The following is a 72,089-nucleotide window of genomic DNA, read 5'->3' as shown; positions in this document are numbered from 1 at the left end:
CATATAAAAACGTATGTTGTTGTTGTAGATAGACCCCATTTTGTGGTCTCTGAGGTATGCAGACACAGCTTTGTTAAATTTCTTTCTAGATTTTTAAATCTGAGGACAACATTTTTTTTACCATTTCCACTTTGGCATATATTGGAATATACAAAGACAGCTTGAGGCAAAAGTAACATCAATTGTCCAAAGGTGTCCTTCTTAAGCATTTCCAAACCTACCCCAGTCAATGTGCCTAGGTCGTTTTCACCACAGTGCACAATCATGAGGTCAGGGTGTTGGAGATGCAAACAGGTTTTAACCAAAGGCAACAATTGGTGCCACTTCAATCCTCTCTGTGGAAACCATTTAATGTCCACATTTTGTAAACCTAGGTCTAAGTCAATATGTCTCTGTTCTGCACACCTCTTGCACCAGAAAACATAGCTATGTCCAACTATCCCCACTAGCATTTTGAAAGTTTGGCTGAAAGGTATGGAAAGATGTCTGTAGCTTATGCAGTTCCTTCGTAGAATAAGAGATATGTTTAAAGATGGGTAACGTTTTTTTTCACATACAAAACGATACCGGATTGGGAGACGAAAAGCATTGTCTTTTAAAAGTAGGGTGCGCATTTGTTTAGTGAAAAAGCATGTTTGTGATTGGTTAAAAAAAGCAGTTTGAACGTGGAGTACATATTATAGGATAGAATTTGCTCAACTCAATCACACCTGCTACTTGCATTTGGAAGGCACTGTTCGAACTTAAAACAATCGTGAGCTTTTAACCTGCACGTACCGTTAAATGTTCGAGAAAATGTTGTAAAAAAACATATCGTTAGGTTTAAAAAAAATTATGAACTTTTAACCTGCACATGTCATAGAATGTTCTAGAAAGTGTGTTGATAGAATATGTTGCACTGCTGACTTCAATGTGTTGTTGAATATGAAAAAAACTGTTTACATGGACATTTAAAAAGAAACTAATAGAGAAAAGTTTTGAAATGTAAAAGAATCAAGGAAGTATTCTAATTTGTTCATTACTTTTATTTATGTGTGAAGGAGCAAAATGTTAGAAACAACAGCACCAGGAAGAGGAAGAAGCAGGAAGTAGGGGGACGGGGGGAGATGGGCACAATGGCACACATGTACAATGAAGTACAGCACAAGTATTGACAAAGAATGGCCACAATGAAACTCACCAACAAGGAGCATTAGTCACACAACCTGGCAACATCATACCACTGAACGAGCATAAAAGTGGAAACCACAATGCATTCATACAGGATGTGTAGAAAGGCCGGTCATGGGTGTTGTGGGATGTCTGCGACCGTGGTGATCATGGATAAGATGCCCAGCCTGTGGCACATGGGCGGGTTAACTGTGGGTTACGTTGCCAAACAGCTGCTCCTCCCTCCTGCGAGCCCCAACACTTTTGTCCGGTGCGCTGTTGTATCCTGTGCACTCGTACAGCACAGCATTGTAATGTCTATTCCGGCATGTCCTGCAGCATTCAAACTACACCATGAGAGTGCCGTTTGGTGGTGGTGTATCCCACTTTACAACATCGACTGCTGCGGCCCTTGTGGCAGGCCACACCAGAACACAGAGACACACTTACCGCACTTCCTGCACACGGAGATGTCCGAGACACCCCGTTTCCCTTGCCGGATTGGCACACTCCTGCAGTGACCTGTTTACGCCGGACCAGCACGCGCGTGTTGTGCTGGCAGGAGGATGCAAGTGTAGCTACATGTCCAGGGGGCGTTGGCGGTCCTGGGGTTGTAGCGATGAGTCTTGTGGCTCTCGTGGGTATCCCTGTATTGTGATCACTGACTCTATGGCACATGAGGGTGTTCTGGTGTGGATCTTGTCTGTGTTTCCTTTCATGCTGCAGGTAGTCGTCCTGCTTAACACCAGCAGAAAGCAGGTGTAAAATTCCTGGTGGTAATGTGGGTTATCGCCGGAATTAATTTCACAACGCAGTTGTGAAAGTTGTGATGTCATTTTTTCATGTGCAGAACAATATACAAACTGGGCAGTGTATCCCATCAAGATGCAGTACCTAACGCACTAGTCCTAATCAATATAAATACAATGAGATTTCTTCATTGATTTTGTGTGTCCACTATGGGGGCATGAGTTATAGTTGCCTCAACTAACTATAACAGCGAAATTTCTATCATTTTGTATGACTGAAATGTCCAACTAACTTTAACGTGCCTAAAACCTATGTTTTTTTCTGTGAATTTCTGAGGTTTTTCAAATGCTAATTCCTAACTATAACATCTGTAAAACCTTTTTTTTTAGTGAATATATATATATATATATATATATATATATATATATATCGAACAAAGTGAGAGTTGCCCCTCGGTTGTCCCCTTGGAAGAAGTCGCACAGCAGGTGAGTAAGGTTTTGGCTTTTAATGTGAAAGCTGCAACATCACATCAAATTAAACAGCATTCAGGATAAGTAGTCCAATTGCCGACGCGTTTCGTGCGCTGAGCGCACTTCTTCATGGGCGGACTGATGAGGTTGCACTGAGCAGTCTGCGGTGCTTGAAATACTTATGACACTCATCCAAAGGCGGGGTTTATATATATATATTGAGGGCAAAGAGAAACTGCTCGGAAGAAGAGGATGTAACAGTGGAAATTGAAAGGATGTTTTCTCGATTTCTGGAAAGAGGGTACCCAATGGAGGTTCTGATAACAGCGTGATTCCGGATGAATACAAAGAACAGGCCTGACCTTTTGATTCCAGTGGAACAACAAGAACGTAGACTGGCGGATGTAGGAACCTATAATGCACAAAAGGAAGACAAAGAAAATAAAATGCGTCTCATTCTGGATTTCCACAACCAGAGCCAGGTATTGAAGGGTGTTTTTAAGAGGAACTGGGAGATTCTCCTATTGGATGAGACCTTACGGGAACATTTAACACCATACCCCAGCATCACTTATAGAAAGACATCCTCCCTAAGAGACATCCTAACCCAAAGTCATCTGGAGCTCAAAGAACAGAAAATGAAAAATACATCGTGGCTCAGCACTCCAGGATTTTGGAAGTGTGTGAAATGTAAGGCCTGTGAACATGCTCAAAACATCACAGAGTATGAATTACAGAATGGAAAGATTGAAAAAATCATGGATCACATTACCTGTGAATCAAAACATGTGATCTACAGATTGAAGTGTCCATGTGAAAGATATTATGTAGGGAGCACAATTAACAAATTGAAGCTGCGTATTCTCCAACACTTACGTGTTATAAGGAACAAGTTCCCGAGCTACCCCATGGCGAAACATTTTCATGAACGTCGCCAAGGAGATTGCTCTCAACTAACATACTCTGGGATCAGACTTGTGTAAACATCCGAGAGAGGGGGGGATCGGACTCTGCAATTGCGGAAAATGGAAAGCCGAATGATCCTTGGAATGGGCACGGAACATCCTCATGGACATAATCTGGATGCCGAACTACATGTACACCTCAAAAAATTGGATAATGAAACAAATCATAATCAAAATCTGGATATCTATCTCTGTGTAAATAAAATGTAAATGATGTAATGTAAGACAATCCTTCGCCAATTATAACATCGAATTCCATCGGCACAACAGCAGTATCAGGTGTGCATAAAAGAAAAAAGAAAGAAAAAAAGAAAGAAAGCAAAAAAAGATGAAGACAAGGACAAAACAAGGGAAGATGGAGGATGTAGTATTAAAATACACATAAGGGAAAATGATTGTTAATATGGCATACAATCATGACTTTGACAGGAAACTTTCCAACAGATATGATATGGATCAAGTACTTTACAGAAATATCCATTGAAAGGAGTATGAAAAGAACATATAATTATAAAAAATTGAAATTAAAAATGAACTCCAGTGACTGATCAAATACTGTTTAAGGATGCTGACATATTTTTTGTACACAACTTTTTTGCACAACATGTCCCTTTTCCTTCTCCCTTTTTCCTACAAATGTACAGTTGTTATACACATTTTTTATTTCTCCTCCCCCATTGTTTATAGACCTCCTTGTGAATTGAATTTGCACTTTGCACTTTATCAATGTAGTCATATGCATAAAAAGGAGAAAAAAAAGTACTTTACAATGTATAGTAGAAATGCAAAAATATGCGAACAAAGATATAGTTATGTAAAAAATGGCGATCAATTGTGGCCCAAATTTGTGAATGAAGTCGGTAGTCTAGTTGTTTTTAAACATGGAAACAAATGATGGTAGTGAGCACTGAGCCCTTAAAAAAAACGTTCTAGACAGCCAGGACTCTATGGTCCAGTTGAAGACTGATTGCAGTCGAAACGCGTAGTCCGTCCGCTTTGCACTGTTTGCACATGGTGTATTTAAAATAAACAAAAACTAAATTAATTTACTGTTGTGGTGCCGTGACTTCCGTCGATGGACACAAGGACGTGAAGATTCGAAGAAATATACATATATAAATATATATATATTACCTACTGGCAGTCGCCAGTAGGTAGTTATAGTTAAAACCTAGTTTCCATATCAAATCCGCTACATTCTATTTGGAATAACTTTGGCGCCGGTGGACCAATCTTCGCTAATTTCTCCAAGAAAATGGCCTGCTCCGCTCCGCTCCTTCCCTGAAAGTTTGGAGGTGATTCGTGAAGCGGGGGCCGAGAAAAAAGGGGGGTCCCAAAACGTGTTTTCCCCATGCAATTTTTAATAGGACCTTTAGCCAGGGCTACAGCCCGAACGGCTGAACGGAATTACACCAAATTTGTCACAAAGGTAGAGTTCGGTTCACAGATCACGCTTTTTGTTAAATAGTGTAAATCCGTTCAGTAGTTCCTGAGAAATTCATAAGTAAAATCATAAGTATATCTATAGGAGTTTACTGTAAGCTTACTGTAGTCTGTACCTACCTGAGAACAAGCTGAATGCTAACAGGCTGTCAACACTCCAAACCAGGAAGTGTTGCGAGCCATCTTGTGCCTCGGTAGAACCGAGGCACAAGAAAGCAGAGAAACAAACGTGGAAAACGCAAAAAGGGGGTAGGGTATAAACACCCTGACCCCCTAGGCCTGCTCAGGGGGTCCCACAAGGACCCCCAAGACCCCCCAAAAAAGTTTTCTTTTTTTTTTAAATCGCGGGGTCCGCGTACGGTACGCGAACTCCGTGAAAAAAACAACAACCCCGGTCTGCTTTTTTTAAAATTATCCCCCGGGGGGACCAAATCCCAGGGGCATATTTAAAAAAAAAGTATGGGGGGCCCCAATCCCCCCACACTGCCCTGGGGACCGCCACCCCCCGGGGCAAAGTTATCATGCTAGCGGGGGGGCAAACGCATTAATGATGGGGGTCCTTTAAGGCCCCCCGAGCCCCGGGGACCGCCACCTCCCCGGGGCACTAATATTCAAATAGAGGGGTCCGTGATGGACCCCCCAGCCCCGGAGACCACCACCCCCGGCGCTACGTACATTTTGGGAGGGGGGACGCGCGGCCCCCTGCTGGAGCCCATGATGCCCCTGGGGACCGCCACCCCCAAGGGCCGGCTCCTGTAGTGTCCCGGTGTGCCTACCCCCTAGACACTTCTGTTTGCTGTGGTAGGGCGGGAGCTTCGCAGCTCCTACCCTACCACAGCAAACAGCTTTGATTTTTGAAAGAGAGAGCAGGAAACCTGCTCTCTCTTTCAAAAATCAAAGCCGATTGCTTTTCTGTATGGGGAGCAGCATGTTAGCTGCTCTCCATACAGAAAAGCTATGCCGGCTCCAGCAGGATGCGGGGAGCCGGCAGGGACCGTGGGGGGCTTGGGCATCCCCCCACGGCCCCCAATGAGGAAGGCCAGGCCCCGGGGTATGGGGTCCCCGGGGCCAGAAAAGGCGCAGGAGGGGGGCCACGCGGCCCCCCTCCCAAAAAAAAAGTATAAAAAAGGCCGGCTCCGGGGTCTTAAGGGAGTATAGGAGGGGGGCTATGCAGCCCCCTCCACAAAAAAATAAACAATAAAGTTGCCCATGCTCCGGGGAATGGGGTCCCCGGGGCCAAAATAGGCCATGGGAGAGGGGCCACGTGGCCCCCTTCCCGATTTAAAAAAAAAAATAATAAAAATTGGGGGCAGGCCCTGGGGGATGGGGTTCCCAGGGCCCAAAAAAAGAAAAAGAAGGGGGCTACACAGCCCGCTTCTTAAAAGTTATTTTTTTAAATTACCAGATAGGGAGGAGGCCACGCCCCATCCCTGCACCACTCTGCAAACGCGCCCCCTGGCGCATTTGCAGAAGGGGAAGTAATTCCACTCGCATACCAGGAGCCTTCAGTATGGGCCAGGCGTGTATAGAGGCCATGCCCCTTTTTACACCGCTCTGCAATGGCATCCCCTGGCGCATACTGGAGGTTGCTGGTGGGCTGTGAGGGAAATTAGTTCCCCCTCTGAAAAAGCGCCAGGGGGCTGTGTTGCAGAGAGGTGTAAAAAGGGGCGTTGCCTTTTTACGCCTCTCTGCAATGCAGCACCCTGGTGCACACTGGAGGTTCCTGGTGGGCTAGTTGGCCCCCAGGGACCCCTAGTATGCAAGGGGAATTAGTCCCCCCTCTGAAAAAGCACCAGGGGGCTGCGTTGCAGAGAGGTGTAAAAAGGGGCGTGGCCTCTTTACACCTCTCTGCAACGCAGTCCCCTGGCAAACACTGGAGGTTCCTGGTGAGCTAGTTGGCCCCCAGGGACCCCCAGTATGCGAGGGGAATTACTTCCCCCTCTGCAAACGCGCCAGGGGGCTGTGTTGCAGAGAGGTGTAAATAGGGACGTTTTCCTCATTACACCTCTCTGCAACGCAGCCCCCTGGTGCATACTGGAGGTTCCTGGTGGGCTAGTTGGCCTCCAGGGACCTCCAGTATGCAAGGGGAATTAGTTCTCCCTCTGCAAATGCGCCAGGGGGCTGCGTTGCAGAGAGGTGTTTTTAGGCCACGCCCCTTTTTACACCTCTCTGCAACGCAGCCCCCTGGCTCATACTGGAGGTTCCTGGTGTGCTAGTTGGCCCCCAGGGACCCCCAGTATGCAAGGGGACTTAATCCCCCAACTTAGAACGCGTTACGTGGCAAGTTTGCACAGTGGTGAAGGTAGGGGGCGGGCCTTGAGGTGACATATGTGCAAACACGCCCTGTGGCACGTTTTAGGTTGGGGAATATATTCCTCTTCAATCCAGAGGTCCCCTAGTCCAACGGGTACCTCTAGTAAGTGCTACGGAGCTGCGTTGCAGAGTGTTGTAAAAAGGGGGTGTACCCCCTGAACACCTCTCTACAACGCAGCTCCCTGGCGCAAACTGGAGGTACCTGATGGGCTAGTTGGCTCACAGGTGACCTCAGGATTGAAGAGGAATATATTCCCCAACCTAAAACGCGCTACAGGGCGTGTTTGCACACATGTGTCCTCAGGCCCCGCCCCCTTCCTTCACTATTGAGCGAAATATTCCTCTAAAATCAGCCGAAGTACGAATTCCAATTTACTCACCTGTTATCACGAGATACGTCAGTGCTGCATCTTTGAGCCCATGACCGACCCTGAAGAGTAAATGTAACTATACTTACAGTAACTTGAATTTCCTTCCATAGGCAAACATTGACTGGATTCACATGCAAATTTTGGAGTTTTGGAACTTTAAAAAATTCCTGTAAAATCAGCCGAACTATGAATTCCGATTTACTCACCTGTTATCACGAGAGACGTCAGTGCTGCATCTGTGAGCCCACTACTGATCCTGAAAAGTAATTCTTTTCGTAGTTACAGTAACTTGAATTTCCTCCATAGGCAAACATTGACATGTTTTACTTGGAAATTGTGGAGTGTTGGAACTTTAAAACATTCTTCTAAAATCAGTCGAACTACGAATTCCGATTTACTCACCTGTTATCAGGAGAGACCTCATTGCTGCATCTTTTAGCCCACTACTGATCCTGAAAAGTAATTCTAATCGTATTTACAGTTACTTGAATTTCCTTCCATAGGGTAACATTGACATGTTTCACTTAGAATTTTTTTTAAGTGTGGAGTATTGGAACTTTAAAGAATTCCTCAAAAATCAGCCAAACTACAAATTCCGATTTACTCAGGTGTTTTGAGGAGAGACATCAGTGCTGCATCTTTCAGCTCACTACTGTTCCTGAAAAGTAAATTTAACTGTACTTACCAGTAACTTGAATTTTCTTCCATGGGATATAATTGCCTGCTATATAAAATATATATAAATTAAACAAATATAAAAAAAATATATTACAATTTCAATAAATTTAAAAACATTTCTTTTTCAATTGATATAAAAAATATGTAATGTAATTTAAAAAATAAAATATCTAAAAATAAATAATTTAAAATAATGTAGTAAATCAGTATGAAAAAATACAACAATTACTACATTTAAAAATTATCATTTACAAAACCTTTGAAATTCACTGAAAAAACCATAGGTTTCAGCCACGTTATAGTTAAAAATTAGCATTTAAAAAACCTTAGAAATTCACTGAAAAAAACATAGGTTTCACACACGTTATAGTTAAAAATTAGCATTTAAAAAAACCTTAGAAATTCACTGAAAAACCATAGGTTTCACACATGTTATTAACTATAACATGTGTGAAACCTATGGTTTTTCACACATGTTATAGTTAGCTGGACATTTCACTCATACAAAACCATTGAAATTCCCCCATCATAGTTAACTATATCTCGCGCGCCTGCAATGCACTGCTGATGATGTCACATATTACATCACTCATGACATGGTCAGTGACATCACTCATGACATCACTGATGACATCTCAAATGACATCACTGATGACATCATATTTAATTTAATTTAATTTAATTGCGGGTTTATATAGCGCTAGGAATCGACTCCCGGAGGAGTATCTCCACGCTTCGACCGCTGGGGAACCCATCCTGGCTCACCCTGATAGATGGTCCCAGATGGGTATCTCTAAGGTGCGACCAAGCATCCCCGGCGATCTGGGGGGCCGTTGTGAAGATGAGGCAAGCTGATGCCCAGAGTTGCTGCATGTGGTCTCTGACTAGAGTAGGCACCGAGGCGAGAATTATCGAGTCCGCTGACCCTGGTCCACGACCCTGCCGCGTCGGGAATCGAACCCTGGTCCCGGGCCGTTCTCTGCTTACGGGTCTGTCACCTCTAACCAGTGAGCCACACTTCTCCACATCCTTGTGAAAGAGTGACAGACCTCCTCTCAGCGTAATAGCGTAATATAACCCTTGATACACACATTCATTTCATTTTCATTTTCAATCTTTATTCGGTTTAAAAAACCTTGTAAGATACAAACATACAATCATAATACATCATGTTACAATATAATACATAATGAAACAATAGCAGCGGGTAAAATATCAACACATTTCCTTTGCATAAAATACCCAAAATTCAGTTCATTTTTCAAGCCATCCACTTAATTGACTAGATCGTGATTGGCCCCTCTAGTATACAGAACACTAAATATTCAAATTTAATTAAAAAAAAAATTTAACTGTTTTGTTAAAAAGAAGAATACACATCCGGACAGTAAGCAACAACATTTAGCAGCTGACCAATAACGTAAAAACATGGTAAAGTAGCCTATTTCATTAGGTTTTTAAGTTTTTAGGTTTTTCATCCTCCTAATCAAGGCTACACATAGGAGAAAACGACTTAGGCTAAACACAATCGTTTGTGCAGTGTCACCCTTAAAAATTCTAAGTCCAACCTTAATTTGTCTGAAGCCTAGCCTTTTACAGATTGGCTTGAGCCATTTTTTCCTGGCTCTTAGGTAAGCTGGGCATATAAATAAAACATGGGACTCATCCTCTTTCAACCTCATCTCGCATAGCTCACATATATCAGAGCCAGCGGCCCCGGCCAACCCCTTATTACAGGTCCAGCTGGTTGTCCTTTCTTTTAGTTGTAAGATACCCTACCGTAACTTTAAATATAGGCTTTTGGCCAGTGGGGGGTACATTTCATCCATAAAGGGCTCTAAATACATAGTCATTTTAATTTCGAAAAATTTCGAAGTTAGGGTCCCTGTTCTGGGATTTAATAGCACTGAGTCTCTGATATAATCCCAGTACCTTTGCTTCAAAATCTTTTTTGAACTATTTGTGAGGGAATCAGGATCAAACCAAAAGTCACTTAGCCCTAATTTTTCAAACCATTTCTTGACGTACTCTAACCATGGCAAATGCGTACTGTTCCTTATGGCCAATATCTCTTTCAATGCTTCTCTATAATCTGTCAGCTCCTCAACGGACCATAAACGGATCCAATAAAGGAGCGGATGAAGAGAAGCGTAGTCATCTGTACGTCTAAAGTTAAGGTCCCATAATACTGGTGTCAGTGGTGTTGACCCTGGTATCCCTAAAAGTTGCCTAATAAAGGAGTTTTCCCTCACTCGAAAAGTATCCTTTGAGGCATAAGCCCAAAGGTCCGCACCGTAAAGTGAGGATGATTGTACTTTATATTTGAATAATTCAATAGCTGGTGAGACTGCTTTAAAATGGCTATTCTTATGCCTCTTTAAAATCGGACACTGATTTTGGGTCAGCCTTAGTTTTGAGTTCTCCAATTGCGTCTTCCATGTGACGTGACTGTCTAAAATAATGCCCAGGTATTTAAAATTGGGGACCTCTTCAATAGGTTCGTTATTTATCTTAAAGACCTTATTAAAACCTTTATGAGGGTTGATTGTCATAACTTTTGTTTTAGAGGAATTAATTTCTAATCCCCTGTCATGACAGTACAAACTAAAAGTATTTAAAAGGTTTTGGAGTCCCCTAGGTGTCTGAGAAATTAAAATCGTGTTGTCTGCAAACAACAGTGCCGGAACGGCTTGCCCGCTCAATTTGGGAGAGTCATGCTCGCAGCCCAAAAGAGTTTCGGGGATGTCATTAACGTACAAGGAGAATAAGGTAGGTGCCATTACACACCCCTGCCTTACCCCTTTTGCTATTTTTATTTTCTCGCTAACTTCACCATTAGGACCCCATCTGACTCGTGCATAGTTATTCTCGTGAAGTCTAATTAAAATTTGAAGGATATTTGCAGGGACGCCCATCTTACTTAGTGTCTTCCATAGGGCTTCCCTTGGAACCATGTCAAAAGCTGCCTTCAAATCAACAAATGCCACGTATATATGGGAACTTCTTATAATCGTGTATTTCCAGACTAAACATAAAAATCTAAAAACCTGGTCTATAGTGCTTATCTTTGATCTAAAACCTGCCTGATATTTTGTAAAAATAAAGTGTTCTTCAATCCAAGAGGTGAGCCGACCAAGAACTTGTCGGGCAAACATTTTTTGCAACACGTCAATTAGGCTGATAGGCCGATAATGTGAAGGATTTGACCTGTCCCCCTTTTTGAACAGTGTTACAATCTCCGCCCCCTTCCAGGTTTCTGGAACAGGAGCTCCACAAACAATTTCATTGGATAGTAAATTGATGTAGGGAGCCCAAATATAATTTTCATGTTTCCAAAGATCACCTGGTATTTTATCAGGGCCTGGGGCTTTCCCTGTCTTAACTGCCTTGATTGCTAAAATTGTTTCTGCCAAAGAAAAGACAAGAGGTGTGTCATGGGCTACAAAGGGAGCCTGTAAACTATCCCAGCTTTCAATCTCACTTTGACTTTCACAAGAATAAAGCAAGGTAAAATGCTCAACCCATGTTTTCTCCTCTAGAAATTTGTCTTTGCATTCCGTAGCCCCCCTGGTACCTCTAGCAATGAGGCTCCAGAAGGAAGTCTGGTCTCTGCACTTGCATGCATCCAGCAGATCTGACCAAACCCTTTCATCCCACTCTTTTTTGGCCATTTGCAAGGTTCTTTTATACTGAGCTCTCTTAGTTCTCACAATATTCGCTGTGTCCCCCCTAACCGCTGTGATTAGATCTGTTTTAGCTTTCCGGCATTTCTGGTTATACCAAGTAATCCCGGCTTGTTTACTTTTCCGGACGTTTTGTGATCTCTTTACCGCCCCGCTCAAGATCTCACCAAGTTGGTTAATTAGATGTTCGTGGGATTTTACCAAATGCGGACTTTGGATGGCAATACTGTTCCCTAAGAGGGCAGACATGTGCCTCACAAATACATTGTAAATTTGACTAATAATTTTTGTATTGTCTAAAACCACTGGCCACTTCAGGGATCTACGGTTGTTTGCCACTAGAGGGTCCTGTGGCAAGGGTACTGTGCTACTAACACTTTTATCAAGGGTTATAAAAATCTGGGTCTGTACAGATAGAATCAGAGGATAATGATAACTCTCTGTACGATCATCCACCATTAAATCGATGGTCATAGGCCATAGATTTAAAGAAACCAACAAATAATCTAAATGGCTGTAGGTCACCCCTCTAGTAAATGTTGGTTTACTGGGGGAGTCTGATGGCAACCGCCCATTGCAGGCACGTAGGCCTGATTCTAGAGTTAAGTTCAATAGTTGTAAGGCACTCACTGTACAGGGTGCTTTGTAATTTGTATCAACTAAAGGAATATTGTTGGCATCGTCCTCATCCTTATAGATGTCTTCTAAACCTATGATAGGTTCAAAACCTCTGTTGAAGTCACCTCCTATAATTATTTTTGCATTTTGATCAAACCCTGTCACAATATTACTCAAGTGGGTTACAACTGATGATTCTGTACATGATCGATGTGGTCTACTATAGATATTGATCACGTAAATGCTGCAACCCATAGTGTTTTTTAACTCAAGTAGTAACAGGTCGGGGTTATTTGTATCAATTTGCTTAAAGGACAGGCCTCTTGTAATTTTTACCCAAATTGTTAGGCCGCCAGAAGGTCTTCCCCCATTTGTATTTACTGCGGGGATGAAGAAGGATCTGTAGTTAACCTTAAAGAAGTTCTCAAGCCCCCAGGTTTCCTGAAACATAATTAAATCCCCACTAGCCAGGTAATCATGCCAGGCCGGATCTGAAAGATTTTTTTTCAGACCTGCAATATTCCAACAAATGATTTTTGTTAATTCCGAAACCCCTGGTTCCTTTGTTACCAGCTGCGGAGTCATTGGTCCATTGACATCTAGATGTGATGTTCGCACCATTGTGTCTACGGATGCATTAACTGTTGAGGGTTTTCGGCAAGTACAATCTGTTTTGGTGCAACTACAGAGGGCAGACCAGAATGTATATGATTTGCACCACATGACTTTGTCAAAGCCCCTCCATCAAGTCAATCGCAGTCGGATAAACCAGCTAGAGCGTCAAACCTATTTGAGGTACTAACTCCCCAATTGTAAGATGGAGCCCCAAAACCCCAACCATTTGTAGGTACATTCCATCTAGGTGTAGGTGTGATAGGAAACGGTGGATTCAGGTAGGTACCCGGCCATCCTCCATTATAATTACCATTACCTACAGGTGCTGGGGTATTAGGGTGTAATAAACGCTGCTGCATACCTGGCCATCCTCCATTGTAACCAACAGTACCTAAAATCCCACAGTTGTTTGGTGGTATACCAAGCCCTCGTCTACCCATTAAATTCAAATTTTGTCCTGGGGTAATATGACGGGGAATATTGTGTTGGTTGACTTGCCATGGGCCAGTCCTATCTTTGGAGACATGGTTTGTATCACACATTGTAGGTCCCCCACCCCATCCATTTTCCCTCGCTATCCAAGCTGGCTTCAGGGGCTTATGGTTATTGGCTTTTTGCGAATCATTGTAAAAGAATTCCAATGTGAGGGGGATTATGGAACTACTTCTTCTTTGTGGTGGTAGTATGTTGGATAGAATATCAGGAAGAGCAGATGGAGTTGCGAAAGTTAGTATCACACAGTCGCCCTTCCATTTCTTTTGTTTATTCCCTATCTATCCAACCCTCCTTGCCATTTTAATTTCGTCAGCCAGCCGTTGTTCCCCCCCCTGGGCTATCCGCAAATTATTTGACAGCCAATATAATGCCTTGCTTGTTAGCGACAAAGCTGACTCAATTTGACCCGGTGATAGGATGGGTGTATTAGCTAACACTAACACTAGTGGTGATGCTTCAACTACAAATTGTGTAGAGTTATCTTCTATCGCCGGGGGCACCATGTCGTGCGATGGCTCAACTAATTGAACGAGGGGGGCTTCTGATGGCAAGTCATGAACAATATGGCCGGTTTGTGGGCATTCTGAAAGAGTTGGCCCTGGTGGCGTAATATCTGATGTTGACCCAGATTCATTTTCTTCCTTTGAGCAATCATGGCCGTTATTGACATTACTTAAAACATTTCCTATGGCATCTGTTAAAACATTTTGAGTACCTCCCAATTTCTTTATCTCTGCAGAAAGTTTATCAATCTTTCTTGCTAATAAGCGGTTTGATAATTGTCTGAATTTTAATTTCTAACAGCTCCGCTATTCGTGACATTAAGTCCACATCCAACATTTCCCTCGAATTGTTCTCCTCATTGTTCTGATGGGTACTTTTTGGATTTTGCAGTGGTATAGCCTTGCTTTATCCTGAGCGTGGCCCTCCACGTTTGTTTTGTAATCTGCGACAGGCTCTGACTGCCCTTGCAGACTGCTTTGCAGGTACTTCATCCACCACTTCCTCTTTTTCATCATTGTCTACAACCTCGATGACAACCTGTGCATCTAACTCGTTGTCCGCATGTTGTTCAATATCCGTCACATTCGTTGTACTGATGTCAATATTAACATTTGATGAAGGAGCTGTTTCAAGAACATCACTATTAAAATCTAATAGCAAGGACTCCTTTGATTGTGAGGAAGTAGGTGGGCTCAGAGAATGGAGAACAGGTGACTGGGACAAACCCAATGATTGTCTGCTGAGTAACCACTTGAACAAGATAGTTTTCCATAGTGTTCTTGGGTGTTTCAGATACCAAACGATTATTTTTTTTTTAGGCATTATTATGCAAGATGTGTGATAGTCTTACACCCACAACCCAGTAAAATAACAAGGTATTAGTTTCAATATTTTAAAACAAAAGTCTTACGTCAATGCCTTGTGCAGGTCTCCAATGGACTTATTTCCTGGTTCGTAGAGATGTTTTATCTGCTGTCCGCTTAGCAGAAATAGCCGGTCAACAAAAAGGCTTTTCCACCCCCACTGACTGTGGTGTAACAGGAAATACTCCCTAGAGCACAAGGGTAGATTTTTAGAGGGATGGCCTAGCCTGGCCTCCTCGTGCCGATGAGGGCCGTAGAGGGCCCGCCCTTTGCCCGGGCTTAGCCCCGGGCGTCCCGCTCGCGTCCCGCGACGCGGGGCTTCTCCGCCCTTTAACGTCCTCGTTGGCGCTCTCTGGCGCGTGTGCGTCACCCAGAACGCGCCGCGTGGCCTGCCGGGTGTTGTAGTTCCCCGGAGCGGCGGCGCGGAGTCGAGTGGCTTCCTGACTCTTGGCGGTGGCGGCGACTGAAGCAAAGGACTCCTTCACTGTAGGTGAGTGACTCTCGGCGGTGGCGGCTTTGGCGGCGTTTCTGTAAGGTCTCCCCCGCTCTGCCGGGCTTCTCCGCCCTTTAACGTCCTCGTTGGCGCTCTCTGGCGCGTGTGCGTCACCCAGAACGCGCCGCCGCGTGGCCTGCCGGGTGTTGTAGTACCCCGGAGCGGCGGCGCGGAGTCGAGTGGCTTCCTGACTCTTGGCGGTGGCGGCGACTGAAGCAAAGGACTCCTTCACTGTAGGTGAGTGACTCTCGGCGGTGGCGGCTTTGGCAGCGTTTCTGTAAGGTCTCCCCACACATTCAAAATAGAAACTAACATTTGAAAAAAAAATTGAAATACCAATTCCAGTTAGAACACATACTTACTCTCTTAAACAATGACTTATAGAAACACATACTTATTTATACATGAACTCCTACAATCTCTCGCTCTCACATATACTCACTTATATACATCACTTTTATACATCAATACTCACATATACTAGTTTACAACATATGTAGTTACTCATAATGATACTATTGAGACAGTGATTCACTCACTAACACACCCATTCACACACTCATCCACCCATACAGTCCTGCACACATGCTGTCTTCAAAACACATACAAACAGTGAGTCACCCGTTCATGCATCTATGCGATAAGTAATAACCCCCACCAAACCATACAGACACTCATACTGATACTCTTAAAACCAACTAATAACCCATATCGACACTCATGTAGCTAGTCACCATCCCATGCAGCCACTTATACACAAAGTTAGACACTGATACAGATATTTACATATTTAAACATTACTCGCTAATACATGTATTCACTAAGATACAATTAATAAGTCAGTTATACAATCATTTTTACAAAAAAAACATCCATTTAGACACTTAATTACACATTTATTCTTCCATCGACCTTTAGATATACATATATAAAACATATTTATTTTTCAGAAAGACACACATTCATAGGATGATGTCGTCAGTGATGTCATCAGTGATGTCATTTGAGATGTCATCAGTGATGTCATGAGTGATGTCACTGACCATGTCATGAGTGATGTAATATGTGACGTCTTCAGCAGTGCATTGCGGGCGCGCGAGTTATAGTTAACTAAAACGGAGGAATTTCAATGGTTTTGTATGAGTGAAATGTCCATCTAACTATAACATGTGTGAAACCTATGGTTTTTCAGTGAATTTCTAAGGTGTTTTTAAATGCTAATTTTTAACTATAACGCGGGTGAAACCTATGGATTTTTCAGTGAATATATATATATTACCTACTGGCGGTCGCCAGTAGGTAGTTATAGTTAGGACCTAGTTTCCATAGGAAATCTGCAACATTCTATGGGGAATAACTTTGGCGCCGGTTGATGAATCTTTGTGAATTTCTCAAAGAAGATGGCCCGCTCCTTCCCAGAAAGTTTTGGGTGGATTCGTGAAGTGGGGGCTGGGAAAAAGGGGGGTCCCAAAACATGTTTTCCCCATGTTATTTTCCATAGGACGATTAGACACGGCTACAGCCCGAATGGCTGAATGGAATTACAAGAAATTTGGCAAAATGGTAGAGTCTGATTCGCAGATCACCCTTTTGTTTAAATGGTGTAAATCCCTCCAGTAGTTGTGGAGAAAATCAAATTTGAACAAATGTAGATATCTATAAGCGTGCACCATGCAAAATAAAAGTGAGTAAAATGAAAAGGGGGCAGGGTAGAGAGTCCCTGACCCCCTAGGCTTTCTCAGGGGGTCCCTGAAGGACCCCGAAGGCCAAAATAGAATTTGTTTTTTTAACCATGTAGTGCGCGCACGGTGCACGCACCCTCGAGGCACAAGAGATTGAAAAACAAAAGTGGAGAACGTGAAAAGGGGGCAGGGTAGAGTCTCCCCGACCCCCAAGGCCTTCTCAGGGGGTCCCTTAAGCACCCCAAAGGGCAAAAATAACTTTTTTTTCTTTTTGAAAAAAAATCGCGGTCTGGAAAAACAACAAAAAAAGACAGTTAAATAACAAGTTTGAGTGTTTAGATGTTGGTTGGCTCTAAAAAGAGTCGTTGTGTTCATTGAGTGTTTTTTGTACCTACAAGTAAGTAGCGATGCAGAGTCTAAAGTTTAAAAGGAAGACTCTGTTCCCCTCATCTGTGAAATGTACACCATCTCTCCTGTAGATGCCTTGCATGTTGTAACGCAAGTTGTTGTGGTATATAGAACCCATACCATAGTCTCTGAGAAAAGCAGAAACAGACTTATTCACATGTTTCCTTTCTTTCTCAATCTGCGGACAATATTGGTTGGACCAGTTCCATTTTTGCCTTTGGCATATATTAGAATATACAAAGGCAGTTTGTGGAAAAAGTGACATCAATTGACCAAAGGTGTCCTTTAAAAGCATTTCCAGACCTACCCCAGTCAAAGTGCACAGGTCATTTCCACCACAGTGCACAGTTATGAGGTCAGGGTGTGGGAGAAGGAAAAAGGATTTTACCAATGGCATCAATTGGTGACATCTCAATCCTCTCTGGCCAATCCACATTATATCCACATTTGGTAAATCAAGGTTGTGAAAGCATCTATTTGCTGCATACCTTTCACTCCAGAAAATAAAACTGTGTCCTACAATCCACACTCTAAGCATCTTGAAGGCAGATCTGGTTGTACTCAGATGGGCTCTAGAAATGAAATGGCAGTTTGAAAACTTGGAGTTTAGAAAAAAATGTGGATGAGATTCAGTGCACTTGAAAAAAAAAAGAAATGATTGGTGGTTTCTGATAATTTAACATTGAAAACTATGGTGCATACTACTGTTTTTTAAACGGAATAATACTATTGGTTTAGAAAAAGTCATTGAAAAGAACATTGCACAGGATAAGCTGGTATATTGAGAAGTCAAACACACTTGCTGGTTTGGTTTGCAACATTGAGTGATGAACTTTTCACCTTTTGAGTTCAGATAGGTGTTCTATGGAGAGTTACCATGGTAACAGGCAGAGAGAACAGTGGGGGAAGGTTGAACATTATGTGAGTTTGAAAGTGTTGAAATGTACAACCAATTAAAATGTTAGTTTGGTTTTGAATTTGTGTGGGAAGAAATTTCATTGGTTATGTACATGGATATGTGTGAAAAATGAGAGGGAATCAGGGCCATTTTGTGGTTGCAGTGTCTGAGGTACATTTCAGAGATTCTGCTTAAGAAAATCTGGTGTGTGATTGACACTGTTTTAAATCTTCAAAAACATTTTTAAAGGTGAGTTATTAATTTGTAAAGGGATATATGTTGTGCACTTTAAGTTAATATTAAAAATGTGTTCTAATGTGGAAGTTACTTACTCTCCCTCTCTTTCACTCTCTTTCACTGTCTTCCTTTCTCTCCACCACTGTTCTTTTTCCTTCCTCTCTTTTTCTATAAATCCTTCTGTTTCATTTACTCCTTTTTCCTTTTTCTTAATATGCTTTTTTTTCTTTCACTCTCCTTTCCTCACCCTCATATCTCTTTCCTCACTGTCATTATCCCTTTCCTTTACTCCTCTTTTCTAACTCCCTCTCTCTATTTGATTTACTTCCTTTTGTTTATTCCTTTCCTCTCATTGTCTCCCTCTTTCTCCTTCCCTCACCCTTGCTCTCTTTATACAACACTACTAGCAAGACCCCCCTTCACTGTAGTAATCATGTGACTGAATTGCACGGATTTATGTTATTTGTCTGAGGTCACAGTGTGAGTCAGTATTCATTTCAGAAGATTCTGGCAGAATAATTTACTTTTCTCTTTCTGCCTGTAGCTTTTCACCCTCTTTCTGTACCATTTTCTCTTTGTATGTATTATCTCCCTCTCTGTGTGTTTCATCTCCCCTCTGCATGTAACATTTCTTTCTCTGTTTGCAGCATTTCCTTCTTGCTGTACCATGTTATCCCTTTGTGTGCATTATCTCTGTGTTTGTGTGCACCATTTGTCTCTCTGTGTGAACAATATTACGCTGTCTCTGTTTTATCGTCCCTCTGTCTGCAGCAACTCTCCTCTGCCTGCAGCCCTGCACCATGTATTGTTTTTGGTTGTAATGTTGGGGAAAAAAGTATTGCAGTAAATTTAGAATATATTTGAAAATTAACTTAGGATTGTTCATTGAAATGTAGTTGGCATTTACATTGAATGTTTTGAGTCAGTTAAATGTTTTAGGATGGGAAATGTGTTTTGGTAAAATGTATGGTTTTAAATTTTTGGTCCAGGATCACACTGAGTGTCTGTGTACATGAAAGAATTACATTTTGATCTTTGTCCTCACAGTCTACCTCTCTCTGCTTATACTGTCCTTTGTTTTCTGAAATTTCCACTCTTTCCTTATTTTTTCTGGTCTTTCTTGAGAGTGCTATTTTTTTAACTGTTTCTTGTGTTCCCTCTGCTGTGGTTTTCTTTACTGTCCCATAATGTTCCCCTTTCTTTTTATACTCCCTGCTCTGCTTTCTTAATAATACTCTCTGTTTTATTAGACATCCTCTTAGCAAAGACCCACTTAATATAGATAGAGTGCTGTATACAATCTTGGGCTGATTTACAAGCATATTGGGCCTCTTTCTTCTTGCATTGTGTCTCATGTTTGGATGTAATGCTAGCAAAAAACTAATGGTGCATATTGGAAATGTATTTTGGAAATGGGTTAGGTTTCTGCATTGTAATGTAGTGCTCATATACATGGGCTGTGTTCTGTCTCTTAAACGATTTACTGTGGTATATGTGTTTTGGTAAAATGTATGATTTTAACATTTTTGACTAGGATCACACTGAGTGTCTGTGTAAATTAAAGAATTATATTTGCATCTTTTTCTATAATGTCACGTGTGTCTCCTCACAGTTTGCATCTCTCTGCTAATAGGGTACTCTTTATTTTGATATTGTGTCTCATGTTTTGATTAAATGCTGGTATAGAAATAGTGCTCTAAATTGGAAATGTATTTTCTGTCTGCACTATCCCTCTCCCTCTGCCTGCACCCTCTCATGTGCATGTTTAGAGGCCTATTATGATATGGCTGCGGGTGTGTACTAGACAGCGCTACCATGTTAAATCTTTTCCTTCTCTGCCTGTAGTCTCGCACCTTCTGCTTTTACCATTTTATCTCTGTCTTCACTATCTCCCCCTCTGTGTACTCCAATTAGCCTCTGCATGTAACATTTCTCTCACTGTTTCCAGCATTTCTTCTCTGTTGTACCATTTTATCCTCTGTGTGTACCATGTCTGTGTCTGCTTGCACTATCTGTGTCTCTGCTTGAACCATCTCACCCTCTCTCTGCACCATCTTTTCTCTGACTGTACCATCTGTCCCTCTGCCTGCAAACCTACACCATCTATCCTCTGCCTGTACCAGTTTTGTCTCTGCCTGCATTATCTCATTTTCTGTCTGCACCAACCCTCTCCCTCTGCCTGCACCCTCTCATGTGCATCTTCAGAGGCCTATTATGATATGGCTGCTGGTGTGTATTATACAGCGCTACCATGTTAAATATTTTCCTTCTCTGCCTGTAGTCTCGCACCCTCTGCGTGTACCATTTTACCTCTGTCTTCACTATCTCCCCCTCTGTGTGCTCCAATTAGCCTCTGCATGTAACATTTCTCTCACTGTTTCCAGCATTTCTTCTCTGTTGTGCCATTTTGTCCTCTGTGTGTACCATGTCTGTGTCTGCTTGCACTATCTGTGTCTCTGCTTGAACCATCTCACCCTCTCTCTGCAGCATCTTTTCTTCTGACTGCACCATTTGTCCCTCTACCTGTAGCCCTGCACCATCTATCCTCTGTCTTTACCAGTTTAGTCTGTGCCTGCATTATCTGATTTTCTGTCTGCACCAACCCTCTCCCTATGCCTGCACCCTCTCATGTGCATCTGCAGAGGCCTGTTATGATATGGCTGCTGGTGTGTATTAGACAGTGCTACCATGTTAAATCTTTTCCTTCTCTGCCTGTAGTCTTGCACCCTCTGCGTGTACCATTTTATCTATGTCTTCACTATCTCACCCTCTGTGTGCTCCAATTAGCCTCTGCATGTAACATTTCTCTCACTGTTTCCAGCATTTCTTCTCTGTTGTACCATTTTATCCTCTGTGTGTACCATGTCTGTGTCTGCTTGCACGATCTGTGTTTCTGCTTGAACTATCTCACCCTTTCTCTACACCACCTTTTCTTTGACTGCACCATCTGTCCCCCTGCCTGCTGTCCTGCACCATCTATCCTCTGCCTGTACCAGTTTAGTCTCCGTCTGCATTATCTCATTTTCTGTCTGCACCATCCCTCTCCCTCTGCTTGCACCTTTTGTCTGCACCCTTTCATGTTCTTCTGCAGAGGCCTATTATGATATATCTGCTGGTATGTATTAGAAAGCGGTACCATGTTAAATCTTTTCCTTCTCTGCCTGTAGTCTCGCACCCTCTGAGTGTACCATTTTACCTCTGTCTTCACTATCTCCCCCTCTGTGTGCACCAATTAGCTTCTGCATGTAACATTTCTCTCACTGTTTCCAGCATTTCTTCTCTGTTGTACCATTTTATCCTCTGTGTGTACCATGTCTGTGTCTGCTTGCACTATCTGTGTCTCTGCTTGAACCATCTCACCCTCTCTCTGCACCATCCTTTCTCTGACTGCACCATCTGTCCCTCTGCCTGCAAACCTGCACCATCTATCCTCTGCCTGTACCAGTTTAGCCTCTGCCTGCATTATCCCATTTTCTGTCTGCACCAACCCTCTCCCTCTGCCTGCACCCTCTCATGTGCATCTGCAGAGGCCTATTATGATATGGCTGCTGGTGTGTATTAGACAGCGCTACCATGTTAAATATGTTCCTTCTCTGCCTAGAGTCTCGCACCTTCCGCGTGTACCATGTTATCTCTGTCTTCACTATCTCCCCCTCTGTGTGCTCCAATTAGCTTCTGCATGTAACATTTCTCTCACTGTTTCCAGCATTTCTTCTCTGTTGTACCATTTTATCCTTTGAGTGTACCATGTCTGTGTCTGCTTGCACTATCTGTGTCTCTGCTTGAACCATCTCACCCTCTCTCTGCACCATGTTTTCTCTAACTGCACCAACTGTCCCTCTGTCTGCAGACCTGAACCATCTTTCCTCTGCCTGTTCCAGTTTAGTCTCTGCCTGCATTATCTCATTTTCTGACTGCACCAACCCTCTCCCTCTGCCTGCACCCTCTGCCTGCACTCTCTCATGTGCATCTGCAGAGGCCTATTATGATATGGCTGCTGGTGTGTATTAGACAGCAGTACCATGTTAAATCTTTTCCTTCTCTGCCTGTAGTCTCGCACCCTCTGCGTGTACCATTTTATCTCTGTCTTCACTATCTCCCTCTCTGTGTGCTCCAATAACCCTCTACATGTAACATTTATCTCACTGTTTCCAGCATTTCTTCTCTGTTGTACCATGTTATCCTCTGTGTGTACCATGTCTGTGTCTGCTTGCACTATCTGTGTCTCTGCTTGAACCATCTCACCCTCTCTCTGCACCATCTTTTCTCTGATTGCACCATCTGTCCCTCTGCCTGCAAACCTACACCATCTATCCTCTGCCTGTACCAGTTTTGTCTCTGCCTCCATTATATCATTTTCTGTCTGCACCAACCCTCTCCCTCTGCCTGCACCCTCTCATGTGCATCTTCAGAGCCTATTATGATATGGCTGCTGGTGTGTATTAGACAGCGCTACCATGTTAAATCTTTTCCTTCTCTGCCTGTAGTCTCGCACCCTCTGCATGTACCATTTTACCTCTGTCTTCACTATCTCCCCCTCTGTGTGCACCAATTAGCTTCTGCATGTAATATTTCTCTCACTGTTTCCAGCATTTGTTCTCTGTTGTACCATTTTATCCTCTGTTTGTACCATGTCTGTGTCTGCTTGCACTATCTGTGTATCTGCTTGAACCATCTCACTCTCTGTCTGCACCATCTTTTCTCTGACTGCACCATCTGTCCCCCTGCCTGCAAACCTGCATCATCTATCCTCTGCCTGTACCAGTTTAGTCTCTGCCTGCATTATCTCATTTTCTGTCTGCACCAACCCTCTCCCTCTGCTTGCACCCTCTCATATGCATCTGCAGAGGCCTATTATGATATGGCTGCTGGTGTGTATTAGACAGCAGTACCATGTTAAATCTTTTCATTCTCTGCCTGTAGTCTCGCACCCTCTGTGTGTACCATTTTATCTCCGTCTTCACTATCTCCCTCTCTGTGTGCTCCAATAACCCTCTCCATGTAACATTTATCTCACTGTTTCCAGCATTTCTTCTCTGTTGTACCATTTTATCCTCTGTGTGTACCATGTCTGTGTCTGCTTGCACTATATGTGTCTCTGCTTGAACCATCTCACCCTCTCTCTGCACCATCTTTTCTCTGACTGCACCATCTGTCCCTCTGCCTGCAAACCTACACCATCTATCCTCTGCCTGCACCAGTTTTGTCTCTGCCTGCATTATATCATTTTCTGTCTGCACCAACCCTCTCCCTCTGCCTGCACCCTCTCATGTGCATCTTCAGAGTCCTATTATGATATGGCTGCTGGTGTGTATTAGACAGCGCTACCATGTTAAATATTTTCCTTCTCTGCCTGTAGTCTCGCACCCTCTGCGTGTACCATTTTATCTCTGTCTTCACTATCTCCCCATCTGTGTGCTCCAATTAGCCTCTGCATGTAACATTTCTCTCACTGTTTCCAGCATGTCTTCTCTGTTGTGCCATTTTGTCCTCTGTGTGTACCATGTATGTGTCTGCTTGCACTATCTGTGTCTCTGCTTGAACCATCTCACCCTCTCTCTGTACCATGTTTTCTCTGACTGCACCATCTGATCTCTGCCTGCTGCCCTGCACCATCTATCCTCTGCCTGTACCAGTTTAGTCTCTGCCTGCATTATATAATTTTCTGTCTGCACCAACCCTCTCCCTCTGCCTGCACCCTCTCATGTGCATCTGCAGAGGCCTATTATGATATGGCTGCTGGTGTGTATTCGCTACCATGTTAAATCTTTTCCTTCTCTGCCTGTAGTCTTGCACCCTCTACGTGTACCATTTTATCTATGTCTTCACTATCTCACCCTCTGTGTGCTCCAATTAGCCTCTGCATGTAATATTTCTCTCACTGTTTCCAGCATTTCTTCTCTGTTGTACCATTTTATCCTCTGTGTGTACCATGTCCGTGTCTGCTTGCACTATCTGTGTTTCTGCTTGAACTATGTCACCCTTTCTCTGCACCACCTTTTCTTTGACTGCACCATCTGTCCCTCTGCCTGCAGTCCTGCACCATCTATCCTCTGCCTGTACCAGTTTAGTCTCCGTCTACATTATCTCATTTTCTGTCTGCACCATCCCTCTCCCTCTGCCTGCACCTTCAGTCTGCACCCTCTCATGTGCATCTGCAGAGGCCTTTTATGATATGGCTGCTGGTGTGTGTTAGACAGTGCTACCATGTTAAATACTTTCTGTCTCTGCCTGTAGTCTCGCACCCTTTGCATGTACCATTTTATCTCTGTCTTCACTATCTCCCCCTCTGTGTGCTCCAATTAGCCTCTGCATGTAACATTTCTCCCACTGTTTCCAGCATTTCTTCTCTGTTGTACCATTTTGTCCTCTGTGTGTACCATGTCTGTGTCTGCTTGCACTATCTGTGTCTCTGCTTGAACCATCTCACCCTCTCTCTGCACCATCTATCCTCTGCCTGTACCAGTTAAGTCTCTGCCTGCATTATCTCATTTTCTGTCTGCACCATCCCTCTGCCTGCACCTTCTGCCTGCACCGTCTCATGTGCATCTGCAAAGGCCTATTATGGAATGGCTGCTGGTGTGCATTAGACAGCGCTACCATGTTAAAATTTTCCCCTCTCTGTCTGTAGTCTTTCACCCTCTGCCTTTACCATTTTGTCTCTATTTGTACTTTCTCTCCCTCTGTGTGCTAAATCACCTAAATCATGAAGTGAGTCATGATTTAGGTGATGTAGTTGTAGAAAGTCCTATGCAGTATGTCTCTTAGGCCTCTTCATTTTCAAATTGTGTTTTTGCTGTGCAATTTAGATGCTGGGTGTGCTGTTGAATTGCAAAAGCAACTGTCTCTGTAGCATGTAGTAATCATTTCAGTGAATTTTCATTTGTACATTCTCAGTCCCACCTTGACTCTCTACACTGCTTGAACTTCACTTCATTGTCCTAAACCCTGAAACTCCATTCCTAGAAAAATATTCTAAACTCTTGCAACACAACTGCAGTGCTGTAAACGCTGAAAGAATACTCCCAGCAAGACTCCCTTTCATTGTAGTAATCATTTTACTGAATTGCAAGGGATAGTGTTATGTGTCTACGATCACAGTGTGAGTCAGTTTTCATTTCAGAAAAATGTGGCAGAATGATTTGCTTAGTTGATGTGTTTAAAAATATGAATATGGGAATACATGTACTTATGAAGTTGATAAAGGTCGTTTTTTATTATCAGTGAAAATAATTAAGTGTTTATATTTTTTTGCAAGGACCAGCAACATTGTACTATATATAATGGATCAAAATCAGGAAAACTTTCAAGTCAATTTTGAAATTTCCAACGAAGTCATAGAGGACTTAAATGTACCTTTTGAAGACAACATTGATAAACAAGATAATGGAGAAGGATATTTAAGCAGTGATTTTTTTGATCAAAGTTTGGACAATGAGTTGATAGAAGCAGTAGATGACATTGAGTTTCAAGTCGCAAATTTTTAAGTTGAGGACAATGCAAACGAAATTACAGATGAAAACATGCTGGATGTTGTATTACTGTATGAAATGTTTGAAGAATAAATTCATGATTTGCAATTAAAAATGATTTGAGAGAGTCTTTTTGTACTATTGTAATAATTTGGTTACTTGATGTGTTTAAAAATATGGGAATACATGTTCTGATTAAGTGAATCAGGCTTTAGGATATGTAGTGCTAGAAACTGCTATGCAGTACGTCTGTCAGGCCTCTTAATTTGCAAATAGTGTCCATGCTGTGTACTGAAGATCCTGGCTGTGCTGTAGAAATGCCATACCAACTCTTTCTGTAACATGTTGTCATCATTTCAGTGAATTTCAAGGCATATTTCTATCTTTTTTCATTTAGAATGCAAGTCAGTGTGTTTTTTAAAATATTGTGTCAGAATCACTTGCTTGGTGTATGTGTTTTAAGACATGGGAATACATGTACTCATGGAGTGAGTTAGACTTTAGGACATCCAGTGCTTTTTACTCGTAGCCCTTGCTTGATACCATACACTGCCTACACACAACTGTATTGCTCTAAAGTCAGAAATATCAATCCCACCACGACCCCCTACACTGCCTAAACACCACTGCACTGTTCTGTACCCTGAAACACCATTCTCAGCAAATTCCCCTATAATGTTAAAAAAACACAGCACTGCCATAAACTCAGAAACAGCACTCACTGCATGATTTCCTACTCTGCTCAGACACTGTTGCTGTACCTTAAACTTACTTATGAAGTGAACCAGTGTTTACATCATATAGTTGTTCTAATTGCTATGTAGTATGTTAGTAGTGGTCTATAACATGTTTTTTTTCTTCACAATAGATTGTTATTATCTACAGAAAGAAAAACCAACATGCCTACAAAGAATGACAAAAGAAAAAAATACAAACAGAAAACACAATTACAAGATTAATCTAAAGAACATTGTACAGAGAAAGAGAAGAATGCTCCTGGTAAGACAACAAAGGATTTTATAAGGAAATTAACCCAAAGTAAAAAAGTGTGGATAATGTGGAAAGTATTGTTGATCAGGCTTTTGAATTAAAAAATAAGTTGTTTATTTTAGTAATCAATAGAATTCGTACACTAGACAAGGCAATCAATCTTTTGAAAGCAAAAAGTAAGTGGAAAAGACTAATTAATAGAACTCATTTTTGTAATGTTTTTTCTGGAGATTGGAAACATAGTTCAAGTTGTGAGCCATTTTTTAATAAAGAGACTTACTTTCAGACTAATGATCTGTTGCATGCAGTTTACACCAGTGGTCGAGCATATGAGGTGAAGGACGGTTGTCCGATTGAAAAAGAGAAAATTGTCCCAAGAAGTGCAGAAGAGGTGTTAGATGATGAAGTTTTAGGGAGACGTCCTAAGGCTCCAGTGTACACTTAAAATTGTAGTAGTATTTGTAGTGTACGACAGGATTCAATTGATTGTTTTCGCAATTTCTTACGTAAGTATACTAAGAAAAAGTCTTAAACAAAAGATTAAAATGTTGCAAGAATTAGACCCTTGCAGACTGAGAGAAAAAACGGGTTTACAAGGGCATTCTATGGCTTGTCTTTCTAGAAAAGTATGCCAGAGTGTTTTTCACCATTTTACGATGTTAGCAGTGCATCATACTGAAGTGAGGAAATGAGTGAGAAGGTTGTATTATGCAAAAAGTCCAGCACTTAAGCTAAAACAGTTAAACAGTGCTCTTTTACATGGATCTGTATTAGATGTAAAGAACATTTGTGAAGAAATTGAGGTGAGTTACTTTTGTGAAAAAGAGGACAGTGCAGAAACTGATACAGTAATAGAAGGAAATGTGGAAGAAAATGTACAGAATTTTAGTACAGCAAATTACAAGGTTTAAGTTTAAGGTCATTTCAGGTGAAAGGCCAAACTTTTCTTGTGTGTGTTGTCGACTAACTCATTATAAGAATCAGACTAGGTTAGTTGATTTACATGTAAAAAGTGAAAAGGAAAATAATAATGAGTGGAAGGATTTTGCAACTTATTTGTTGGTAGAGAATTGTTTTGATTTGGGTTCTGATCAACGTATTTGTAAATATTGTTATAATAAATTATATGAAAACAAAATGCCTGCTAGAGCTGTACATAATAATCTTGAGTTGGTAAATATTCCTTCTGAACTGATGGATTTAAATACCTATGAGTCTATTTTGATTCAATGTGTGCATCCATTTCAGGCTATTGTTCGTATGGAGCCTAAGACAGGGAAATTGAATCCTTCAGATTTACAGAGAGGATTAAAGGGAAGAGTTGTATATTGTAAAGAAAAATATTGAAACAATTGGTGTTGAAAATGTGGAAGAGGAACCTCTAGTTATTCTAGTTAATGGTGTACCTACAAAGAGTAAGAAAATCTGGCAAGAATTAGTGGATGTTAGGAAAGTGAAAAAGGCAACAATGTATTTGGTAAAAAACAATCAATACTACAGAAATGTATATGTAGGAGAAGAGGAAACATCTGTAGAAGAGGACAGTGATTTGTCATCTGGACAAATTGAAAAAGTAGATGTGTTCAGAAGTGAACAAATTTATGAAAATTATAGTGTTCATCCACTGCATTCCAAAGAAGTAATGGGGAAGCAAAGAAGCAAAAGGAAGTCCCATTAGTATATGGGAAGAAAGCTTGAAAGCTCGTTGTTTTCCTCAGTTATTTCCAACAGGTCAAGGTGGACGATATGATGATCGACCTGTGCAGATTCCTGCATCTGAATACCGGACATCAAGATTATATGCAGAAGATCCAAGGTTTCGCCACTGTATTCCATATTTGTTTCATCTTCTGTTTGAGAGTGACTTGTCTGGACTTTCTTATGCAGTGAACCATATACTAAAAAGTGGAGTACATCTGCAAAATGTTTCGGCAAGGGACTTTATGGACAAAGTCCAACAGAAAGACACTGTTTTGGAATCTCAGCTAATTAATCTCATGGCATGTCAGCGTGGTACTCACGAGTATTGGTACCGTCATCATGGGGATTTGAAATGTATGCTAAGAAACTTGGGAACTCCTACATGGTTCCTTACTCTAAGCTTTGCTGAGTATGCTTGAGAAGATTTATTTCAATTTCTTCAAGAGGCAAATGCAAAAATAGAAAATATAGAATACAAGACACCTGGAGAACTGTGCTCTTTGGATCCAGTTAATGTATGCAGGTATTTCAATCATAGATTTGAAGCTAGGATGTCTTTAATCACAAACCAAAAAAATCCTACTCTTGGAGAGGTTCTGGATTTCTTTTGGAGAAAGGAGTATCAAGCAAGAGGTGCTCCTCACATACATATGCTGCTATGGATCAAAGATGCCCCCAAATTTGGAACAGATTCGGATGACACAGTGATGAGTTTTATTGAACAGTATTCTACATATGCCGTTCCTAAAAGTACAGAACAAAAGAACTTAAAACATCAAGTCTTACGGTTTCAAACCCATCATTGTGGAAAATACTGTCGTCGAAAGTACAAATCAAAGGACAAGTTCTACACAAAATGTCGTTTTGAATTTCCATGACCAGCAATATCAAAAGGAAGAGTGAACAATTTTATGTCATCTTTGCGACATACTGTCACAAGAAAATCACCGAAAAATACCTACAAGTTAAGAAAAAATGAAGAGTCAAAAGACAGAAATGACTATAACCCAGTCATTTTGTCCATGTGGCATGCTAACATGGATATTCAATATGTTGCAGACAACTCCATTGCTGTGGCTCGATATCTAACATCTTACATTACGAAATCTGAAAAGACAGAAATAAAGGAAATGTGGAAGAAAATTTCTCATGAAAATAGCCTAAGTAAGAAATTGTACAGCTACAGTTTGAAGATGTTTTCTCATCGAGAAATTGGAGCATATGAATGTTCAGATCGCTTATCATCTGCAATTCTATATGCCAAATCTAGAACAATCATTTGGGTGAGTTTAGGTCTTGCAAGAACACGAAACTGAGTTTTGACATCTGTACAAGAAATTTAGTATTTCGCAGAGAAAGAACCAAACAGTACAGATATTTTAAAGACAAATATGTTGGATTCATACTATCCAAATAGAAGTAATCATCTTGAAAATGTTTGTCTCTATGAAGTACTGCAAAGCTATACTTTTAAGAGGAATATTACAGAAGATATCAATAAAGGCGTATATGCTGTGATTGGATCTGAAGGATGTCTTGTGAAACAAAGAAAAGGACATTTGAATAATCATCGAAAACTGAGTTGCGAAACTCCTGACAAAAGGGAGTTTTACTATTTCGCTCTTTTGCAACTCCTTAAGCCGTGGCGTACAGAAGAGGAACTACTTGGAGATTTTCTCAGTTATGAAGATTCATTCAACGAAACCAAAAATACTATAGAATGTCCTGTTTTTACTAATTATCTACAAATGTTGAACGAGGAAATACAGCAAGAAGCTACAATTGCAGCAGAGATTGCTTGAGACAGTTCTCAAGACAGTCAAAGTTATGCTTCGTTGAGTCAGGATCCACTAGGAGGACCAATTATCCAAAATGAAGCAGCCACTGCCATGGATGAGGTGGAAAGAGCAATGGAACAAGCTCAGGAGGGTGTAATAAACTTAAAAGAATTGGAAAAACAACTACTACTACTACTACTACTACTAAACTGAGAAAAATCCTAATTTTAAGACTTTCGGTATTCACAGAAGGCATTTAGGAGTCCTAAAGTTAGGAGTCCTAACTTTACAACCACTAAATTGAGAAAAATCCTAATTTTAAGACTTTCAGTATTCACAGAAGGCATTTAGGAGTCCTAAAGTTAGGAGTCCTAACTTCTGTGCATACCGAAATGAGTAAGTGTCTTCTGTGAATACCTAAATGACTAAGTGCCTTCTGTGAATACGAAAATGGTAGTAAGTTTAGGATTTTGTCTTAAGTTAGTTCTGTGAATCGGGCCCGACATTGAATTTTTGAAAATCAAATTTGATGAAATTGAAGAAGTACAACAATTGAGTCGTTGTTTGACTCGATTTTTGCTTGTAAAAGATTTTATATGTCCGCCGAAAACAGTTTCCTGTTTGTTTGGCAAATGCAGTGACTATTCATGAATCTCAAGGTTTAAGTGTAGATAGTGCTTTGGTGAATATTGGAAGTACTGTGTTCAAGGAGGGTATGGCATTTTTGCTTTATCTCGAGTCAGAACTTTATCTGGATTATACTTGATTGATTTTGATGAGACAAAGATTAGTGCAGATCTAAATTGTGTGAAAGAGTATAATAGGTTAAGAAGAGAATATGCTCCAAATTTACCTCAATATCCTTTATTTGAAAAGCTTGTGGTAGGTCGAAAAAGAAGATATGAGAAAAATTGTAGCGAGGTTGTAGAGAAAAGAAAAAAACTAGATGAACCAGTAATTGTAAGCAAAAAGAAAAAGGAAAGTATTGAAGAGGTTGTTGGATTTCAGTTTGAAAACAGTTCTGGTGTCAACCGCTATGCTAATGTAGTGGTTAATGTTGTTTTTTTTCTTCAAACTTTACAACAACAGATTGTTGAAAATCGGGATAAAAGATTTTGTTGTTTGTTGAATTCTGTCTTTGAGAAATGTAGCAGTGATAAAACAAAAATAGAAAGTGTTTCTGATATTCAAAATGTTTTAGACATATGTTCTGGTCTAAATCAATTTTTACAGAATATTCAGCAAGATTGTCAGGAATTTCTTATGTATATACTTGTTGTATTGCAAGATGAAGGCATAGATATTGAAAATATTTTTAGCGTTTCTTATAAATGGCAACATGACTGTGACAATTGTTCGTTTTCAAGTAGTACTGAAATAGACACTGAAAGATTTATATATTTGACGTTACCAGACTGCAAATCAGTGACTTTTAATAATATAGATAGAGAAGCAAATAAAAACATGGTCTGTACCCAATGTAACTCACAAATGTTATCAACATTATTTATACAAAGATATGGACAGTATGTAATTTTAATGCTCCAACATGCAGAACTGATGGAACAAAATTGACAACTTTAATTAAAAAGTTTGTGGCTTCTCAATTATCAATTTCAGGGAGAACTTTTGTAACTGTAGCAATTATTTTCCATCTACAACATCAGGACATTACACAGCTTGATTAAAATGTCCAAAAGGCTGGACTCATTGTAATGATACTCAATTGACTTTTAAACAACGCTTGCCTTTTGACTTACCAATTTCTTACCTAGTGTTTTTTACAACCCAAAGTTTAGGGAAAATAATTGGCCTAGCAAGATTAGTGCTGTTAAAAAAGGTTAGTCTGCTGTTGAGAATTACTTTGTAAGTGAGGGTGATCAAGATAAAAAAAAATTGTACTTGTCATAGAGGTAGTGTAAGTTTATCACATAGTGAGTGATATGAGTATTACTAACACTGCTGCCTGTTTGCTGGGACAGAGGGAGCTTCACTGCTGGGGTCCGCGCTACCGAGAGCGCCGCTGCTCATCTACGCCCTTTCACCCGCCCAGAGGCACACAAAACACAGCGACTTCCTCCGCGTTGCGGGACGCGCGCGGGCGCCTCCGGGCTAAGCCCGGGCAAAGGGCGGGCCGTCTGTGGCTGTCCGAGGCTGACAAAGGCAGGGCTGGGCCACCCCTCCAACATTTGTCATGTGGAAGAGAAAACAGCCATGCCGGGCCGATCAGGAAGGTAAAGACGCTAAGATTCCCCGGAAATCTGAATCCATAATTTCTTATTTGACTTCTGCGGTGGGAGTACTGACCAAGGAAATAGCCCACGCTGAGAAGGAACTCGGTTTGGACTCCGCTAACACTAACCCAGACTCAGACCCAGCACTTGCCCCTGATCATACTCCGAGTATACCCTTGGAACCTACAATTGTAATCTCAAACACCCTCTCCTCAGTGGCCCGCTTACTGTTCCCTTAAGTCCTCAGCCCTCATATCCCCCTACAAGGGTCTTAACCCACTCAGCCCCCCACCAGTGATGACGCGCAGACGAAGAACCCATTTTAAGGGTTCCAAGAGGGGCAAGGTACAGGGTAAGTCTGTCCACCAAGTTGCCAGCCTAAGGGACTATGTTTGTGACATTGTTGAAGACTTGTTCACATCAAGACTTGAATCCGCACTGGTGGCCATAGCAAAAGATATAGTGGACACTCTTAATGTATGTGTAGCAGGTCGCATGGTGAAATGTGATAAAATTGATACCTTTTTAAAACAACACTCAAGGCACAATGAGAATTTGGCCAATCCTCAACATGTAAATGCTAGTCAGCTTGGGGGCAAAATTGTAAATAATTCCAACAAACGATCTAGGGAAGGTAACCAGGCCAATGGAGATGTCCTGGAGGGGCAAGGGATCACTAGGATTGGGTGTCAGATCACTAACCACGTAGTTGGCGTGGCTCCTAGTAGGGCCATTTGCCTGGAGCTGCCACCGGAGGCGGCCCCTTTAGCGGCCATCTTTACAGGGATTCCTCCAGCAAGGGCCGGCCCAGGTGAAACAAGCAACGAAGGGATGGCACTGGCTAGGGAATATTGTGCAGAGTATAGCAGTGGGGGCACAGATATTACAAGCACCATTATCATGGCAAGGAGAGTGATCTGGGTAGGGCGTCACCCAAAATGCATCCCAGGGGATTGCCTCATGGTAAATTTTAATAACTATGACAGCGCTCAAAGACTGTTTTGGGATGCCTCAGACCTGACAAATGATGGCATCAGACCTCTCCCCTTGGGCTTTTTTTATCCCCCAGAAAGGCCAACAAGACCTTTTAACAAATCTTTGGCGACCCATCGGGAGGGGCCACGACGTATTATTCCACGCCCACTTTATCACCAAGCCTCCAATGCCGTACAACAAAGGCCCACACGAGAATTGTCAGATAGGAAAGATAGAGGCTCCCCCAGTTTACTAGGTGGTTTGCAACAGGGTGGTTCCCCCCAGCAGTGACAGGGTTCCGTATCGTTTCTCTCCTCTGGCTTCCATGGAGATGAACGATTGACTACCTTCCAGCTTAGTTGAGGAGAGGCTGAATTTAGGCTCCCAGAGGTCCTTATGTAAAATTCTTACCTGGAATGTGTCAGGAATCAGATCCAAAGCCACTGATCCTATTTGGCAGAAGTTCATGAAACAGTATGACTTGCCTTCCTAGAGACCTGGGACACCTCGTCCAGTTTTCTATTGGACGGGTATCTTAGCTTCTCTTCTCCTGCAGTTTCTGGATTAATGGGAAGACCCAAAGGGGGTCTGCTTGTCCTTTTTTCACTGAACCTGGTAGGGGTCTTTAAGAAACTAGATTTGGTCCCTCGGAACTCCCTTATAATTGAATGGTCCATTCCTAACCATCAGAAATTTTTATTTATTAACTTTTACAACTCCAGGGAGGGTTCTTCTCAAAATGAGTATTTGACCGCCCTAGAGCAATTTCTGTCAGTCTATAAACAAGATTGTTCTTTTGTCCCAGAGGTGGTCCTCTTGGGAGATTTTAACATTCATCCCTGTTTTGGGGATTGTTATAATGATAATTATGGAGGGTCGCCTGGTGAGGGGGTGCCCCACTTTGAGCATAGTAAGGAAGGAGAAGCCCTTGAGGGCCTTCTCTCTAACCTGAACTTACTTGAACCAGGACTGGGAAATGGCGAGGCCAGAGCACCAACCTTCATAGGGAGAGGTGCAAATACCATTATTGATTACATTTTTTTATCCCCTGGGGTTTTGGCTAAAACTTTGGCCTATAGTGTAGTGACTGCCATCTTCAGCGACCACAACCCGGTTTTGCTGGTAGTGGACTTTGCCACTTTTATGAAGGAGAAGGACACAGGAGAGGGGGCGCCTAGGAATCTCTCAACCACAGATCAGGGGAGACGGATCAAATGGAATAAAGTCATCCCTGAGGCATTCTTTGAGTCCCTTGCATCGAAAACTGAGGCCAATATGGCTGTTTGTTTGGATGACACTGCAGCAGGAGCGGAGGTTGTGGCCGCTTACGTGGAAGTCTGCAAGCAGATTTCCAAAGATCTAGAGGCTGGCGACACCGCACACCCAAGGAGGGCCTATAAATGGTTTGACAAAAAGTGTTCATTTGCCCATGGTGCCCTACTTAAAGCACTAAAACACAGACCTAGGAATAGAGCACTAGTGGCAGACCTCCGCAAGGAGTATAAACTTACACTTGTAACACGTAAGTGTCAAATCAAGGAGGAGGCTTGGGAAAGTCTGCAATCCACGGACGCGTTAAGGGATAGTGAGAAATTCTGGGCCGTCATTAATCAGCCGATTTTTTCGGACCAGGCTAATCTCGATACTTTGAAGCTGGCGTACCTTGGAACGGGAGTCTTTCCACCGTGTCTATGCCCGGCTGCAGCGGCCGCGTTACCGCGGCAGTTTCCTCTGTTTCGGCGTCAGGAATCGGCGATAGTGAGGAGACGCCGCGCGCTGTTTGGCGGCACGAGGTTTCCCCTGTGATACTGCGATGGTGGTTTGCAGCAGCCCTGGAGATGAGGAGGGGCAGGAGAGCCCGAAACATGGTGCGCGTTTCCTGTGGCATTTCCACGAGGAGCTGTGAGGGGTCAGCGTCCTCTGTGAGAGTGGCTTCCGAGGTGGCGGAAGGGTGTTCCAGCAGCGGTAAGGGGGATGCGCAAGTGGTGGGCCACCCAGAATTGAGCTCCCCCCCTCAGATTAAAACTAGATCCAAGGGACAAAGTGGTCAGAGAAGGGGGAATACGCTAGCAAACTCCTCACTTAAGGAAGCCCCACCGAAGGAAAAGGGATCTTCTTTCCTAACATCAGAGGTGAAAAGTAAGGGTACTCGCTCAAACAGTGTTAAAATAAAGGCTAAAACAAGGGCAAATACCAAGAGCGTTAATATTGTAGAAGTAGGTTCTAAAAATCACGCCATCATTGCGCTCGTACTTTAAGGTTTTGCCACAAGTATTGCACCTCTCTAAGAATTAGGAAATGGCTGCCCTTAACGATGCCGCAGGTGCAGGCGCATCACCTGTAACGGCGCATGGTGCTGCTTTTAACCTCTTCCTTCCGCCTATATTGAGCTCGTCTTCAGTACCACCTATTGACCCAGGTTTGGGCATGAATACCCACTCGTCCTCAATGCATGAAGGTGTAGCACCTACAATGCCGCAAGCTGAAATTCCTGCTGATATTTCAGATTCTCTAGGAAACGGGAGTGTCTCATTAGCAGTAAACAGCTTACTATTAGCTTCGACATTGGTTGAAGGGAAGCAGCACATGAATAGCTCTGGAAGTTCGAGGGGTGGCACTGGTCTTGATGGGGGAGAGCAGTTAGTGCTGGGGCCTTCTGCTACTGTTGTTGCTGAATCTTTTGAGGGGCTAGTAACCGGAGCAAGAGACGAATACCCCATAGAGAACAAGGCTGAAAATGAGCTCTCACCCCAGGCTACTATACAGCAACAGAGTGATATACCTGTCTCTGCTAGTTTGACACAAACGGACACCACAGTTGGCATCACAGCAGCATCATTGATGGCAATGTTCTCCGCATTCTCCCAAGATTTAAAGAAGGGCTTTGAGGAGTCCTCAGCTAATCAAGCAGAGATGAGGAGCTACTACGAGTCCCTAGAGACCAAACTAGATGGCCTGGCGTCAAGAACAGGCGTACTGGAAGAGAACATGGGAGCATTATCACTACATGTAGACAAAGCTGAGGAAGACATAGTGAAGTTAAAGAGAGAGGATCAAACCCTTCAGGACAGGATGGAGGTGTTAGAAAACAACGCCAGACGCAGTAACATACGAGTCCTCAACGTGCCTGAAGGATCTGAGGGTTCTGAAATTAAACAGTTCATGGTCCAGCTTCTGGAAGATTCACTAAGCCTGCGCTGTTCAGTGGAAGAGCTCGCCACTGACATCCAAAGGGTACATAGAGAACCCTTTAAACATAACCCACAAAGGCCTAAACCTCGTAAGATCCTGATTGACTTTCACACATATGCCCTCAAGGAACAAATTCTCAATCAAGCCCTTAAACAGAAATCTTTATCAGGGAAGGGGTTCTCCTTTCAAATAAGATCAGACCTAGCCAGGGTCACACTGGAGAGACAGTGGGAACTAGGTAGGCGCTTAGACGCATTTAGGAAAGTGGGCGCTACAGCGAAGATAACATTTCCTGCAGCATTAAAAGTTATGCATAATAATAAGATGTACAACATCAGGACAGTGCAGGCAGCGGATGAGCTTTTGTTGGAGCTGGGCAACAGGGCTTCTTCATTGTAGGGGAAGGTAGTGTCCTAAGGAGATTTGAGTAAATTCAAATTGAGGTATCTTCTCTCCTTAGTTTAAGAAATTTGATAAATGATAGATGCTTGAAAAAAAAGGAAATGGCACATATACACACAAATAAGAAACTTTAGAAAAAACAGAAAGAAAAAAGAAATTCTGTTTTTTTTTTCATTCTTTTTATCTCTTCATATTTAGTTGCACATAAATTAGGTTATAATGGTCTTTAAATGTAAGGGTCGGGCACCAGGTTAGGTTAGAACCGGATGGGTTAGCCGGGGTCCGTAGGGGGGTGCCATCTACTGGATTTGATCCGGTTAGATACATCTAGGGTTCTCCACGGGAAGGGGGTGGTAGTGGGTGGGGAGGATGGGTTGGAGGGGGGTTAATAGTAAACAAATTCCTCATTTGTCACTCTAATACGTTTTTGTTTGAAGTTCAGTGGTCACTTCATGGCCTGCAGATGAGTTTGTCCTGGTTAGAGTGGCATAGCGGTATTTCCAGGTCTCAGTATCATTATCTGGTAAGAACTTGGCTGATCCTTTTTCTCTTTGGGTATGGCTAATCTAAAGAAATGTTCCTGGAACATAAATGGCCTGCGGACTAAACCCAGAGCTAGAAAACTGTTTCAGTATCTCTGGGATATGGATGTGCAGGTCATCCTGCTTCAGGAAACTCACCTGACCCAAGCTGAGTTAGATATATGGGTGAAGAAAACAGGTGGATTGACTTTGCAGTCTCCACCTCCCAAAGTACAAATACAAGGGGAGTGTCCTTGATCTTTAAAAAACAGTTAAAGGCTAGATTGATAACCTCCATGGCGGACACAGGTGGCAGATGGGTCATTGCTTTATTAAACATCTTGGGGGCTCAATTTACTTTTGTTGGGTACTATGGCCCGAATCAAGACGACCCCTCAGTATTAGAGACCATCTTTTTTCACCTTTTATCTTTTCCTGAACCAGTAATATTCGCGGGAGACTTTAACATCGTACTCGACCCAATTCTGGACAAGTCACAAAACAATCGGTCCCGTATCCCTTCAAAATCTAGGACTTTTCTGCTTAGCTTGATGAAGCAGTTTGGATACGTGGACGTTTGGAGGGAAAGGTCTGGGACCCAGCAGGGGGTGTCTTTTAGAAATTATAAATATCACCATCAATCTCGGATTGATTTCGTATTGGTCAGCCACAGTCTAGTGGGTGGCGTTAAAAATATTCATTATTTGCCCATACATTTATCTGACCATGCGGCTGTGGTATTGGATCTGTTGGTGGCTCCTAATGCTTCATGTAGGAGCTGGACATTTGACCGTTCCCTGCTTTCCCACCCCGATGACATTTTATCTCTTAAAATCGCGGTCCGGCATTTTCTTAATGAAAATGTTGGATCAGTGGATAATGGCATTGTCTGGGATTCCCTAAAGGCATTTTTACGAGGCCTTATCACCGCCAAGGTGTCTTACAGAAGGAGGGAATATAGGGAGGCTGTTGCTTCGGTCGAAGCAAACATAGCTAAAGTCCAACATGATATTGATACCAACGGGGCTTCCTCGGCAACTCTCTTATTAAGCCTACAGAATAAGCTTCTCTCCCTAAAGGGACAATTAACTTCAATCCTAAACCAACGTGTTCAAGAAAGATGGGATGCTAGCAAGATCGCCCATTTTGAATACAGTGAGGGCGCAGAAAAATTATTGGCCTGGAAATCCAAAACCGATCAAATTCGTAACAACATAGATTTGATCATGGTTAACAACGTCCCAAGGTCATCAGACCTGGATATAAGACAGGCTTTTAGAGACTTTTTTCAGGAAATATATTATGAAGATAAAACACCTGAACCTGATCAAATTAGGGAATGGCTGAATCAAATAGCTTTGCCGACCCTATCGAGTGAACAGAGCGAGTTATTGGATAGTATAATCTCAGAGGGCGAAGTTGAAAAAGCTGTTCAATATGCTAAAAAAGGGAAGGCGGCAGGACCGGATGGTCTACCGGCTGAAATCTATAGAGCATTGGTGCAAGAACTAGCCCCCTTTTTGACAGTCTTATTTAATCAAATTTTACAAGACGGCATTCGCCCTCCACCATCTTGGGATAACGCTTCTATAACTTTAATCCTAAAGCCTGGAAAGTCACCTACTGCATGTGGGTCGTATAGACCCATATCAATTCTAAATGTGGATTATAAAATTTTTACCACAATACTTGCTAAAAGACTTGCAATGGTGGCTCCTGAAATCCTTCACCAAGATCATAAGGGGTTCGTGAAGGGACGACAGTTATACGAGTTAACCTATGATTTAATAGGGGCAATAGATATGGCCTCTCTGGAGTCCCTCCCCTTGGCCGTCTTCACGCTGGACGCAACCAAGGCCTTCGACAGGGTGAACTGGGTTTACCTGTCGGAGGCCTTGGCAAAGTTCAACGTGGGCGGGAAAACGCGGAGGGCAATTGGTCTTCTATATCAGAATCCTAGGGCCTGTATTTTGGTAAATGGCATTCTATCTGAGCCTTTGAACATCTCGAGAGGTACTAGGCAGGGCTGCCCTCTCTCCCCACTCCTGTTCGATCTATACATTGAACCATTTGCCCAGTGCTTAAGAGAGAATGTTAACATCAAACTGTTCATGTATAAGGGGTGGGAGAGAAAGGTGGCCCTATACGCCGATGATATTCTGGTGTATACTTCGGAGGTACACACGGCGCTCCCAGCAGTCTTAAAGCTGGCCTCTGAGTTTGGAGAAATCTCTGGGTACGAGATTAACCATGACAAAAAAGAGATGTTGATATGGAATGTACATCAGATTCCAGCAGATATCACAGTACGCCCTGGGAATAAGATGAGATACCTGGGCATTAACATCATTAAAGATATCAATCAGATCGCCAAGATAAATTTCACAGCTGTAGCTAAGGAATGCCGTAAACTATTAATGTCATGGGCACAACTCCCTTTATCATTTTTAGGAAGGGTCAACTTAATTAAAATGTCTATTTTGCCTAAAATGTATTTTCTTTTTAACACAATTCCGTTATATTTTGATCCTTTATTAATAAATAAATTGCAAACTGATATTAACTCATTTATTTGGAGTAACCGCCTCTCGAGGCGAGTATCTCGAGGAGGCATAGAGAAAAAGGTGGAATCGCGGCCCCAGACTTCCAAATATATGCATGGGCATTTCAACTATCCCATGTCAGAGTGCTTCTTAAAAATCCATCAGGGTATGGGGCCGGTTCTTTGTATTCCACCCTTCTCACAGGAGAAGGTGTTAGCCAATCAGGGTTTTTGTTTAAGTTTGGGGACCCCAATCTTTTAAAAAAAATTAAGTTGAAGACTTTGCAAGGAATGGCCAAAATGTGGGCACAGATAACTAAAACCATTAAGGTAGGGTACTACAATAGCAGGACTCCGCTTTTGGATCTCCCTGAGAGTCCTGCTTGGTTGAGAGACAGTCTAGCGATACCGATTAAGGGAGCTGGGTTGGCTGTTTGGGGTGATTTGTTCGAAGAAGGAGAGTTGCTCCCGTGGGAGTGTCTTAGAAACATCATTGGCATCAACTTTGCTAGATTTAAGTATATGCAAATAGCTAGCTGGTCCCACTCATTTGCTTCTCGTACAACGCATGGAAATAAATTCCCCATAGGAGGTTACAGCCAATTAATATCATCCTTGGTCGATAAACCTCCCGCTAAAAAGGAAATTTCAGCATGGTACAACCTGATTATGGAGGAAAGGGATGGCGCTTTCTCATTACCAGAAGACCTTTGGTCATCAACCATAATGGGGTGTAATCTACAAGTGCTCTGGAGCCTATCCTGTGGAATGTTGTGGGACGTAGTGAAACCATCTTGGCTCCGTAGAAATCACATCTTTACCATCCACAGAGCCTACTACTCTCCATTAAGGCTTTCGAAATTTACGCAGGGGAGCCAGGTAGCATGCCCTAAATGTGGTGTGGTTGCTGCTTCGGACTGTCACATGTTTTTTGAGTGTCCCGTTTTGTCAACTTTTTGGGAGGACATAAAAAGAACTTTGTCTTTATCTTTGAACTTGAACATAGTCCTCGATCTCTCACTGATTATCTTTGGTATTTTGGAGGGTCTCCAAAGTTCAGAGAAGAAACTAGTTTTTTTATTCTATCTTGCTTGCCAGGAGGGAGATATGTAGAAGATGGAAAGACTCTTTGCCCCCCACAATAGAAGATTGGTAGTCTTCGATTCTAACTGTCTCCAGATTAGACCTGGGTAGGTCAAGTAACTCAAACAAAAAGGCGTTTTGGCTTCTACTAAATTGGGCACATTGAATGTCCGGGTTTTTTTTTTTTTTTTTTCCCCGGCTCCATGATTAAGCCACTTGGACATACTCCAGGGCCAGATATCATTGTGGAAATATCCAGTCCTTTAATGGTTGGTTTTCGTCTGGTGAAATAAAGTCGGTTGAGAAGGAGGAGCTGAGGGTTAAGTATCGAGGGTCAAAGTTGAGCCCTACCAGCTAATTATTAGCTGAGACAGCACCCCGCTCGTATACCACTCGACTTCATCATGGAAACAAAACCATTGTGGCAAATGAGGACAAAAAAAATAAAAATGATAATTATGGAGGGTCGCCTGGTGAGGGGGTGCCCCACTTTGAGCATAGTAAGGAAGGAGAAGCCCTTGAGGGCCTTCTCTCTAACCTGAACTTACTTGAACCAGGACTGGGGAATGGCGAGGCCAGAGCACCAACTTTCATAGGGAGAGGTGCAAATACCATTATTGATTACATTTTTTTATCCCCTGGGGTTTTGGCTAAAACTTTGGCCTATAGTGTAGTGACTGCCATCTTCAGCGACCACAACCCGGTTTTGCTGGTAGTGGACTTTGCCACTTTTATGAAGGAGAAGGACACAGGAGAGGGGGCGCCTAGGAATCTGTCAACCACAGATCAGGGGAGATGGATCAAATGGAATAAAGTCATCCCTGAGGCATTCTTTGAGTCCCTTGCATCGAAAACTGAGGCCAATATGGCTGTTTGTTTGGATGACACTGCAGCAGGAGCGGAGGTTGTGGCCGCTTACGTGGAAGTCTGCAAGCAGATTTCCAAAGATCTAGAGGCTGGCGACACCGCACACCCAAGGAGGGCCTATAAATGGTTTGACAAAAAGTGTTCATTTGCCCAATGGTGCCCTACTTAAAGCACTAAAACACAGACCTAGGAATAGAGCAGTAGGGGCGGACCTCCGCAAGGAGTATAAACTTGCACTTGTAACACGTAAGCGTCAAATCAAGGAGGAGGCTTGGGAAAGTCTGCAATCCACGGACGCGTTAAGGGATAGTAAGAAATTTTGGGCCGTCATTAATCAGCCGATTTTTTCGGACCAGGCTAATCTCGATACTTTGAAGCTGGCGTACCTTGGAACGGGAGTCTTTCCACCGTGTCTATGCCCTGCTGCAGTGGCCGCGTTACCGCGGCAGTTTCCTCTGTTTTCGGCGTCTGGAATCGGCGATAGTGAGGAGACGCCGCGCGCTGTTTGGAGGCGCGAGGTTTCCCCTGTGATACTGCGACGGTGGTTTGCAGCAGCCCTGGAGCTGAGGAGGGGCAGGAGAGCCCGAAACCTGGTGCGCGTTTCCTGTGGCATTTCCACGAGGAGCTGTGAGGGGTCAGCGTCCTCTGTGAGAGTGGCTTCCGAGGTGGGGGAAGGGTGTTCCAGCAGCGGTAAGGGGGATGCCCAAGTGGTGAGCCACCCAGAATTGAGCTACCCCCCTCAGCCGTTTTTTTCGGACCAGGCTAATCTCGATATGGATTGTGCGATCCCTGACGAGATGTGGCTTGAACATTTTAAAAGTATCTCTGATACAGACCAAGGAGTTTTAGCTTCCTCTGATACTGCTGTGGCTCGGTACGCTATGCCCATTAAGTTTTATATGGCTGAGGTGGAACGGGCGATCAATGATACAAGCAGACACAAGGCTCCAGGTCCAGACGGGGTCCCCGCAGATCTGTACATCTTGTACCCACAATTTTGGGCAAAAATTCTTACTAACGTATTTAATGCGGTGTCTACTGTGGGTTTTCCTTCTTCCTGGTCCTCTTCTGTTATAGTTCCTATTTTTAAGAAGGGGAACAGAGGGGACCCCGCTTGCTACAGGCCGATCTCTCTGTTAGACTCTGCGGTAAAAATCTTGGGCAGAGTCATTCTTCAGAGACTGGGGGATTGGCTTGCGGGGAGTGGGATCCTCTCTGATCTCCAGTATGGTTTTAGAGCACATAGGGGTACCATGGACCAATGTTTGAATTTACACTTCCTCATAAGCAAATACACAGTGGTGAAGGAAGGGCTTTTATATTTGGGTTTCATGGACCTACCTACATTTGATTTGGTTAACCGTTCAAAGCTTTGGTTTATTTTGCGGGATTTGGGTTTAGATGCTTCATTAGTTAATTTTTTAAGTGATCTCCATCAGAACCTGTCTGCCTCCGTCAGGGTAACAAGGGAAGGCAGGTGTACCGGGCAATTTAGTTCAAGAAGGGGGGTCAGACAAGGCTGTGTAGTGTAGCTCCTATTTTCCCAATAGGCTCTGCGCATTGGAATAGTACCTACAGCAGTAAAGGCCTAGGCCAGACGTTAACTAGGTCTACTACTGTCGATACTAGACTTAATTTTTGGGTTTGCCAGCTAAGCTCAGAGTTCGCTAGAAACTTTCTCGAATGTTCAAGGAAGGAATTAACTCCCCTGATTAGACAAGAAGGGATTTAGTTTCTGACAACCATAGAACATGACAACTTTGCTCTCCCCTAATCAAGAGTCAATCTCGAGAGTCGTGTGAGCACAAGGCAATTATTTTACTCAGTCAGTACGTGCATTCTTAGTCTCATCAGAATGTAGAGAAAAGGAAGAGACGGGCGTGTTCAATAAAAGATGTTATTTATTGATCAGTCTCTTTTCTCATACATGAGAAATGGATCGATATTATTGCAATACTTATAGTTAAGTAAAGTGCATACATTAAAAGCAATAGTATAAAATAATACTGTAAAAACATTGATATGGTTTCTGAGCCATATAATGTTTAAAATGATTAAAATATATTTACATACACATATACATTTGACTAAACGTACTCAACTGGTGTTTCTAAATACGCCTACCCCGTGTACCTGACCTAAGTCTAATGCGTGGGCGGGAATAGAAAGTTACAGTTTAAGTTAAGTTTGTTTTTGCCAAGTGAATAACTAAAGAATTCTCTGTGAGGGGTTATTCAGTTCTGTACCTGGAAGTTAGGATGAATGAGGAATGGTATCTCTTTCTCTGCTCTCGATATTCCAGGCTGCCTGCGAGGGCTGCCCAGAAGCGCCGGTGCTGGGTCTCTCGGCTTGAGATAGCAGCGCGTCTCTCAGCGCGTCAGGAAGGCGGGGCTGCTGCCAGCGGGGTCTGCTTCTGCTCTCGGCTTCGGCAAGTATGGCTGCTCCGTCTTGTCACCACGCGTGTGTTTGCATAGGGCAAGGTCAGCAATATTTATACCTTAAAGGTGCCGAGATTGACGTAAGGATGGACATAGATACGTCAATAAAGATGTCATACGACTTGCTCGTTAGCACATTCTTTACTAAAGTTCTCTGTGAAATCAAAACAATGGCCGCACGGATTTTCCAGGTTGTCATAGGTTTGATTTGTTATGAGAACGTCGTATGCCTTATCAGGGGCTGGAGGAATGTCGCTTGTCTAATTAGATCTCAAGCGTTATGACCTAATCAGATAACACGTTCCTGTGCCGTAGTGTGACTGCGTCAGATAACGGTATCTGCATCATGGGGGTTTTCTTGCCTCATGGGCTGACTGTTAGTTAACTTGATAGTTAGTTTAACCAGAATAGGGTCAGGAATAGGGGGACTGATTCAGAACCTATAGAAATACACGACACCCACTCCACGCTAACTATGGTCATATCTACTAATCTATGCATAGTATAACATAGTACAACATACTATAGAGTATAGTGTATACCTTACCACCCCAAAATACATAAATGCATTTCGAAATTTTCAAATATACTGAAAAATTGCAGTCATATATATTGTATGCACTTAAGCTATGAATTAAATGCAAAAGTAAACACGCATTTTTATGCATTATTGCTTATTGGTATATGAGAAATACACATGAAATGGCTCTTAATATGGCTATACAGAAAGGAAGTTCGAGACCATTTCATCACATAATAAAATATTCGTGAACATCCCAGCGGGCAACTAAAGTTTATAAAGTATCTAAAAATAGAAATCTTAGTTCTCTAGGAATAGTTTCTTACTTTAAGCAGAAGATAAGTGTCCCGAAAAATTTGTGAAAAATAATTTGGGGCTGCTAAAAAATTGTTGTCCGTGAACTGGTGGGAAGAATTGTTCATGTGACTTTATTTTTAAAGTTGAAGGCCGAATTCAGGGAACGCCGTGTGCGAGTTTACTCAAAAGTCTCTATTCCTGTTCTGGAGAGAACATCATATCATTCAGGCTTTCGAAAAAACTGTCAACAGCTTCATGGGAAAGTTCCACTAAGTCGGAAATAGGTGTAACCATGCATTCGTGCGCATGATTGTCTGCATTGACATTCTGATTCGCATTGCTGACAGAAGGTCGTACCTGTTCGATGCTGCTTTCATCTTGAACTTCACTACTCTTCAATCGCAGTGGTGAAGATTCCAGGAATGCCGTCATCAGGATTGGCAGCCTTTGAGGGCAGCACAAAGCGTGAACCTTGGTAGGAACCAACAGTGTATCTGCATCCACTGGCGCATCCGATTGTAGCGTCAGACAGGTGTCTAACACGCATTCTTCTCCGCATAGCAGACACCTTAGTACAGGTAAAACACACCTTTGCCACATTGGTCGAAATGATAGAAACCAAGTCATGTTTAGGTCTCTAAGCCGGGAGAGTCCCAGGATTTTTGATATCCGGTCCCGGTATCCAATGGCTAGGATCGTATCTTCCATTGTCGCGAGAGTTTGATCTGTGACATTGAGGTTCCGTGACGATTTTACTCGTGTTTGTAACATTGTCGTAAATACATAATTTTGGTATCAGTGGACCGCAAATGATCCATTTAGTATATCCTGGTGTTTTCGCTATGCTACGAGCAAGAGCACTCCAGTTACAAACACATTTCTGTTCTACCCATGGCATCCATCTTAGAACACGGAAGCCATTTTGTATTCCTTGCCCTCACATAGTCAATGGACACACAATGACCTCTTTTCATTTAAGGACACGTAGGCTTTAGCCGGCGATTCACCTTGCGAGTGACACGTGCACCTTAGGCCAGCAACGCTGTAGCAGCATGACTCGGCAAGAACTGCCTCCCCAGCCTGAGGCCAGTCCTGCTATACTGGTTCTTGTGTTCGTTGACCTGATCATGATTAGGCGGCCGAAGCTGGTAACCGTGCCCATTTACGACCCACAAACATCTCTTATCCTGTCTTTCTATCTTCCACACCTGGCTCTGCTCCTTTCCTTCTGGGCCTTTATTAGGGGGAGGTAACGAAATTTACGATGAGGCGGTCCGGGTCTTGAATGAAGAATTGACATGGGATTATGATGGACTAGTGGGAACCCCTCATTCGTAATGTTTTGACATCAGATACTGTTGACGATTCCTGTGCAACGCCAAATATTTATTGTTTAAGACACGAATGTTTAGAACTGTGGTAACATGTAAAGAATTTGCCCCGAGCAGAATATTTAGTATATAAGGAACAACCCTCTTTGTACAAATTGAACAGGCTCCTAGACACTGCCCGTGTGCAGTTTCTGTGACTTCTGTGTCCCTGCAGTAATAAACCTTTGGTCTTTGACGCCACCATCGAGAAGCCCGTGTTTCTGTTTGTTTGTGCACCGAGACAGGTTGAACTCCGGGGTCTTCGGGTGTTGTCCCTGACACCTCTGGACGGAACCAAAAAGTCCAGAACTCCAATTGGCGCCCAACGTGGGGCGACGTCATTCGGTACCGGTCCAGAAGCCTGAAGAGTTCGAGGAGCTTCGTGTGAAGATTTCAGAGGGAGGCGCCCCACTTCATCGATCCCGGCATATCGCAAAAGTGGCCCCGACGTTCTCTTCCACGAGGATTCCCGTTTAGACGGCTGCAGTGGTCCGTTGCCTTGACCGTCGCCCTGTCTTGGACCCGAGGTGCAGTCCTTAGTACGGCGAGACGTGACGGGTTTCTCCTTGGTGACGTCTTCAGTGCCTCAGTTAAGTATTCAGTGGTAGCTAGTTGGTTATTTTGTGAGGGTTGCTCCTGTTTGGATAATCCTTTTAGTTCTCAGTTCAGTTCAGTTCTGTAAGATTATCACTAGTTATTCTGGTTACGATAATCATTCTGTTCAGTTCAGGTATCGATACATTTGTCAGTTCTGGTAGGCCTAAGTTCTTGGTTCGAGTGCGCATCTTTTCTGTTTGTGTCTTGTTTGTTTTGTGTTCCGGATTATAAAATGGTAAGTCGGAAAAATTGTATGTTGTCTTGTTTTAGTTGCAACAGTGATTCCCAGTTGGAGGACTCGTGTTTGGTTCCTCCGATTGGAACTCCCCTTTATGATCTATATTGCAAATTTGGTGTGGGCCCTATCTCTTATAACGAGGTATGGATCCGCTTCACAGAGAAAGATGGTGTCCTTAGTTGGCCACTACATGGTAGTTTTGAACCTGAAATTCTCGATAATCTAGAAAGAAGGTTGTTTAAGAAGAAAGCCCGGCCGGCAATGTTTGATTCTTTCCGTTATTGGCGAAAAGAATCTAAACAGAGAGAAATTAAAAAGTTGAAGAAAGAACAGAAAGAGCAAGAGTTGACTTTAGAACAGTCTGCTAGGCAGCTGCAACTCAACGAGTCTGAGAAAGCGATGGAGGTGGCCAATAGAGAGCGTAATTTAGCGATAGACAAGTGCTATCCTGCTTTACCATCGAGTACGGCTAAGATAGTAGAGGACCCTGAAAAGGATCCCCTGTTGTCTTACTTGTTACGATCACCCCCACCGTATGCACAGGGTGCTACGGCTCCACCTATACCGAATGTTCAATTACCGGTTGCTGGACAACCTGGTGTTCCCGCTCCCCTGAATCAAGTTCCTGTACCTCCTGTGGTCAATATTAATGTTCCTTCGACAACCCCTCTTCTAGGGTTGCCGGCTTCTTTACCTATGCCTGTGTCGCTCACACCTGCTACTTCACAAGCTATTTTTCCTGCTACTCCTACTGTTCCTAATCTATCTGTTCCAACTGGTACTCTATTTACTGCTTCTGCTAATATTATGACTCCGCTTTCTGTTCGTCGGAGAATCACTGATTCTGTCTCTAATATTCTATCTCCCTTCTATAAAACTCTGATTAAGACTCCTACCTCTGACTCTGTACAGAGGCGTAGTCAGCTTCCCAGTACTGAAGAAAGAGGAATATTAGATTCCACTGCTCTTAGATGGGTTTCAAAAGTTGGAAGATATAATGTACGAGATGTATTAGATACATTTATGCAATGGAATGAACCGACACAATGATATGTGTTCGATGAAATGTGTTTCCTTCTACGTGAGGAATTGGAAGAGGATGACCCTGAATCAAACCTAGGAGAATTAATTAATGTTCAAAAAGAGTTTGCTGCAGGTATGATAGTTGGACAAAATATAAAAGAAGCGATGGAACTGGTTCTAAGTTATAGAACCGACTCATCCCTTCGTTCACCAAGAGAGTTAGGGAAACGCAGTACGAAACAAAATCGTCAATACCCAATGAGAGAGGTTCCACCAATTTGGCGTGAAGCTGTGCAAGCTAATGTAAACCTTGGTATTGCAGCCGCTCCGGCCCAATTCCAGAGAGTATGGATACATATTCCATGGAAGCGAGCTGAAGTGTTAGCAGTGAAACAGGCCTTGCCAGATCCGCGTAAAAATCCTGCAGGGTACTACAAAGAGTTGGCTCAAACAGTTGACGCTTGTGTATTGAATCTTGCTGACATAGATCTGCTATTTGGTAATGTAGTACCGCAACCAATTTGGGCTAAAATTCGTAAAGAGAATCATCCAGTTGCCCTAGGTGGTGACTGGGCAGCTATAATTGCAGCGGATGGTCAACAAATAGGTGGTTCCAAACCAGAACCCCTAATTGCTAATTTGCCTGGTAGAATAATCGATTTAATGAAAACCCTGATGCCAGCATTGCGCGTTAACTGGGACAAATTGTCCGCGTGCAAACAGAAGAAAGACGAAAGCGTCTCAGACTTTTTCACAAGATTCGAGGAGACTTTCGTGGATCATAGTGGTCAGGATATGAGCACAGAAGGAGGCCAGAGATTATTTGTTGATAAATTTGTGCACAATCTGTTACCAGAACTTAGTGGTAAATTAAAGAATTCTGAAAGTGCGTGGGCTGTCTCTACGACTGCGCAAATACTTGCGACTGCCCAGTACTATGAAAATAGGGATAAAGAAGAGAAGGAAAAATCAGATAAAAAGACGAAAGATTTAAAAACTAAAGTACTTTTACAGCAAGCTTATCCGCCTCGCACGAATCAGACGAATATGCAGCAAGGGTCATATCAAAGAACGGAATATAATTTTCAAAGACCACAATACCAATGGAATCAATGTGCTTATTGCAAAGTGGAAGGTCATTACAAAAATGAGTGTCCAGTTCGGGCACAAAATAATGCTGCGGCAGCTCAGAGAGGTCGTGGTAGTTCTATGCAAAACTCTAGAGGTCGAGGACGAGGTGCTATGCCTCCGCAGACGAGTGATCGCCCTTCTAATTATTTCGACCAGCGAAATGGACAATCTGCCCAACAGAATAGGTCTCCACAATATCATGTTGAAGACTATTATGAAGCTAGTGAGGAAGGTCAGCAAAGTGAGTACTAGGACAGCCATGGACAAAGAGAGGGAGTAGTATCAGTTCCAGTAGATCAGAGTGGGCCTTATGTCGCAGTAGCAACATCAGGTATAGTCGAACCGTTTCTGTTGGATACTGGTGCAGCAAAAAGTTCTATCATACATGCGAAACTCCCTGGCGCACCTTTGTCTGGCTCAACAAACGTTTCAGTAGGTTTTTCGGGCGCCCCTGTTCATAACCCTGTTTCTGGTCCTTTGTCGATTTCTGTTGGACCCTGTCAATTGAAAGCACCCCTGATTTTGACGACAGGTTGTAACGAAAACCTGCTTGGTTTAGACTTGTTAAAACGCCTGTACGCGACATTGTACTGTTCTCCAGAAGGAGTACAGCTTACGTTGGGTAAAAGAATAATCTCTCCGATGTACTTGTCGATGGATGCGCTCCCACCAGAGCTGCGTTCACTCCCTGATACTTTTTGGGCGACTGGTCCTAATGATGTAGGTCTATTGGAAATTCCACCCTATGTAGTAACTTTGAAAGCAAATGTCAAACTTCCACGAATTCCACAATACAGAATATCTAGTGAAGGTGAGCGTGCGCTCCTACTGATAGTGCATGATCTGATTGAGAAAGACGTTATAGAAGAAACTAGAGGTAATGTCTGTAATAGTCCTGTACTGCCTATTTTGAAACGAACTGACCCTACAAAACCTCCAGTATATAGGTTTGTAATTGATCTTAGAGAGGTTAATAAAATTGTGATTCCACAGTTTCCTGTGGTTCCAGACATTACTGCATTGTTAACGTTGATTCCTGCTACAGCAGCATGGTTTTCGGTTGTCGACTTGAAAAATGCCTTTTTCAGCATTCCGATAGCCGAAGAAAGCAGAGATATCTTCGGTTTCTCTCTAGGAGGACGAAGCTTTAGGTTTAAACGCGCTCCACAAGGCTATTGTGAAAGCCCATCCATTTACAGTCAAGCATTAAAAAGCCAGTTAGATTCCTTCATACTTCCTCTTGGTTCTGCTTTAGTACAATATGTCGATGATCTTCTGGTGGCTGCTGATGACAAGGAAACTTGCAAAACAGCTACGATTTCTTTATTGCATCACTTGTCAGATTTGAATCACAAGGTGTCACCTTCAAAAATGCAATACTGCTGCCAAGAAGTGACCTACCTAGGTCATCTCTTGTCAAAGGAGGGAAGGAAGTTGACCCCAGAGAGAATAAAAGCAATTACACAGATGAATGTTCCTAGCACGCAGAGAGAAGTACGTGCCTTTTTAGGTATTACCTCATATTGTAGGCAATGGATCCCAAATTTTTCTCTTTTAGCAAAACCATTGGTAGCTTTGACTGGGAAAGGTGTTCCGAGTCCGGTACCATGGTCTGCAGAATGTCAGCAGAGTTTTTCTGAATTACGAAATGCACTGTGTTCAGCACCTGTATTGGGTACACCCGACTACAGTAAGCCATTCACGCTCTATGTCCACGAGAGAGAAGGTTGTGCATTGAGTGTTTTGACGCAAAAATTTGGTGATAAACAACGCCCTTGTGCGTATTTTTCATCAACATTAGATCCAGTAGCTAGAGCGTTGCCTAGTTGCTTGAGAGCTACAGCCGCAGCTGCAGCTTCCATTCGACAATCTGCTGGTTTAGTAATGAACAATATGCTAGTGGTTATGGTTCCTCATGCGGTGGATACACTCATGAACCGAACCAAGACGCAACACCTTACCAGTGCTAGATTATCAGGTTATGAACTGACACTGTTAGCTAGTCATATTAAGATCAAAAGATGCAATGTATTGAATCCAGCAACATTGTTGCCGACTAGCCAAGAGTCGAGTGATTCCGAACCACACGACTGTTATTTCAAAACTGAGGAAGAAACAAAAGGACGTATTGATCTAAAAAACACTCCGTTGTCAGATCCAGATGGCACGCTGTATGTTGATGGGTCTTGCTTCAAATTGGAGAATGGTGATGTGACTGCTGCTTATGCAGTAACGACTTTGAGTACGATTGTGGAGACTGCAAGAGTGAGTCAGAATTCTGCCCAGGCTGCAGAATTGATCGCGCTAACAAGAGCGTGCGTTTTAGCTAAGGGAAAGAGAGTGAATGTGTTCACAGATAGTCAGTACGCGTTCGGCGTGGCCCATAGTTTTGGCCGTTTGTGGAAAGAGAGAGGTTTCATTACGTCCCATGGGACTAAGATTCAACATGGCCAGCTAGTTAATGACTTGTTGGAATCCCTAACCTTGCCGACTGAAGTTGCGATTGTGAAATGCAGTGCTCATAAGGCAATCACAGATGATGTTGGTCGTGGGAATGCTTTTGCCGATGAGACTGCAAAACAGACAGCTAGAAATATGATGAGTAGAATGTATGTTGCAACATCTGCAAGATGGATTTCTGAGTCTGGAATGTGTGAAGACACAGTGGAAAGCGTGAAGGAAATTCAGAAAGAGGCGACTGAGGAGGAAAAACTTGCATGGAGAGAGAGCACGGGTAAATTGGACTCGAGTGGGTGTTGGATTGACTTGTCAGAACAACAGTGTTGGATGTTGCCTGATGCGTATGTGCTTGCAGTAGTGACGATGGCACATGGAACAGCGCACATCAGTTCAAAAGGGATTTGTAAGATGTTGGCTCCGGTCTGGAAGAATGATGGGATTAGTAAGTGTGCAGAGAGAGTGGTGAGAAATTGTATGGTATGCTTGATGCATAATCCTAGCAAGGGAATCCCCACACCTGCAGGTCACTTCGCTCCTCCTTCCTGCCCCTTTGAAGTGATCCAGCTAGACTTCATTCACATGGATCGTTGTAATAACCTGAAAGACGTCCTAGTGGTAGTTTGTGCTTTCTCCAGATGGATCGAAGCATACCCGCTAAAGGACAATACTGCCTTATCCACTGCCAAAATTCTTCTCAAAGAATACTTCCCCAGATACGGAATGCCACGGATTGTATGGTCAGATAACGGAAGTGAGTTCGTAGGGAAAGTTATGCAGAGTGTGTGTGCCGGCCTAGGGATTAGACAGAAGTTTCATAGTGCGAATCATCCCCAGTCCGCGGGTTTAGTCGAGGGTTACAATGGCACCCTTAAACTGAAACTTGCTAAAATACAAGCATCCACGGGTTTGTCCTGGCCAGACGCATTGCCGTTGGCTTTGCTATCAACAAGAGCAACCGTACATTCTAGAGTAGGGCTTAGTCCTTATGAAATAGTTTTTGGTCGTCCTGCAAATGTTTGGGGGGTACCTAGACCAAAAGAATTCAAGCAGCTGGAATACCCAATGTTAATTGATTACCTTTTCGACTTGACTGCTAAATTGAGTCTTATTCACCAACAGGTTTTCGATGCATTGCCAAAGCCACCGGAGAGTCCAGGCCATCAGCTGAAACCGGGTGATCAGGTGGTCATCAAAAATTTTGCAAGAACGAAAAATCTTCAGCCCAGATTCATTGGCCCTTTCCAAGTCCTACTAGCAACGAGAACTGCTATTCGTGTGGCCGGAAGGAAAAACTGGATCCATACGACACATGCCAAACGTGTGCCTCTGCCACTTCCTTACGACAACTGGGTAAAGAAAGGAATCGGTGCCTCTGAAACGGAACAAGTCCCCAGGTTCATACCTTTCAGCGATGCAGAACTGATCACGGATTCACCAAATTCTGACTCTCCTCCTGAAACTGCTCTTTTGAACGCTGAACATTTGCCATCTGCGAACGTGAACATTGCAACGTCAGTTGAAAATACATTGTTTCCAGATCAGACAGCTCCTGCAAAACTGAGATACAACTTACGTTCTCGCAATATGGACAAATAAAGCAGGAAACTGCCTATTTTCAGATTTGAATTTGCTATACATTGCCTCCAGCCAGGAAGTTTGCTAATACTTTGTATTGTTTCTTTTTGTTTTAAAATTGCCTTGCCGTCTGGGTAGCCGTAGGGTCGTGGCTGTGTGCCTAGTTGAATCTGCGGGGGTCAGACACAAGGTCGATCTTTCTGTTAGTTCTGGGAACTCCCAGGGCTGATAGAGGCATTTTCATCTACGTACACATCATCAGTGGTCGCGAACGGTCGTAGAAGATGGAGCTTCCTGAGCTGCAACGAGAAAATGTAATTTATGTTCGCAGAAATAGACTGTACAGAATACTTCACAGCAAATGCTTTCTAATGCAATGTGCAGTTACATTTTTTATTGTTTTGATAACGTTGGTGGGTGGAATCGTCTTTGGTGTACATTTGATTTTTATGCCAGTAACTACAGTACCTCCCCTTGATCCTACTACTTCTACGGTTTCTTCTATGCATTCTTTTCACTCATTTCCTGAACACGAACAAGCTCGACGCTCAGAATTTATTAACAATACATTTGTACAGCTCTTGCATCAACACCAACTGGTAGTTAATACTACAGACTGCTGGGTGTGCGGCTTGATACCTCACACTATGGATAAAGGCATTCCCTATTTAGTCTTGCCTTTTAGCTACAATGGATCATTTCAGGCCTTTCAGACCATTTTTTCATATGCCCTTGAGACCTATCCTCCGCGCCCACCACGGTCCACTAAATACAACTCAGCCAACAAAGCTTTAGTCCAGGGAATTATTGATATGATTAAAGACGTCAATAATACTCCATCTTACCCTAGAGATGAATTACGGGTGTATTTGAGTTGGAACTCTACAGAGTATCGCCTTACTTTGGGAGAAAGCAAGCGTAAAAGCTCCACTTCAGTTTGGGTTGTGCCTCACCGAGGTCAGGTCTGTTTGCAAGGAAATGGGAGAAATCCGAGAGCTCAGCTAGGGAGGAGTGAGTGCGTTGAGACTTACGTATTTCCGTCTAACTCCTCCCCTGCCTTTCTGACTGCTAGGGGTACCTACTTCATCTGTCAGGACAGAGCTTATACATGGCTGCCTGCTGACTTCTCAGGTTCATGTTATATTGCTCGATTGTTACCTCCGACATACACTGCTTCTTCAGATTATCACAAGACCAGAGTAGCAAGAGGTGTCTTCAGCAAGGAAGATACCGCTGGTCAAGAAGCTGGAGACTTTTTCAAAGGTTTCCTTCCGTTTTGGGGGCCTATGGCCAATAGTAGAAATCTACGTCAACTAACACGGGTAGTTGAATCTACTATTACAGAAACTGCTGGTGCCCTTAGTAACTTAACAGCTGAGCTTCAGGCGGATCGTCTCATGACGTTGCAGAACCGTATGGTTCTAGACGTAATACTTGCAGATCGAGGTGGGGTATGCAGAATGATCCAATCGAGCTGCTGTGTCTTTATTCCAAATAATGCTCCAACAGTCTATGAAGCAATCTCTAAGCTACACAAGATTTCCGACTCTATACACGTAGATAAGGGAAACTGGTCCTTCATGGAGTGGTTTTGGACTCTGGTATCAGCGTGGGGATGGAAGGTTCTGATGGTCATTGGTGTCATCCTAGTATTTCTGTTCTCGTGCTGTCTTATTATCCAATGTGGTCCCGCTCTGTGTAGTCTCTGTGCTGCAACCTGTTTCAGAAAACCACCTGCATTAGGAGAAAAGGCACGAGACAGGATGATGATACAACAACATGTCACTGACCTAATGAGCATAGAATTAGACTCTGACTCTGATATAGACTGAGTAATTGCCTATGTAAGGGCAAAAGGAGGGTCTGAGGTTCCGTGACGATTTTACTCGTGTTTGTAACATTGTCGTAAATACATAATTTTGGTATCAGTGGACCGCAAATGATCCATTTAGTATATCCTGGTGTTTTCGCTATGCTACGAGCAAGAGCACTCCAGTTACAAACACATTTCTGTTCTACCCATGGCATCCATCTTAGAACACGGAAGCCATTTTGTATTCCTTGCCCTCACATAGTCAATGGACACACAATGACCTCTTTTCATTTAAGGACACGTAGGCTTTAGCCGGCGATTCACCTTGCGAGTGACACGTGCACCTTAGGCCAGCAACGCTGTAGCAGCATGACTCGGCAAGAACTGCCTCCCCAGCCTGAGGCCAGTCCTGCTATACTGGTTCTTGTGTTCGTTGACCTGATCATGATTAGGCGGCCGAAGCTGGTAACCGTGCCCATTTACGACCCACAAACATCTCTTATCCTGTCTTTCTATCTTCCACACCTGGCTCTGCTCCTTTCCTTCTGGGCCTTTATTAGGGGGAGGTAACGAAATTTACGATGAGGCGGTCCGGGTCTTGAATGAAGAATTGACATGGGATTATGATGGACTAGTGGGAACCCCTCATTCGTAATGTTTTGACATCAGATACTGTTGACGATTCCTGTGCAACGCCAAATATTTATTGTTTAAGACACGAATGTTTAGAACTGTGGTAACATGTAAAGAATTTGCCCCGAGCAGAATATTTAGTATATAAGGAACAACCCTCTTTGTACAAATTGAACAGGCTCCTAGACACTGCCCGTGTGCAGTTTCTGTGACTTCTGTGTCCCTGCAGTAATAAACCTTTGGTCTTTGACGCCACCATCGAGAAGCCCGTGTTTCTGTTTGTTTGTGCACCGAGACAGGTTGAACTCCGGGGTCTTCGGGTGTTGTCCCTGACACCTCTGGACGGAACCAAAAAGTCCAGAACTCCAACATGGGTTGCCATAACGAAAAATAAGGACTAGGAATAGGATTCCGGCAATTAGTCCTAGGATCAGGGGAAATCCGCCAAAAATCGAATGGACGAAATCTGGAAAAATACCCAGTATGGCTTTGAATGGTGTTAATGCCATCGAAAATACTTTCTTAAATACCCCTGAGATCCCATTGGTATCAGAAATATTTAAGATTTCGCTCAGGATTTCCGCGAAATGTACGGGGGAATTAGTTGATAATAATGTATGTATCTCTGCAGTCGTCCTTGCGACTTGTAGATCATATGTTTCTTTTGATGACGTGAGCCTTGTAGGCGTCTGAAGAAGCACTGTTTTCATTCTGCTTAAAGTATCTATTCGAATAGAAGTAATTTTCAAACTGGGCCATGCCCTTGCCTCCCTGTCTGGAAAGGAGCTGGGGAATAAAGAACGTCCACAGCACTTGACCTTCGCCGTTGTAGTTACTAGATAAGGAGTCCCGGGCATAAGACTGCAACATCTGCGGTCTACAATAAGAATGTAACTCCCATTATAGAGTCTTTGAAAGAATGGTTCTATTTCAGTTGCAGGTGCGCCTTGCTGGTGACATGAAAGGTTGTATGAATTCCCTTCACAGGCTCCATGCAAACTAATTCCGTTACACAGAAGCGTGCCGCTTAGTGACATAGCACAATTGTTGCCACTAAGAAACACTTTCTGTCCTTTATTACTGACACATGCATGTGAATAGGGCAGGTTCCAAGTTGTTTTAAGGTACCCCTTTCCCAATTTCTCGTACATGCCAGCCTGTATATATTTTTGGCAGTATTGAAACCTGAAGGTTGAGATTGGAATATTTATGATTCCGTGGATTATCCATTCACTGACAGGTCGTTCTGACATTGTCATTGGTAATCTTTCTAGTTTTTCAATGCTCAAGATTGCATAATCAGCACCCTTTTGCGCCATACCGATTTGTCTATCAGTAAGGTTAAAGATTTGGAATAGTGACGTTGTGTTGATTAAACGCCAAGGCACATAGCCTGAACGCAGATTTTGTAACGTCCAGCCAAGCTGTACAATGGAACGCAATTGTGACTGACCATGTTGTAATAACAGTAAGTCTTGCGATAATATATCGATTGCTGAAGACACAATGCTGTCCAATGAAAAAATTCTGGAGGACAGAGTCATTAACCCATTGTCCACTACAGAAAGTGATTTTTCCAAATTAATACGGTCAATTTCCCGTATTCTTTCTGCTGTTTCAATTTGAGTAACCTTCCAGGCCTCATTGTATGCTGCATATACAGAGGCTGCTATGAAACGCTTTTGACGCTGTTTGCGTGGTCCCATTATGAAATCACGCAAGTCAGCACCATCAGTAAGTAAAGTTAGGTGTTGCTTAATTTCAGGCAGTGTGGAAGTCTGTAGCCATTGAAGGCATAATTTGCCCACACTGTAGGTTGTTATTATCCCTGGGTGATGTCTTTGGGGATATCTAGGGTCTGGCCTGGTCATTTTGAAACCCTGTGTTTTATTCAGGAATCTATCTTGACAGTAATTTGTATCTGTGGGCCAGATCAACCATTGTTTCCAATCAGGATGTGTTCTGTTTTGGTTTATTATATGGTTTACGTCTATCTCTTCATCTGTATCAGAGCTATTGCTAAACATTGTTGGCTTTGGAATAGACGGTTTATTTAAATCTTTGATTTTGGCAAAACCAAGACAGGTGGTTTGTTGAACAGTGTCATTTAAAAATATCATTTGTTCTGGGATCATGCAGGCTCTAAACAAAGCTTCTAAACCCTGTACTTGCCATTCTTTTGTACCCCAAACACTTTTCAAATCAACATTTTTGTCCCAATAATCAAATCCAAAAGTATTCATTTTTTCAAAGAATGAATCTGAATATATCAATTTTGTGTTGGTTATCATGGTTTTCATCCCTGTCTTGTTTGATAATTTAAAATAAAATGTTTCAGCATTACTTGTGTTAAAACCTGAAAAATATGAATATTTGTCATACACGGTTCTAGAGCTCCCTTTTGGAGGTGTAGCACAATGTTCCCATTGATTATAATTCAAAATATTTCTAGGTTGTGCAGATTTATGCAAAAAATGGTTACCATAATGGTTATAGCAATACATACTATCATAATTTGTAGAACCTTGCAAATAATCATGTTTTGTAAATTTAGCAGACATTACTAAGTCAGACATCATGTTGTTAATACTTTCGAAGTCCCAATCATCAGCAAATGAGTTTGGTTTTGCAAAGTCACTCAAGGAGATCTTGATTTGGTGTGGATATTTCAGGATCTCGACCGGACCATAAATTTCATAGTCAGTGTTGTCCCAGGCTACCCCACCAGGTATAGGATTGGCTGTGAAGTTGGCTGAAGAAAGTTCTGAAGAAAGTTCTCTTTTCTCGACGTGTGAAGATGTGTGTGGTTTGAGGACCAAGTTGATGTTCTGACTTGCTGTGTCCATTTTAGCATATTTTCCCTCAAAGAAGCGTCCCAAAGTAAATACCATGATGAGCCAAAGTATGAGGATAAATGCACCAAAACCCACCCAAAATTCAATCCATGGAGAAACCAGATATGTTTCTTTCAGTTGTTTCAAAAGTTCCTTCGCTTTGTCTTTAAAGGATTTTGATGATGGCTGTGTCTTTGATTCACTGAAGCCGTCAGAGGAATCATCGAAGTTGATGAAGTAACCGGATGCAGTTCTGTCAATTGTTCCAATTGGTTCAGGATTTCTGTTTTTTGCATTTTCACTTGGTACTTCAGTATAGATTGGTGTGTCTCTGCTAAATGTCTTTATTTGGGTTTTCAGAGGTCTGAGTTCTATTGCATTGTTGCATAGTCCTTCTTGTTCTTCTGCAGGCGTTTCGAATGTGATGAGCCTTTTTGATAGGACCTCTGTACTGGTAGCAAACCTTGGTATTCTGCTACTTATTGGGAGTCCACTTGGCCTACTGTTTGTTATCGGCCACATGTTGTGGTTTTACCAGGTCGATGGATACAACTCGGTTCTCCTTTTTACCAGCAAGTGGCGGTAGTACAACTGATCTTGTCCCGTTGACAGACAAGACAGGAACTGCTTTTCTGTAAGAAGGCCCAAATTCCTTCTTTACCGCGATCTTTTCCCTGACTAGATCCCCGACTTTTGGAATCCAGACAGGTCTTGCTGGGACAGGTGGTGATTCTTCAGTGGTCGTTGGCTGTTGTTTCAACTGTATGTTGCTCAGGTCTTTTCTTGTTTTGTTTAAGTCCTGCAAAATAGCCAAACGGTCTTTGACATCAAAGGTTTTTTCTATTACCACTGAAGTCTGACTATCAAGGTCAGAGATCAACATCCTAGTTCCGAATAATAATTCGTACGGACTGAATCCCTTCAGAGAATTTCTTGGCAAGTTATTTAGACTACGTTGGACACTTATTAGATGTTTGACCCACCCAGCTCCCGAACCTAATATCCTTTCCATTATAGATTGCTTTCTGCCTTGGTTTTTTCTTTACACCATCCCGTACCCTCAGGAAGGAAGTGAGAAGATTCCCGCTGGACTGTGCTCATTTGGCCATGTTTCCCCCCAGGCTGGTATGCCTGAGTGAAAACAATGGTCAAACGTAACATGCTCTTAGCGTATATGCCATTTAGACTCGCAAATCTTGTATAATAGTCCGGACGTCAGCCGAGTGCTGGTGATCTACATTATAAGTGGAAACTAGCCTGTATATGTTAATCGCAAGCCATTCTTTTTGCTGGTAATATTATCTGCCTTGATACGACGAGGTATTAAACTGCTTCTCTCCCCACTGCGATCTCTGTTGCAGTTTGGGCAGTTTTTTACAAACATGGTGTAGTGCAGGCTCATGCCTGGCCACCAGTACCGTGATTGTAATTCTTCCAGAGAATCTTTTAATTTAAGGTGTCTGAGACCCTCGCCCATGTGTGCGTCTGCGATTAACAAGTTTCTCCTGTCCATGTTTGGAATCACTCTATCCCCCACTCCAGGGATTCGAGCAAAAGGGACGGAGTTTGCATCGATTATGTATGTATAATTGAGTGGATAGTTGATCGGTAACGCTGAGCAGTCGCCTTTTGATGACGTTTTCACCGCCAGCATTGTTTCACCGTCAATGTATTTTAATGTACGCTTTTTTCGATCTACGGGAGCCGGTTTAGTGGCTGCCGCTGCGGCTGCTTCAGCCAATGAATTCCCCACAACGTGAACGCCATCACGTTGATGACTCAGTGAGTGAGTCACGTGAGTCTTTGGTAGTTCTTTTTTCAAAAGAGCTACTTGTTCCCAGAGCAGTTTCTGCTTTATTGGTGCATCTGTGTCATCTTTGTAACCGTTCTGAATCCATGTCTGCAAATCCTTGTTATATGCTTTGACGCAGTAATATGAATCTGACACTATAAGTGTCGGGAATTCGCGATCCGCATTATCCAGCGCCATTTTTAATGCTATTATTTCAGTTTGTAGTTCTGAATTAGTTTCTACTGAGTGTGATTTTGTTAATAGAGGTCTTAGTTTACCTCCGCGCCACACTTCTTTTGTAATCTCACATGTGGGATTGTATGCATGTTCTCCCCAAACGGAGGGTTGAGCATGTCCGTCTGTATAGATTACACAGGCGTAATGTCGTAGAGGAAGAATGTCGATTGGCAGAGGATACGTCTTTTCATATTTTAGATTTTTTAATTCTTCTAGTTCTGGATCAAAGTAGTAGTATACTTTGTCCGTTGTGATTGAATTCACCCATTGTATCCATTCCGGATTCAATGTTGTTGTTGGTAAATTACACGGTGTTGTTAGTGCCTCAAAGGCTGATTCTGCTGTTCTGACTGTGATATGTCTGCCGTCAGCTATCTCTTTTTCTCTAGCTATTGCGGTTTGAACTGCACGAATGATTTTTTCTGTATTACTGAATTTCTGTTCAGCTTCTGTGTACAAGTGTGATTTAAATGCAATTGGTACCTTTTCTCCCTCATTAGAGGTCAGGTATGTGAATCCGCATCTCCCTGGGATGACTCGGATCACAAGGTTGCTTGTGTTATCACGTGTTTCTAATTTTGTTTTAATTAGCATGTCTGTTTGTAAGGATCTCAAAATTTCTGTGTGTGTTTGAGTCCAATTGGATCTTTTAAAGTCTGGTTTAATTAGATCATAAAGGGGTTTGACCCTTTCTGCGTAATTTGCAATGTATGTTCTTCCGAAATTTAGGAAGCCTAGAATTGACTGTAGGTTTTTTAGTGTTTTAGGGGCTTGGATTACGGCACATTTCTCTAGGAAATTGTCTGCCAGGCTTTTGCCTTCACTTGATAACTCATATCCTAAGAATAGGACTGTCAGATGGGCAATTCTGGACTTTTTGAAGTTGAATTTGTAACCCTCTGCAGCGAACCCAAGTATTATGGTGTTCACTCTTTTCAAGTGAGTATCCAAGTCATCATCTGTTAAGTAAATGTCATCTACATAAGATAATGCTTCATCATCATATAGTTGTAGTAATTCTGTTACTCTCGCTGAGAATACCCCCGGGCTGTTCTTGTACCCCTGGGCTAACCGACAGAATTGTTTTTGAGTGCCATTTACTGAGAATGCAGTTAAATATCTGCTCTCTGGTGCTATGTTTTGACAAAAGAATCCATTGGAGATGTCCAGGGTTGTTTTGTATTTTTTGCGCACTATGTTATTCATTAGTGCAGCACTGTGTGAGTTTTGCACTGCAAAGGTTTTGCAACATGTGTTAAGGTGTCGGTAATCCAAAACTAGACGATATGAATTGTCTGGTTTGGAGACCGGAAACAAAGGATTGTTCATTTGTGAGGTGCAAGTTTCAATCACCCCCTGGTATTCTAGCTGATCTAGTATTTCATTTACCTGTTTTTTAGCTTCTTGCTTAATTGGGTACTGCCTTTGTGCAGTAGGTTGTGATTTTAACTGGATTTTGTGAGGAGGAGAATCCTCATCCCATCCTACATGATTTTTATATAAAGCAGGTGCTAAGGCCACTGCCCACTTTCTAGCAAGTATGTATTTTTTATGAATCGGTATTTGATTCGAGAAGGCAGGCATAATTACTTCTTCGCCATGAGGGCACTCCCTGACAAACTCTGGTGGCCAGTCTTTTTCAGCTAGAAGGATGTCAAAACCCTTTGAGAGGTTATCCCAAAATAGTCCCCTTATTTTCCTAGTCTTATCTCCCTCTATACGTAATGTTATCTCGTATATCTTGTGGGGCTTGCTAACTCTGGTGTCTGCAGTTTCCACTTGAAGGTATTCATTCGTGTCCACTGTCTCCAGATGATTCATAAGGACTTTGCGAGCTATGCTCACCTCTGCTGCGCTGTCTAGCATTGTCTGAGCCCATTCTCCGTTTTTCAGTTGTGTCCTCAGTATTCTCGGCATTTTTAACTACCTTGATACTGGCTACCTTCTTTTTTGGAAATTGTAATTTCTTTTTTAGCTGAGCAGGTTCCTTGTCTTTGGACTTGGCGTGCTCTTCTGATCGTCCTCTTCTTTCCGATTTCTGCGAGGAATTCTGAAAAGATTGAGAGGGACGTGTATCAATGTCTTGATATCTATCAGGTTTTTTAATATTATCCCTATTTCTAAGGTTATATCTATTCCCAGAGGGGTCACTCTGCGGTGACCTTTGTCTTTGGTTTGGAGATTTCTCTCTTCGCCTAGGAGACCTTCCTCGGGACTGGAATTTCTTTTCTTTAGGACTGGATTGTTTGTTTCCATCCCAGTTCTTTTTTGGTGAATTATTATTATTAAAAAATATTTTTTCTGGACTTGTAGTCAGTTGCGGTTTTACTGGTATTCCACCTAGACTATCTCTGCCTAGTTCTTCATAGGATTTTTCTATGATTCTGGCAATTTCAGCTGGTTGGTCTGCTATATCTGTCTCTTGTAACCTCTGGCGGATCGCCACGTTTGCTGCTTCACCTTTTATGTTGGCTAATAATATAGCCGAGACCTGCTTGAAGTCTTTTAGTAATTTCATACCAAGAGTTAAAGCAGGTTCTGGACCGTATTCATCTTGAATTTGTTTTAGCACATCTGGTATTACCGAAATGGATGGAACACCGTGCGTTTTTGTGTAGATGGAAGCAAAGACTGTACCCCAAGTGTCACAGTCCTCAATGTGTGGTGCGATTCCCATTGGGAGACATATAGTCAGAATCCTGTGTTTTTCTAATGGGGTGGTGTCAGGAAACACTGCCTCTATTTGGGTAATTTTCTGTGCCAACCAGAATGGTATCTGTTCCCGTTTAGCTGGAACTTTACCTAGGCAGGATTGGATGTTCTGTGGTGTAATTTTATTTGTGTTCCCCTGGTGGGGGGTCAGCTGTGGAAGTTTAATCGCTGGCTGAATTGTTGAAGTCCGCATTACATACTGAACTAATTGTCTATGAATTTTTAGTAGTTGTTTTAGCTGTATTAACAGCTCTGCTGCAGGCATTCTTTCGATGTCTGGATGTGGTGTGTATCCGGCTAAGACCGGCCACGTTGCTCCTGGTCTTCCTAAAGGACCGAGCCTTGTAATGTGATTGTTATGTTTTAGGGCGCCATCAAATAAGAGCAAATGCTCTTGGAATTTGAGTGGTACTTCCACCTCCTCGAAAGGAGTGTACGTTTCAGGAGGTTCCTCTACTTTGTAATAGTGGAAGTACTTTGTTACAGCATTTGCTGCCGGAAAATGTATCTATGAATAGTATACCTCTGTCTGCCGATATTCGTGTGCCTCAATTACGAATATGACTGTGCCACCTCTAGGTGTCAGTCCATTTTCTATAAGTTTTAAGGTTATAGATCTCCTTTTAATGACCGGAATGAGTGTTATATTCGGGTCTGCTGCTTGCATGGTAGCATCAGCATCTGCGAGTTCAGTTGCTAATCTAACTGCCTCTCTTTCTTCATCACTGTCTCCCATTTTACAGACAGGATGGTATTATGTCTATTTGCAGATCAGGTTTCTTTATGGAACAAAGATAAGATGCACAATATTTTGGAACTGTTTATCCTTCAACGTTGACTTGACCAAGAACCATACATAGGAGTTCCCTCCTGCGAGGTTTTGGAGGATATAACCTTTCACCCACTCCAGACGTCTTTGGAGTATTTGGGAAAAGGGGTCTGAGTGAGAAAGCACAACTGAGTTACTCTAAATGTCTTACGTTAGTTTTATCGCCCTTTCCAAACGCGTTGGGCGCCATGTAGTGTAGCTCCTATTTTCCCAATAGGCTCTGCGCATTGGAATAGTACCTACAGCAGTAAAGGCCTAGGCCAGACGTTAACTAGGTCTACTACTGTCGATACTAGACTTAATTTTTGGGTTTGCCAGCTAAGCTCAGAGTTCGCTAGAAACTTTCTCGAATGTTCAAGGAAGGAATTAACTCCCCTGATTAGACAAGAAGGGATTTAGTTTCTGACAACCATAGAACATGACAACTTTGCTCTCCCCTAATCAAGAGTCAATCTCGAGAGTCGTGTGAGCACAAGGCAATTATTTTACTCAGTCAGTACGTGCATTCTTAGTCTCATCAGAATGTAGAGAAAAGGAAGAGACGGGCGTGTTCAATAAAAGATGTTATTTATTGATCAGTCTCTTTTCTCATACATGAGAAATGGATCGATATTATTGCAATACTTATAGTTAAGTAAAGTGCATACATTAAAAGCAATAGTATAAAATAATACTGTAAAAACATTGATATGGTTTCTGAGCCATATAATGTTTAAAATGATTAAAATATATTTACATACACATATACATTTGACTAAACGTACTCAACTGGTGTTTCTAAATACACCTACCCCGTGTACCTGACCTAAGTCTAATGCGTGGGCGGGAATAGAAAGTTACAGTTTAAGTTAAGTTTGTTTTTGCCAAGTGAATAACTAAAGAATTCTCTGTGAGGGGTTATTCAGTTCTGTACCTGGAAGTTAGGATGAATGAGGAATGGTATCTCTTTCTCTGCTCTCGATATTCCAGGCTGCCTGCGAGGGCTGCCCAGAAGCGCCGGTGCTGGGTCTCTCGGCTTGAGATAGCAGCGCGTCTCTCAGCGCGTCAGGAAGGCGGGGCTGCTGCCAGCGGGGTCTGCTTCTGCTCTCGGCTTCGGCAAGTATGGCTGCTCCGTTTTGTCACCACGCGTGTGTTTGCATAGGGCAAGGTCGGCAATATTTATACCTTAAAGGTGCCGAGATTGACGTAAGGATGGACATAGATACGTCAATAAAGATGTCATACGACTTGCTCGTTAGCACATTCTTTACTAAAGTTCTCTGTGAAATCAAAACAATGGCCGCACGGATTTTCCAGGTTGTCATAGGTTTGATTTGTTATGAGAACGTCGTATGCCTTATCAGGGGCTGGAGGAATGTCGCTTGTCTAATTAGATCTCAAGCGTTATGACCTAATCAGATAACACGTTCCTGTGCCGTAGTGTGACTTCGTCAGATAACGGTATCTGCATCATGGGGGTTTTCTTGCCTCATGGGCTGACTGTTAGTTAACTTGATAGTTAGTTTAACCAGAATAGGTTCAGGAATAGGGGGACTGATTCAGAACCTATAGAAATACACGACAGCTGCATTTTGGCCCCTCTTCTATTCACTATTTACATTAATGCCCTTGAGAAATCACTGGATTTGGCCACACTGGATATCCCGCGTATAGGTGGATCAGGTATCCCGGACCTCCTGTACGCGAATGACGCAGTCCTCCTTGCCCGTACGGGCATGGGCCTACAAAGGCTGCTGGATCACTTTGGCACTTTTATGGAAGCCTTGGATTTAAAAATTAACACTTCAAAATCCCATGTAATGGTGACCGGAGTACGGAAAAAGAGCATGAAGGTTAAATCATTCATGTGCAACGGCTCAGAAATATCTAGGGTGCCGTTTTTCTGTTATCTGGGAGTCTTATTTGATGAGAAAGGGAACTGGGGCCCCCAGATGAAGCATAAAGGTCACGTGGCTCTAAGATCCACCTCAGCGCTCCTGAACTTCTCCAGGAGATTGGGGGCAAGACCCATGGAGGCAATGCTAAAGATTTACAAGTCCAAGTGTTTGGCACTCGCCTCCTACGGGTCGGACATCTGGGGCTATGTATCATCCCCCGGGATAGAAATCGCAGAAAACAAGTTTCTTAGATCCCTTTTGTCACTCCCTCAATCATCCCCCACATTCTCTATACACTGTGAAGTGGGATTGGGCTACGTCTCTGATCACCTGAAAATGGCCCCGTTGTTACGCTGCGTCAACACTTGGTTGAACGAAGAGATTACATTAAACCACCTGATATTGAAGGACTGTGTTGCCCTAGATAAAGCGGACAGAATCCCTTGGCTGTCCCATGTTAGAGCGGCACGTGGCAGGCTAGGGCGTCCTGAAATATATTTATCTCCACAGGGCATCAGGAAAGAGGACGTAGGGTGGATCAAGCTCAATGTTCGCAATCTGTTGGAGGCAGAGAGGGAGGAGGTGGAACTTAGAAAACCCATGGTGAGATCTATCTATGGCCTATCCACCACTCTAGTGATTGAACCGTATTTGAAGTATGTCACCAAGCTCTTCCATCGCTTTCTTCTGGTAAGATTTCGGTTCAACCTCATCCACCTTATGCTAGGCTTATACCATAAATGGGGGAAACCAGAAGACACAGCACCATGTACATGTGACAGCTTTTCCCCACAGGATACGCTCCACCTAGTGATGTTCTGTGAACACTACTTGGTGGGCCGTAAAAAAAATTTATACCCAATCCTGAGGGAACTTGGTTTCGTCCAGGTATGACCTGCCCTCCTACACTTGCAAATGCTTGGCTCTGTTCGGGTCACCTACAGCGTAGCCGGTTTTTTGGTGGCAGCAGCCCGTCTGAATAAAAGGAGACTATTGCATTTGTAATTGTCTTGTAAGATTAAAAGGGGGTTATGGTCTTTAAATCTTTATACCCAATAATGTACCTTTTATGGACTTAAATTGTCGTCGACCAAGGTTTTTTTGATATTGGATATTTGGTTTTATATTGTATAATTTTTAAACAAATTTTTAATGTATTTTAGGTGTAGCTTTTATGAATTGAACTGTAACAACTAAACATGTATCTAATTTCTAACATACACTTGTAATGTGCGGAAGATGAAGTTTTGGATTGTTTTTATGGTTTTAACTAATGGAAATAAAGAACTTTGACTGACTGACTGACAGTGACCTTCACTCACTCCACTTCTTTCACTTCCTCACTCCCTTTCGCTCACTCCCCTTTCCTCCATCCGTCTCTAAGTCTCTTCCTCTGTGTCGGTCACTATAACTGATTTACTCCTTCACAGTCCGTCACTCTCCCTCTGTTTGTCTCTTTTACTGTCTCCGTCTCTCTCTCTCCACCAGTGTTCCTTTTCTTTTCTATCTCTTTCCATAAATCCTTCTCTCTCACTTACTTCTTTTTCCTTTCTCTTAATATGCTTCTTTTTCCATCACTCCCCTTCCCTCACCCTTATATCCCTTCCCTCACTGTCACTGCCCTTCATTCAATCTGAGTCCTCTTCCTCCACTTCATGTTCTCTTCTCTCTGCATCACTCTCATTCCATTTCTCCTACACCCATTCCCTCACTCTCCCTCACACTCCTTCGCTCACTCCATCCGTCAATCCCCTTCCCTTATTCCCCTTTCCTCAATCGCTTTTGGTAACTCTCATTCCTTTAGTCTCTCACTCCTTTCACTCCTTTCACTCCATTTCTCTCTCCCTCTCTCCCTCTGTCTCCCTCAGTCTAACCCCTTAATTTCCTGTCAGTCACTCGCTCTTCCTCTCTTTCTCTCTCACTCTCTCCCTCAGTGTTTCTCCCTCACCCTTCCTTTCTGTTTTTTTCACTTCTACTTTCTTTTGTATTATGAAATATATATTATAACTCAATTTTTTCTTGTCTTCCACAGATACTATATTTATACAAAAATATTCTATTTAGTTGTCATTATTTATAAGGTAAGTATAACAAAGAGAAAATACTTTTTCTTCACTCTCTTACTTCTCTTTCTCTCTTTCCTATTCTTTAATCTCTCTCTTACTCCCCTTCCTCTACTCATCTTACTCTCATTTTCTCATTCTCATTACTGCCCTTCATTCACTTTTACAGTCTTTCTGTCACTATCAGTACTCTCTCTTCACCCTCACTCACCTTGTCCAACTCCCTCTTTCCCCTGTCTGTCTCTCACTTCTCTTTCTTATCTTCCTCCATCACTACCCTTGTGTTGCTGTATCGCTTAGTCTCTTATCACTCCCCCTTACTCTCTTTCCATAACATCATCGCTCACTCACCTTCACTCACTCTACTTCTCTCATTCCCTCACTCCTTTTCGCTCAGTTCCCTTCCTTTATTCCCTCCCTCACTCCCCTTTCCTCCATCTGTCTCTAAATCTCTTCCTCTGTCTCAGTCACTATAACTGATTTACTCCTTCACATTCCCTCACTCTCCTTCTGTTTGTCTCTTTCACTGTCTCCCTCTCTCTTCACTACTCTTCCTTTTATTTTCTCTCTCTTTCTATAAATATGCTTCTTTTTCAATCACTCCCTTTCCCTCAATCTTATATCCCTTTCCTCACTGTCACTGCCCTTCATTCAATCTGAGTCCTCCTACCCCACTTCATGTTCTCCTCACTGTGCATCAGTCCCATTCCCATTCTCTTGCTTCCATTCCCTCACTCACCCTCACTCTCTTTCACTTACTCCATCCGACAATACCCTTTCCTTATTCCCCTTTCCTCATTCCCTTTTGCTAACTCTCATTCCTTTAGTCTCTCACTCCCCTTCACTCCTTTTCTCTCTCCCTCTGTCTCACTCAGTCTAACCACTTCACTCCCTGACACTCACATGCTCTCCCTCTCTTTCTCTCTCACTCTTTCCCTCTCTCTCCCTCACCCTTCCTTTCTTTCCCTTTCTGTTTCTTTCCCTTTTACTTTCTTTTGTATTGTGAATTATATATTATAACTAAATTTTGTCTTGTCTTCCACAGATACTATAATAAAAAGTACTAATAACTTGTCATTATTTATACGGTAAGTATGGCAAACAAAAAATACATTTTCATCACTCTATTATTTCTCTATCTCTCATTCCCTTTCTTCACTCTCTCTCTTACTCACCTTCTTTTTCTTCACCTTACTCCCCTTCCCTCATTCTCCTTACTCCCCTTCATTCACCTTTACACTCCTTCTCTCACCATCAGTACTCTGCCTTCACCCTCACTTCCCTTGTCTAACTCCCTCTTTCCCCTCTCTGTCCCCCACTTCTCTTTCCTATCTTCCTCCATCACTACTCTTGTCTTGCTGTATCGCTCAGTCTCTTCTCACTCTCCCATTACTCTCTTTCCTTCACATCATCCCTCACTCTCTTTCACTCACTTAACTTCTCTCATTCCACCTCACTCTCTTTCTCTCACTCCATCCGTCAGTCCTCTACCTTTACTTCTCTTTCCTCATTCACTTTTGCTAACTCCCATTCCTTTAGTCCCACACACCCCTTCACTCCATTTCTCTCTCCCTCTCTCCCTCTATCTCACTCAGTCTAACTGCCTCACTCCCTCTCAGTCACTGGCTCTCCCTCTCTTTCTCTCTCACTCTCTCTCTCTCTCTTTCTCTTTCTCTCCCTCACCCTTCCTGTCTTTCTCTTTCTGTTTCCTTCACTCCTACGTTATCCCTCAGTCCCCTTTCCTCTCTCTTAATCTCCTTTCTTCTTTCTCATTCCCCTTTCGTCACCCTCATACCCATTTTCTCACTGTTACTGCCTTTCACTCACCCTCAGTACTTTTCCCTCACTCCCATTCGTTTACTCCCTCACTCACTTTTTTTCATCCATGTTTCTCTCCCTGTCTCTCTCTGTCTCATTCGTTCTAACTGCCTCAGCAAGGAGGGGAGTTTAGGGGTCAGGGCATAGAGATACTGCCTTTAGGTTTCTTCTATAGGACAATGACCCGAGCCCGACCAGATACCCGGAATGGGGGATACCATGATAGGACACCCCACTACAGAGGACAACAGGCCCATTATTGTTGAGGCCATTAAGGGAACCAATTTGGGGTGGATACCGGTTTCCCCCGCCTTTTGAAGGACCAAACCGATACGCAGCTTTTTCCGGTCTCAACGACTGTGACTGACTGTGTGGGAAACACTTAACCCCCAACACCTCCAACAGTAACACCTCACCCAAAACCAGCCTCCCCTTAGCAGACAGCACAGTGCTCGAGCCTGTACCTGTGGTGGCTAAATTAGATAAATCTACTTCTAACCAAGTTGATGGGCCTCGGGAAGAAAACCCTTCTGAAATAACATTGTCTGACCCTCCATGGGAGGTCACCTTGGGTACTAACGAGAATCATCAAGATCACAACGTACTCTCATGGAATATCGCGGGGTTGGCAGGAAAGGTTACAGACCCCATAGGGGTGCAGTTTGTCAGCAAATACTTGTTAATCTGTCTCCAAGAGACGTGGCTTGTCAACTGCAATATTGCGCTGGAGGGGTATAGAGCCTTCTTTGTCCCAGCGACTAGAGTAACCAGCGGTAGAGCCATGAGAGGTCTGGCAATTTTTGCATCATTGGCCCTAAGATGAAGCATCAGGGCTTTTCCCCTAGACAATAGAAACATGCAAGCCATCTCCTTGGGCCAAAAAGATAGCACCCTCCATGTGATACATTTTTATAACGCTATCCACAAAGAAGATGGTTGTGGGATTGCTGAGTTGAATAATTATGTTAAACAGGGCTGTGGTTCTCACATGAAGAATCTGCTCATCGTAGGAGATTTCAACGTCCACCCATGTAGCGACCCTAAGTCAAATGCCTTGGGTTGTCCACTGATATCGGGACTCCACTTTGAGCATACTAAACAGGGTAACGCCCTTAATTATATGCTTGATGAGCAAGACTTATCCTTTGCACTGAGTTTTGCCCCACCACTTAGCAAACAAAGGGAACCCACGTTTAAGGGCAGAGGCTATGGGTCCTTTATAGATCATATATTACTGTCTAGAACCTTCTTACCTCTTCTTCAGGGTTTTTCCATAATTCCAAGCGCACACAGCGATCATAACCCTGTCTGTGTGACTATAGGAGGGAGTATCATGAAGAAAAAGGGGAAAGTAGAAGGAAGTAATACATTACAACCCATTGAAGGAGGGCGGCAGATTAAATGGAGTCAAGTAATCCCGTCCCTCTTTCATGATACACT

The sequence above is a fragment of the Lissotriton helveticus genome, chromosome 2_1 (genome assembly GCF_964261635.1).
Source record: "Lissotriton helveticus chromosome 2_1, aLisHel1.1, whole genome shotgun sequence".
Taxonomy (NCBI): domain Eukaryota; kingdom Metazoa; phylum Chordata; class Amphibia; order Caudata; family Salamandridae; genus Lissotriton; species Lissotriton helveticus.
Note: the sequence above shows the minus strand (reverse complement) of the source record.